The sequence below is a fragment of the Dermacentor variabilis genome, chromosome 4, assembly GCF_050947875.1.
Source record: "Dermacentor variabilis isolate Ectoservices chromosome 4, ASM5094787v1, whole genome shotgun sequence".
Lineage (NCBI taxonomy): Eukaryota > Metazoa > Arthropoda > Arachnida > Ixodida > Ixodidae > Dermacentor > Dermacentor variabilis.
The window spans coordinates 70,228,081-70,300,006 of NC_134571.1; the positions used below are offsets into that span (position 1 = coordinate 70,228,081).

The window sequence follows — 71,926 nt, forward strand, 5'->3', positions numbered from 1 at the left end:
GTCCGTCCAGACGGGTAACGCTATCATTCTGCGATGGACTGCCAAGATTCTACCGCACTCATTTGGGCGCTTTCGCCACACATCCCTCAACATGCATGTAAATAAGGCCAGACAAGAGCGGCGAAAGGCGTCATCGTGTTCCCTTTTAAACTTTACGCCGGTTATCTTATAAAGTGAACGGTTTCAGGTGGAAAGAACGCAGTTAATCACCTCGATTGCAACATGTTCGCCTGCCGTCACACCGTTCCCGCAAAAGACGGCCACATTTCCTGGCAGGCCTTATAACGGCGAGATCTCGGGGACGCTTAAGCGACTGGCCTGAATGAGGATCGCGATTCGCATCGCCGTCTGCCTCGAGCGACTGATACGTTATGCACTCGGCTCGTGGCAACGTCCCGAAAGGCGTCTCATCGCTGTATATCAAATGCCGCAGCAACACTCTTGCCCTCGGGGCTCGCCAAGCCGTGATTTCTGCTGAGCCTCGACGGATATGGCGCGCATAAATACGTTTTTTTTTTTTTTCGGCCGATTCTGCGAACGGTGCGCATGCATTTAGCGAAGCCCGTACACAGGATATCTACCGTCTGCTTGAAGTGTAACAGGACAAACAGTTGCAGCACGAAAGCCTGGCTCCCTGTATCGGCGCTGTTCACCACAATGGCCGCAGGGTAACTTTGGAAAGTAGACGGAACAACGCTAAGCCACAAAATAACTGGCAAGGATTTGTGATGGACCCGAGGACACGTTGACAGATGCAATTAAAGCGCCTTCATATGTGCCCCATGACATACTCTTGGTGACAATCCAGTTTCCGTCAGTATAACACATTGATGGACAGGGGAAGACAGCCCAGGGCTGCCGGGCGGTAGATTGGCGCTGCTTTCGAGAAGGAAACTACTGGAGCAGTGTATCCATCGGACGTCGAGCACTTAATGAACGAGTGACATGAATGCAGTGGCTATGTCACAATCTAATGCGCAAATAATTCGCTGCAAAGAAGGGTTAGTTTATACGACGTCAGTAGCTGGCCGATGGGTACATAAGATGACTTAGGAGACGATAGGAGAGCAAACAAAATGTTCAAGTGTCTTCTGAATTCACCAACAAATAAGATAATGTTCTTGCTAACACAGTGGTTATAATATGTCAAAGTTACGATAAGTACAGTAGCTATAGGCTACAGGATCAGAACTCGGCAACCTTTTTGAAAGACTTAAATAATGCTTAAATCTTCAGGGAATTTCGCACATCAAATGGCGCGTAGTTACCATAAATTAAAATGCTCCAAAAAAGGCTTTGGCATGCCTCTAGTAGGACTGAAATTTCTTTAGTAGCGGCGATTTCAAGCTCTACTCCCAAGCACTACAAATGCAACGGCACACAAACTTAGGTAAGTATGCCCGCCACACGCTGCATTTCTATGTGGTATTACCATACAAAGTATGTTCTTATATGAATCTGCTGCGTAATGTTTTTCACCACGATCGCTTTGGCTCGCCTGTGGAATACTGAAAGCTGCAAGTACGTCGCGAGGCGCCCCTTCTTGCTTGAACGCTCAGCTTGTGCTTCTGTCACACCGTTTTCCGTCTTCTTGTTGCATGCACTTATCATCGCAGCTTAGATTTGACATTCTCGTGAAGATTTGGACAAGCGTCGAGGCCAATGCACGCTTATATGAAAGATAGAGCTTCGGAAAAAAAATTATGGCGTGTGCACAGCTGGGCCTTTCCCGCATTGAGCCCTTCATTCCTTTCCTCCTCCCGCCCCGATACTCCCTGGAAATAATAAGTCTTCATGGCGCGACATGCCATAGCCAAGCATAAGCTGCTCAAGGACGTTGTCACCTGTCGGGCGAACAAACACAAGGTGCCAGCTCGCTTCGGCCCGCGTATATTACTGCAACTGGACAATGCAGAACGCTGCTTACTTATTTTGCCTGCGTGCACATGCTGTTGCCTCGCACTCCCAGTTTAGGTGAATGAGCACGGTGGCTCCCTGCCACCCTAGAGTTCGCTCGCAGCATGCCCCCATTTTCCCTGGTGTTGCTAGCGGCGTTGATATGCCTGCACGAGTGTGAGTGCACTAAAGCGACTCAGGTTATGAACTGGTGTGGAAAGAAACTGAGTAAGTACGCACGGAAGGAACGATGGGATCTTATAGGCCGGAAGGCCGCTGCAAACGCGCACTCGCAAAAGGTGTCGGAAATCCGAACTTTGCTTAAAACGCTGAACTCAGTAGTGTGCGTCCGAGGTGCTAAGAAATACGCTATATACTTGTACACACATGGACTCCGTGTTTTGATGCAGCACGCTTAAGTCGATAATTACGACAATTTTTTCGCTGTTTCCGTATCCGCGTTTATCTGTACTGACCCTTATCTGTACGTGGTGATGCCGTGGGCGCTGCCATGTTTGATCACGTGGTGCTGCGTCCATTGGTTGCCTCAACTGCGTCCATTGCCTCCGCGTTTACAATGAGTGTGTTTGACACCGGTGCGGCTTACCAAACCTCTGTTTTGGGAGATATCGTAGACGGTAACTGGGCGGACGACACGAAGCTTTGGCCACTGCTTCAGAGACCATGCAAAAGCGCTTTGGAAGCTAATTAAGCTGGGTCCAAACGGCGCGAGCAAGCAGGGTATATGGTGCTTGTTTTAAGGGCGAGGCTAAATATGTATTCCAAGCTATCCAAACTTCCCATTCATGAATTGAATCACGATTATTGTGTTTTGCTCTTCGTTCTTTATTTGGCAAATATTTTCAAGCAGCGGCTTGTCACATTTCTGACTCAGTAAATTTCCCTGGTGCGGTCACTATTTAATTATTTTTGCCTAATCGCTTGAAACGTAGCCGTTTTGTACATTGTAATACCTTGTAGCAAAGATGTATTATCGCTAGTAACTCGCCTATTTTTGTGGACCGGCTTGTCACATTTCTGACTCAGTAAATTTCCCTGGTGCGGTCACTATTTCATTATTTCTGCCTAATCGCTTGAAACGTAGCCGTTTTGTACATTGTAATACCTTGTAGCAAAGATGTATTATCGCTAGTAACTCGCCTATTCTTGTGGACCGGCTTGTCACATTTCTGACTCAGTAAATTTCCCTGGTGCGGTCACTATTTCATTATTTCTGCCTAATCGCTTGAAACGTAGCCGTTTTGTACATTGTAATACCTTGTAGCAAAGATATATTATCGCTAGTAACTCGCCTATTCTTGTGGACCGGCTTGTCACATTTCTGACTCAGTAAATTTCCCTGGTGCGGTCACTATTTCATTATTTTTGCCTAATCGCTTGAAACGTAGCCGTTTTGTACATTGTAATACCTTGTAGCAAAGATGTATTATCGCTAGTAACTCGCCTATTTTTGTGGACCGGCTTGTCACATTTCTGACTCAGTAAATTTCCCTGGTGCGGTCACTATTTCATTATTTCTGCCTAATCGCTTGAAACGTAGCCGTTTTGTACATTGTAATACCTTGTAGCAAAGATGTATTATCGCTAGTAACTCGCCTATTCTTGTGGACCGGCTTGTCACATTTCTGACTCAGTAAATTTCCCTGGTGCGGTCACTATTTCATTATTTCTGCCTAATCGCTTGAAACGTAGCCGTTTTGTACATTGTAATACCTTGTAGCAAAGATGTATTATCGCTAGTAACTCGCCTATTCTTGTGGACCGGCTTGTCACATTTCTGACTCAGTAAATTTCCCTGGTGCGGTCACTATTTCATTATTTCTGCCTAATCGCTTGAAACGTAGCCGTTTTGTACATTGTAATACCTTGTAGCAAAGATGTATTATCGCTAGTAACTCGCCTATTCTTGTGGACCGTCACAAAATAATCAGCTTCGAGTATTCCTGCGCTATCCGTGTACTCCGTCATTTATTGTGCGTATATAGTGCGCATATATTCAAGTGCGCGCCCATTCAATTATTGACATGTTGGCGATAGAGTGGGCGTAACATTCAGTGCCAGTTGGTGTATATGCGTGTAGCTACTGTGTGCGAAATGTAATAGGACAGGAAGCGGCGCTGCTTCCTTTGTCTTTGTTTAACGAGCGGTACTCACTCTTGCCGACGCCCCGGCGCTGCAGCACAATCTTCGAAGGCTATAGCGATACAACGCTGGCGCATGAGCAAATTTCTGTATCCTAGAATAAAGGCGCACATCTCGAAGTGCCGGTAACACGTACGGACAGTTGCAGCAACGGTTGCTAACTTGGCCACACAGATTCATTCCATTTCTTAATATGCCAGTTACTATTTTTACAGCCAACTACTGCACACGTTTTCTATCAACATGATTCAATCCGGCATGATTGGAGAATGCGCATTAGCGAAAAATTAGTTCCATTTCCGACAGCTGATTCTACAGAAGCAAAGTGGAGGCGTTAATGGTTTCGTATTCGTGCGCTGTCACTGAGGCGACGTGCGACGCACCGCCAAGAGCACCATCTCATTTCTACGGAACAAACTGCACCACGTAAAGGGTCAATATTACCATGGCATTCATTTTCGCACATTTCTATGGACGACTCGGGACTGTTTAGTGTAGCTCAAATGAGATGCTCAGGACACTGCAGCCGCTATTAATGGAGAAGAAATGCTACCCTCAACACCCACAGCTTTCGGACACCCGATGCGCCACAGAAATCTAACTACGGGGCAAAGCAGCAGCCGTGATCACGCGCTCTGTGGGCTGGAAATTTTTTTCAGTGAGACCATTCGGTGCGGACTGGCATCCTTCGTGTTCAAACTAGTTTTGACACAGCGTGAAATATTGTTTAACGTCGCTTGCTTGTTCAAAGTACAAACGTGATCGTCCCTGGTATTTAAATTATCAGTCTGGAAATGTGTTTGATATAGTAAAGTATTTGCAACTATCGAGTTAAACGAATAATTTGTTTCATTGTGATAAGGCATTCGTTGAGAACGTTATAAAATTGTTGCAGAGCAATTTTAAGAAATTTTATACAAAAAAATTGTTTCATTTCCATTAGACGTTAGGAGCAGGGTGTGAACTGTTTGCATAAGAAAAATATATTTGAAAATTGAAGGAATGACGTGGCAAGCTGTCTTCTCCCATCTTTTCTAGATCCCATTCAACTAGCCAAATCAGCGAAGTTCGCCGCAGACCTGTTTGCGTCTTGCAGGGAGCAACTAAAGATGCTTGGAGTGGAGCCGACTATCGTTAAGGTGACAAAGACACGACGCCCGACAGAAATGCTGTGAAGCATGCTATAATTGTAAACAGAACAGCGCGTATTTTGACAGGGACAAGGAGAGAGACACGACACGGACGACTTCTCCGTCCTTGTCCCTGACAAAATACGCGCTGTTCTGTTTAAAATGGCTTACTAACTCGCCCAAACGTCCGTTTTATAATTGCAAACCTCCGTAACACAAGACAGCTTAAGGAAGAGCGCGTGGAAGAGATGAACACTTCCAGAAACAATAACATTTATGGAGAACTTCTAAGCACATTATGTGTTCTCTATGCACACACTCTATTGTCCTACTATTCATTATTAAATGCATATGTGACAAGTAGAGCATGTAACATGTGCGTGTCGCCCTTATGAGTGCATTTATCATGGAGCTTCCCGCTGTGTGCATCTTATGTTCGTTGCTTACTGACTTCCCTGTGAGCATAGCTGTCTACACAGATGACATTGCTCTGTGGATAAGCAGCCCTTTGCCCCTTGGTCCGCGGCTTCGTGCAAGCTTGCAAAGAGCTCTCAACGCTACTTCGGAGTACTTGGGTGAAGTTGGCCTGCTCATATCACCTGCTAAGTCGGCTGCAATAGCATATCACCCTAAACAACGGGCTCGTCGAACAATGAGCCGACTGTATCTTGACGAAACGCCTATAAACTGGGTGCGACAACACCGTTATTTGGATTTAATTGTGGATGATCGCATCTCCTGGCGTCCTGCCGTTAAATCTGTAAGACGTAAATCGCACTCCCTCCTTAAGTATGTGGCTGCCTTGACTGCTCGAGGTGCTGGCTGCGACCGAACAACGGCTCTTCTGGTGTAACAGTCACATGTGTACCAGGTGTACCAGTCACACTTCACACGTAGGAATCGCCGGAAATGAAGAGGCTGATCGGCTCGCTTCAAGTTGCGCTCATAACAACTGTGACTGCCCAGAAATTTTGTGCAAGCTTGAGCATCCAGACCAGCTCGTCGCAAATGGAACGTTCCCGCCCCGTGGTCGCGGTCGAGGCTTGCCTCGTCGCGCTAGAGCACAACTGCTCAAGCTGAGGGTTGATTGCGTGAACGTGCACGAACGTTTATACAGACAAGGGTGTGTGGCATGTCCATTGTGTACGTCTTCTGGCTGCTACGAGACACTTCAGCACCTTGTATTTGAGTGTCCCGCTTTCAGTGCGCAGCGCAAGTCGCTAATGAGAAACTGTCATCCCCTTGACCTGCGGTGTCAGACAATCGAGGAATGTTTATACCCCAGTGGTTGTGCATCTAAACCTGATCAGGCCCATCGCGCCTTACTAACCTTTCTAGAGTTAACAAACTTAGGTTCACGTTTGTAACGTGAACATTCAACATTCTGTAGTAACGTGACCTTCAGTGACCGGCCCTACTGTGTGTCATCCGTACTGTGTCCTAACGCTTCTTTCTTCGAAGATGGGAGGTGGCGGGTTCAAACACCTTATAGTGTACATTGTGAACCGACTACCGGTGAAACCGTGATTGCGTGCAGCTGTACTTGGCGTCTCATCGTGGAGTGCACAATTAGCCGCATAGCGAACTAGCCATGGACATGATTGATAATTGTGGAGGCTGTTCGACACGGCGTCACTTTAATTCCTGCTGCAGAGTCGAAACTCGGCAGAAGAACGTGCGTAGTTTACTGAGTTCTACTTAGTCTTTAGATTTGTCCTGTTGCTCTTCTTTTCATCTTTCCTCCCCTCCTTCCTATCTTCCATTTCTGTGTTGCTGTCACCTCCCTTCAGAAGAGTAGGCAGGCGTTGTGCCCCGTCCGGTGGCAGTTGCCAGCCTGCTCCTCGCTTTCCCTTTCCTGTTAACTGTGTATATGTGTATATGTGTTCAAAACAAATAATAATAATAATAATAATAATACTGCCAAGCAGCTTTTTCTTGCGGAAGAAAGAATATCTGGAGGCGGCTCTTTTTTGTTTAGTTATCGATGATTTGCTGTGGTGAGATTCAGGTAGAACCACTGTGGAGAAATTCAAGAACACTCTAAATTAAATTGTGGGGTTTATCATCCCGCGGCTGGCACAGCACACTGTGAAGGACGCTTTAATGAACAGTACGGGACTGATTTAAATCGCCCGGGTTTGTTCAACGTGCTCGTAAATCGCGGTACACGATCGTTTTTCCTTTCCACCCCCATGCGGCCGCTGCGGCGAGGAATCGAGCCCATGACCTGATGTTCACCAGCAGAACGCCGTGTATTCAATGAGCCACCGCACCGGGTTAGCGGATAAGGACCACTTTCTGAACGCTATGAACTTCACAAAATTAACGAACGCGCACACTACGTCGACACTGCACAAAGTGTCCAGCAGGACACAAACGCAAAACAATGCGTGACAGCGATTTCAAAGGTGGCACTTCGTGCCTAACTCGGAAACTTTCGACATTGAGTTTTGCCTAATCGGTCAACCAAACGCAAGGCTAAGCATCTTAGACATGGGTTGGGAACGACCATAAGGATGAACACGAAGACGAAGACATGAATCACTGCACAGGAAGCGTCGAAGCTTCCTGCGTAGTGGTGCGTGTTTTCGTATTCGCATAAGTAATTGCATCATTTGCAAAGCACATCTACACGCTATAGCATAAAATAGCCCGGTTCATCGTTCTACTGACAGACGTAAGTGCACGCTGGCCCGCTGATTGAACTGTTGTATTTTGCTAGAGTTCGGTACATTTGGCGCGGGTTGGGCGAAATCGTTAGGCGTAGTGCACTTTAAACATTCGTCGTTCCGAAATAGCCACTTGATAGTTGGCCTCCCAGCCTTTCCTTTCCTTTTCTGTATTTCACGTGCTGATCTTCATAATCCTTACCTATCTCAAATGACAATAATATTTCAAATTACTATGCTATACATACGGCTTGACGGATGGTGCTATGCCCTTGACCTGTCACGTATTTACAATACTCAGTGAGCTGGCAATATCAAATATTTCTTTGAGCCTTCGGCATGATTCGCCAGCTAGAATCATATTAAAATATAATTTCATTCGCAAGACACTCACAATACCACTGCAGAGCTGTGCGGGTCAATGGTAATGAAATTGCGTAAAGAAACATGCGCTTCCATGTATGTAGCGATTACTGTTACCGTCTATGTGTCTATTTAATGTGCATGAACCTTCTTGTGTACACTATAAACAGTCAGCGCCACCCAAAAACTAAACGAATCCAGCTGTCTACTTGTTTGAAAAGATGACACTCTTACTACTTCATCGAAACTGTCGGCCCTTAGTAATTGGTGCTTGTTTTATGATTATGCTAAGTTTGCAAGCTAAAATGTTTCTCTACACTCGGAGGTTCACTGGAACATGTGCGGCATGCCAATGTATACTTGTAAACTCTACCTTGCAGGAAATAAAAAGAGCGTGCGTCGTCATCCGCGTCTGCTACGCCTATGTGGACGATCTCAAAGTAAGGATAAGTCAAAACATGGCTGACAGTGCTCACAAGTACTTCAAACGTACTATTCTCATCTAGGAAAGCGACGAATTTTACACTGCGTTTCCGAACTGCCTCAAAAAGATCTTTCAAGGCATGGAGACAGCGTCTAAAGTAAGTGCTACCACTTTCTATTTGCATATTTCTATATGACTCCGCAACGCAACCCTCAAAATAATTTGACTACCGTTAAGAGTGGTGCTAATTCTAGATGTGGCAGCATATTTTTTACGGTATGTCGACACTGACGAGGGTTGACAATTCATCATCAGCATTGATGAGTGTCAAGAGGTAATGAGGGTGCAAATACGCCCATAATACCTTCGCATATTCACGTCGCCGTTCATTGACGGCGTCACATTTAATCATGTCGAATAATGTGAGAGCTTATCTGAGAAGCACGCTTCCTCCACACGAAAGAGAGGAACTAATGAGACGCAAATGCTCTCTAAAAGAATAAGGCGTGAGGGGACTTACGCAGAAAGTCCCCTCACAGCATTACGCAGAAAGAGCAATTGCCGTCCCGACGCCAGCCCTTTTACATTACCACTCCACAAAACGACAAACACGCCACAAGAATCACACACAAACCAGCTTGCTTGAGTGCAGCATACTCAAGACTGTTTATTTTGAGCCATTGCAGCACGGAAGAGAACAATACATCGTTGTTGATTCTGCATTGTGAGAGCCTGTAGTCTGGAAGTGTGTAGGAGGAGGAGAAGGAACAGGAAGAGTAGGATGCAAAGGAAGGAAGGAAGGAAAGGTAGGGAGGTCAACCAGACGCACGTCCAGTTTGCTACCCTACACAGGAAAAGGGGTTTAAGGAAAGAAAATAAAGGAGAAGAAGGGAGGAAGATACTATCAGTGTGAGTACGTGCGGATGCCCATAACTTCACGTCTATAGTCGGTCACTGAGGCTAGTCGCTTTCATGAAGCGTAGCAGTGACCGCGTCGCTTTGTAAGCCTGCGACGCGTGGGGCCTTGGTCCGAGAATATTGTTCTCTGAAAATGGTCTGTTATCTGATCGGTTTACCACCCTCTGAAGAACGTCACAATCGTTGTCATAGAGATTACAAAACCAAATAATAAATGATAATAAAAATAAAGATAAGTGTGTAGGTCCTTCAGTAAAGCAACGTAGATGCTGATAGCATCCGTAAAAAAGTAGCTCCCCCCAGCGTCAGTCTGCGCAAAATCTCCAAAAATAAACGTTGAACAACCTATGTTGTGCAACTACGGCTATATTTGACGTCATTTTTAGAGCCTTATTGACATTCTTCTAGAGGATATCGTGTTATTATGAAATGTGATCACTATTGTCCTACAGCTACTGCTATATACGCACCGTACAAAATTAATTCCATTCAGACAATAGCAATGACAACAAAAGTTTATTAAACAAACACCGAAAGAATTGACACGATATTTGAACGATCTCTAAGCTCTGGCCACGCCTCATTCCTCGCGATCTACCACACTCTGTTGTTTCTTCTGTCCTCATATCAGATTTTGCCTAAAAGGTGAGGAATCTAAAAGGAAAGAAATTACACGGATGCCAACACTCGCGGTAGAATGTAACAGATTCATTTTATAGTAACAGCAAAACGCAAATAAATATGGGGATTAAGGCCATAATTATGGTTTAGCTCATTGCCATATAATGATAAAAGGACTTACATAACATCAGTTGATTCAGCAAGCGATAACTCGAGAGCAACAATTCAGTTCAGCCTATTCATATGCGATGATGACGTGCTATTCCTCTAGCGTGATACGCAACCCGTTCCTGTTGCATTACAGAGTATGGCCACAGACTACCACGTGAATATCAGCACTATTATCGATGAAGTGAAGGTAAGCTTGTATTCTATAGTCGGCATTTGGTGTGTGACATTTCGCCTACAGTGTGACATTAACGGCAGTGGTGGCGTAGATGTAGAGCATCCGCCTCGCGTGCAAGAGGACAGTGGTTCGAATCCCGGTACCGCGCAATTTTCCACCGGTTTAAAAAAAATCCGCGTGTTGATACAATTGCATAAGCAGGCCTGGAATGCAGCCTGATCCACAACCGGTAACACACTCCCTCACCAGACCAGGATTGGCCACCCTGGTGCAGTACTTGGCCACAACCTCCTATATGAATACGACAATCATACCCCTGCCTTCAGCCCCCAGCAGCTGCGAAGCAACTGACTACGGCGGCGGTCAGACCTGTGACGCAGCAGAGGGTCCTAAGAATATTTGGGTCCGGACAATCTGAACCTGGCAACGTTTAACGCTAGAACTTCATCTAGTGAGGCGAGTGTGGCAGTGCTATTGGAGGAATTAGCGGGCATTAAATGGGATATAATAGGGCTCAGTGAGGCTAGGAGGACAAATGAAGCATATACAGTGCTAAAAAGCGGGCACGTCCTGTGCTACCGGGGCTTAGCGGAGAAACGAGAACTAAGAGTCGGATTCCTGATTAATAATGACATAGCTGGTAACATACACGAACTCTATAGCATAAACGAGAGGGTGGCAGGTCTTGTTGTGAAACTTAATAAGAGGTACAAATTCAAGGTTGTACGGGCCTACGCCCCTACATCCAGTCATGGTGACCAGGAAGTCGAAAGTTTCTATGAAGAGGTGGAATCGGCGATGGGTAAAGTCAAAATACACTATACTGATGGGCAACTTCAATGCCAGGGTAGGCAAAGTTTGCAGAACGGAATAATTTGAGGATAAAGAATACCTTTTTCCGCGAGCGGGACAGCCGAAAGTGCACGTGGAGGAGCCCGAATAACGGGACTAGAAAGGAAATAGACCTCATACTCTGCGCTAACCCTGGCATCATACAAGACGTGCTCGGCAAGGTGCGCCGCAGTGACCATAGGATATTAAGAACTCGAATCAGCCTAGACTTGAGGAGGGAACAGAAGAAACTGGTACATAAGAAGCCGATCAATGAGCTAGCGGTAAGAGGGAAAATAGAGAAATTCCAGATCAAGCTACAGAACAGGTATTCGGCTTTAACTCAGGAAGAGGACCTTAGTGTTGAAGATATGAACGACAATCTTATGGGCATCATTAAGGAATGTGCAATAGAAGTCGGTGCTAACTCTGCTAGACAGGATGCCAGTAAGCTATCGCAGGAGACGAAAGATGTGAGCAAGAAACGCCAATGTATGAAATCCTCTAACCATACAGCTTAGAATAGAACTGGCAGAACTTTGTAAGTTAATCAATAAGAGTAAGAGAGCTGACATAAGAAAGTATAATATGGATAGAATTGAGCACGCTCTCGGGAATGGAGGAAGCCTAAAAGCAGTGAAGAAGACACTAGGAATAGGCAAGAATCAGATGCATGCGCTAAGAGACAAAACCTGCAATATCATTACTAATATGGATAAGATAGTTCAAGTTGCTGAGGAGTTCTATAGAGATTTATACAGTACCATTGACACCCAGGAAGATAATGAAAGAGGGAGTAGTCTAAAGGAACTTGACATCCCGCAACTAACGCCGGAAGAAGTAAAGAAAGCCTTGGGAGCTATGCAAAGTGGCAAGGCAGCTGGGGAGGATCAGGTTACAGCAGTTTTGTTGAAGGATGGTGGGCAGATTCTTCTATAAAAACTGGCTACCCTGTATACGCAATGCCTCGTGACCTCGAGCGTACTAGAATCTTGGAAGAACGCCAACATAATCTTAATCCATAAGAAAGCGGACGCGAAAGTCTTGAAAAATTATAGACCGATCAGCTTATTGTCCGTTGTCTACAAAGTATTTACTAAGGTTATCGCAGATAGAATCAGGAACACCTTAGACTTCTGTCAACCAATGGACCAGGCAGGATTTAGTAAAGGCTACTCAATAATAGAGCATATTCATACTATCAATCATGTGATAGAGAAATGTGCGGAATATAACCAACCCTTATATATAGCTTTCATTTATTACGAGAAAGCGTTTGATTCAGTCGAAAGCTCAGCAGTCCTGGAGGCAATACGGAATCAGGGTCTAAACGAGCTGCATGTAAGAATACTGAAACATATCTATGGCAGCTCCACAGCCAACGTAGTTCTCCATAAAGAAAGCAACAAAATCCCAATAAAGAAGGACGCATGCCAAATCTGTCGCTCGCAAGCGCGCAAGTATTGTTTTGTAGAAGCTTCAGAAATAAAATACAGGAAAGCGAGCAACAATCCTGCAAAAAGATCATATCATGACTATGATCATCGATTATTGCCAAGCTTCATCAGAGGTGATTTAATTCCTCGTAGCAGCTTTTTAAAGATTTCGAATATCTAGATATCTTCCTTAATACAGCACTTAAGCACGGAGTTGCCGGTATAACGTTGCTGTTACCGTTAGCGTGCCGTAAACCCCGCGCATGCGAGGTAGGTGCTAAACAGTATTGGTGGAAAGGCAACGTTATGCTGAAAATACTCTGCTGCTTGGTTGAGATTGAAATATTGAGTGATTTGTTGAGATTTATTAGCTGAGATTGAAAAAAGCTGATCTGCGATAGAAACGCTAACTGGAACTGTGGCTCAGTTAGTTGCCAAGAATGATGACGTTGGTAACCGATCCCGTCGCAACAACATTATTATACACGGCTTGGACGACAATCCCGATGGAAATGAGAGCATGTTGCTTGATAGGGTTGCACAGATATTTTCCGGTACGCTGCAAATTACGCCCCCACACATTGAGTGTTGCCACAGGATCTGCGGAAAGGGCAGAGAGCATCCGCGCCCTGTTATTCTGGATTTTCGGGAAAGATCTATGGCAATGGAAAACGACTGGAAGGTTAAATGGTTCGAATGTGCTTCTCTTGTCTGGAATCCGCACAAGCAATGCGATATTAATCAAATCGAGACCATCCAAAAGAAAGAGATACGCTTCATATGTCCCAGGTTCGATAGGGATTTTTCACCTTCCGCAGCACTTCCATCCCTTGGCTTGCAACCGCTCTCAGATCGCCGACGCAAGGAATCGTTAAAAATTCTGCATATTAACTCCTCTTGGCGGATTTCATCAGATCTCTAACTACTGCTAAACCATCCAATACTAGAAGTCACCATCACCTAACCATTGCGCCTTATTTTGCCCGTACAGACACGTTTAAATAAAGTTTCTTTCCCCGTGTTATTGAATATTGGAATTCTTTGCATGGTAATACTCGTTCTCTGCCTTTAAACTTACTTTTAGCGACCATTGAATGGGTAACTATTTTCATTGCGTCTGTATTGTTCATATTGCTTTAATTTGTCATTGTTCTGCTTTTCATACCCACTCCTGCAATAGCCCAATAGGGCTGCAGTATGTACAAATAAATAAAAAGAAAAAAAAACTGCACCCGTTTTATGTTGGCAAATATATGTAAAACGAACGCGCAGTAACGTGCAATGTGATGTGCAATACCGGTGCCCGTGGTCGAAGGGGCTCGAAAACTGTGTACGGCTCTGCAGACACAGGGTAAATTACAGACCTTAACAAGGCTCCAAAAATGAGCACTTATTAAACCGTTATTTATTTCGCATGTCAGAGTCGCCGCGCCGCCCTGGAGCCCCTTCAAACACGAACAAGGGAGTTGCAAGTCATAGTGCATGCGACTGTACGTACTGGCATGCGCATAGCCATGCACCGTGCCAACGCTGAATGAAAAAAATGAAAAAGATAATGCAAGAACTATAATGTGCTTGCGTGCGGTGATTGCCACAAATTTGAACGCGCACATTACCCGAGATTGTATCCAACCTTATACATAGTATGCTTGTAATTAAGACAAAGGAAGGAAACCGTCATAGTTGATAAAATATTGTAGCTCTGTTTTTCGTACAGGATGTTGTGATTTAGGTTTCACGACAGTGATCTTTCTGGAAAACGCAACTACACGTGGACTGGCGTTTCCCGCATTGAGAAATTATTGTTGTCGGATTGTAACGGTGGCATCATCTGCATGTACGCTTATAGTTGAAGTGTTTCTGTGAACGAAGGTCATTTCATTACTATACTACTGCTCTTTTGACGATATACTTAACTTTGTCAACATTTATTTTCTGATTCCTCGTAGAAATGCCAGCCGAAGAACATGCCAAAAGACGAGGCCTACTTGCTGGGAATGCTGGCATGGTTTGGAGACTTTGTAAAAGAATAAGAAGGATCCAGGCGGCGACAAGACTTGTTGATGTAAACGAAGAAAAAAACGGATGGACAGAATAACTCATGCAATAGAAGGTTCCTGTTATCATGAAGAATGAAAGGAAACTAATCTGATCCAATTATTACAGCGTCTTCGTACAAATAAGAGCAACTGAAACCTTAATTTTTCACTGCATCAGACATTTACTGAAAAGGAGCTTACGTCACCGTCAATCCTTGTTTTATTATGAAACCTTCACTGCTTGCGCCATAATAAAGTTTGACGGCTCACATATGTTGGTACTTATACATGTTCTTGCCTCATCGCTCACTCCGAGCCCGACAACTTCATTTTAGTACTTCTCGTCCGGCATGGTGGTGAGACACCGCGACTCCGGCGTGAAGCCGACACAACCCTTTTTCCCAAGAATTTAGTCAAAAATAAAGCTGGAATAAAAAAAAACACAGCTTGAGGACGCCAAATCCCATATAATGCTTTTAGTTGCTTCGAGTTTGCCGGTTATCGCCTAATGTTAGACCATAGCATACGCAATTAATTACATTCAGACAATGGGAGTGCCGAAAAACGTTTATTAAACAAAAACACACATTTGCGACTGCAACAATGATCGGCACAAAACAAAGCGCAATATATCACTGCAACAATGATCGGCACAAAACAAAGCGCAATATATCACTCCAACATGTTCCAACGATTATTCACACAGAAGTGCACACACGTTGGCAAAAATGACGGTTTCACTTTACCGAGTGCGCGCCCTCCGGGGAGAATCACAGCGTTCCGTACCTTTGACCCACCCAGATTCTATTAGCACATGTAAAAGCTGCGCATTGACTCATTTATGCCTCCGTCCATTCTTCAGCTCATCCATTCACATACAGTAAAACAACTATGCCATTGCACCGGCATGTACGTACTACCCTGTGAAGGGCATTGGGAAAAGGCGACCAAGGCAGTTACACTTTATTTGGCCAAAGTGAAGCACGCTGCAAAATGGCTTCATTAGAACACCCTGGTAAGGATGCCGTAAACCGTGATGCCCTTGCTGCATAGTATGCCTGGCGTCAGAATAACAAAAAAGCGTATCTGTGCGCTAACACACCTGCAATTACATATAGCTTAAGTAAGAAGCAACAGCAAAACTCTACGGCAGGCAATAGCTCAATGTGACTGTGCGTTATGCCGTCCTATTAAAGGACCCTCAAGAGAAGACGCCTTCCCTTAAGGTCAACCAGACGTACACACGTTGTAAAAACATGAGTTCACCACACCAGTGTTAGCACGTCAGCAGGTGCGCAATTGAACAGATTTGAAGAGTATTTTCAGTCATATCTCCTTTTTGCAAAGCTTAACAAACAAAAGCTGGCTTCAAAAGCGCGGTTATTTTGCACGATGTGTTTCAATAAACGCCTCAAATATAGAACACAGAAAGAACATGGAAGCATGACTCCACTGCAAGCACTTCAAAGCCCACTTCAGGAATGTGAAGAAATGAACGATCGGCAAATTCGACTTCCATTTATAAATGCCCAAGTCAAGTACGTGGCACTAATAGTGTCACTTACAGGTTGCTATACAAATTCTGAAGTGCTTTCCAATAATTTACACACACGTATATTCACACAGTATTATTACAAATGGGAATGCTAAAGAAAGCATTCGCGGGTTAAATGTAGCCGTTTATCTGTGTGAAACGCACGAGCTGCATTATCGCAACGCTTAAGGGATAACTTCAGTCAATAATAAAAGCTAAAGTCAACAAAAAAAGTGCGCAGTGAATACAGTTTCTAACTCATAAAATGGTATGATGTGCGTTGGACAGTAAGAGCGTGACTCAAACACTAGTGTGCAATGGCCAGCCTGTAGGTAAAAGCACGTCCACATCCTTTCCTCGAGGATGTCAGCGAAAATATTGTGTGCGATATGCCTGCTGCGACAAAAATATGAAAGTGTAAATTCATGCTTACAAAAAAGCAATGAGGCAAAACTAAACAGCAGCAATTGTTGAGACACATTTACATTCCAGGATATTGCGTGGACGGGTACATGAACGCCGGCCTCACAATATTATCATTGTGCAGCATTCCTCAGCAGCTTAATGTATACAATGTAGATTCGGCTTGTTGATAGCAGCCGCAGAAAACTGCAGTTATACTGCCGTTTTCTGGAGCCGTACACGTATAAACAGCAGTGCATTTTATACAGACGGTTTCACTTCACAACTTGAAGAATTTTCTGTAGAATTTCAATGTGTCCTATAAGAAAAACATTACTTGGGGTGACACTGCTTAGTAGCATATTCTTAGAATAAAAGCAGCGGTAGCTCATAATTTTGAAATGTCGGCAGCCCTTAAACTCTGAACGAACTTCATGAAGGTCTAATGTAAATATTTAAATGCCCAGACAACAGCAGCTGAACAGCAAAAAACTGTCCACTCAGCACCTCATTAAGAGTCCTATATATATTATAACTGCTGAATACCATGAGGCGCAAGCAAAAGGAAACTAAAAAAACTACTGTTTAGTTGACCCGAAGCCTTTGCAGAAGTTAATAGAACAGTATAAGTATTCTGTATTAGGAAGAAACTTGAGCCAATGTAAAATGAATGAGCTTAGTTTTTCGTAACATATTTCATAAGCAAACATAGAAACATCGGCAAGGAACCTTCTGATGAATGCTGGCACCCTTGTGTTTCCAGTTCAATTTACCTGAATATATTCAGAGCTAAGAATCTTCCAATTATCAAATGAAAATGTTTTCTTCACGTCTGTACTTTCTATCACACACACCCTCGCACCGCGAACAATGCGAAAAATAAAACCACTGTCAGATACTGGAACCGTCAATGACTGATGCCTGCAAAATTCCCACGCGTTTCCAAACACAATGTTCTTCAAAGCTCACACAGACATGTTTGCGTAATTTTGCTATGTGGGAGATACCTCATAGTGGCAACAACACAAACCCCGCAACCATTCTACAGAATAAGTTTCAATGGCTAAGTAGAGCTTTGAACAGAACAACGCCGTCTTAAGGGACATAAGGCAGAAGAGAGCATAGTGAAGTGGTTCTGCGAGAGTGGTAACAAGAAGATTGAAAGCACACTGCTAAAGCGCACACTTTTCTTCAAAACGATGTTTTTAATTAACTTCACATGTTCAATCCTTTGAAAGTGAGCCTTCTCTAATTCTGAAATTTCGTCCTCACACGTGCGCTAATTTTTATGCCACTTCTATGCCACGTCCCTATCTCTGCTGGTTTATCAGTCTGATCTAACACGCGCCAAAAGGCCAAGCAAGCTACGCCACTATAAATTGTTAAAGTTACCGCGTGAAATATTTCTCCGCCTCAAATTCTAAAAAAAAATATTAAATTTTCTCCGTCTCCTACAATTTCTTACACCGACTTTACATCGGCCAAAAACTCGTTTACCAGCGGGGCCACTCTCTCGGGATGGTTGAGGTGTACGTAGTGGTTTCCCTCGACCTCAACGTGCTTGAATCGCGGGCAGCAGCGCTTGTAAAGGGCGAAGAAGCGATCCATGCTCTGACGCATAATGCGCTCGTCGATCTCCGACGCCGTTATCATTAGCAGGTCACAGCGGATCTTCTCCATGAGGGTGTACTGGAAATCCGCGTCCAGCAGAACCGTGCTGATGACCTTGGTCCTCTGGTCCGTGCGCAAGACGAGCTTGCCTTCCTCGTTGGTGCCCCCGGCGCGGGCGACGTCCCTGGCCATTAGAATTCGCATGGTGTCCTTGTTCAGAGTGTGCAGCGTGGCTTCGTCGAGCCGCTTGAGCAGCTCTTCCTCGGTGTAACTCGGCGGCTGGTTCAGCTTGCTTTCCAGGTGAATGAAGCTGCTGATCAGCTTGCTGGTGTCTTGGGTGAGGCGTTCTCGTGGCACATGCAGAGGCGCGTACAGGTCCAGCGCGACGACGCACTGGACGCGGTCCGGGAAGAAGCTCGCGTACATCATGCCCACGGTGCAGCCGAAGCTGTGACCCATGATGCAGAAGCGCTCCCACTTGAGCTGTTGAACGACGCGGCACACGTCCATGACGTACTCGTGGTAGCTGTAGCTGCAGCCGGCCGGCTTGTGCGACGACAGGCCGTGACCGCTCAGGTCCAGAGCGACCACAAAGATCTCTGGAGAGAGAGAGGAGAAATAAAAAAAGGGGGTTCGCCGAACACAACCCTGCTTCAGTACGGCCCATGCATTTAAATTATCGACGTATATTTCACAAATCCACAAGCAAGGTGGTGAGATTAGGCGTTATAGCGGGTCCTCATAGCTATAGAGTCACCTGCGTGCACAGCACCGAAGCCGTTCCACCTTTAGAAGGTAAGAAGGCAAGAACTATGTGGAACAATTGGGAAGTTTTCGTAGTCCAACTAGTACTTTAAACTTTTGTTTTAACCAGATTTCAGCGTTACACTTCGCTTGAAGGCTTTTTTTTAAACATTGAGGTGGCTTGGTTTAAAAGAGCGAAATGAAGGAGTATCTTGCTCCATTTTCCCTGGACTTACACCCTCTCCCGCATCTCACCAAAATTTTCGGCATACAGCGTTCTACAGTGCTTCTTATTGCTGATACACAGTGCGGTATTCTGAAACAAGATCAGTCTCTCTTTTTCTCTCTTTGTTATTAATGCGATTAGCATTTGGGAACTTCACTCAGATAGCGGTATGTATCTAACCTCCTTTACATGCCCAATAACCCAAGTTGTCTACTAGCTTGAGCCACTGTGTTGGCTGCTGTCTTGCCGAGCAGACTGGCTTTGGGTATGCATGTGCCCAAATAGACAACTTGCTGCTCACTGCTGTCTGACCTAGTAGACAACTTTGGTAAGTGGGTATGTACTAGTGGGTATGTGCCCAGAGAGACAACTTCAGTACTGCGTATGCATTACTGGTATGTGTTCATTCCTGTAAACTCCTCCATAATAGATGTGCCATGTTGACACCAGGGGGCACTTAGCCTTAAACATAATTAAGCGGCAGTGCCCCATCTGCAACAGACACCTCCGCGTCGAGCGCGGGCTTGATGTATGGTCATTGGAACGAATCGAAGTTGCTGCCAGGATACTAGTGATAATGGGGTTTCCAAGTTTCAACTGGGCCGCAGCGCTTACAAGACATAGTATGTAGCGGTATCAGTCGGAAGTGTGGTTAGCAGCGAGATTGCCGCTTGATGTGCCTGATGCTGTGCCCATAAGGTTTCGTTATTTACGGATGGCATGGGGATATGGCATGGAAATACAATAATCAGCATAACAATCATCATAGCACATAAAACATAACGATCACCGATAACACGCCCATCATAGGAATGATTGCTAACCGCATTAACGTTGCCAATAATCTCCAAAGCATGCGTGCGCCGCAAATATTTACTTATTCATCTTTTTTTTTTCTCTGTGAAACATTAAGCAAAAGGGCACAAAACAGTTGTCTGTGCCAGTGCAATGCACGTAATTCACAATAAGCCAGAGGGCCACACATGAGCATTTCTAAGCATTCTATACTCCACTAGCATAGAATATTTCACCACAGCCCAACTAGAAAGTAACAGCAAATACAAACCGCCATCGCGATAAACCTTCTTTTCTCACCTCAGCCTTTACTTGTAAGAAAAGCAACAAAATTACGTGTAGAGTCAACCGGATAAGTGAATTTTCTTGCAAGTTAAGGCGTACTGTTGTATAACTGCATTACATGCAATGCAATAATTGAAAGGTAATTCTATCAGTGCGAGTAAAGATGCAGCTCCGATACTTTTAAATCAGTGGCGTAAGGCACAGTGATGTCCATACGACACTACCTGCTCCGCCTCTGGCTGGCCCCTTTGCTTCCTGTTCCCAATTCTACTCGCCGAAAACGCCACACACAGAAAGTAAAAGCAAAATACTATCAAACCTTTAGATAGGAGGTAGCTAAGCACGAAATGCTTAACACGTCATCCATTGACCTCTACCCATCCATCAACAGCACGCACAGGCGTCAAATGCAGGTGAATAACTAAACGTATTAACGTGCACCCGCCTCCTGACCGCCGTCACGCACAGTTTAGTTTTCTATACCCTTTGGCATGTCTTGCAGGCTCTATATATTACTGCTCGTTTAATTTTTTTTTCAATTGAGCGGTAATATTATGGTCCACTACGCCTATCACATTACGTTTGCACTGTCGGGAGGCTAGTTCTTTCACATATAAGCGCCAGGAACATCGCGAGCATCATTAAAGGCAGTAGCTTGTCCCAGCGCACGGTGGTACCTTGACAGCTTAGTAATTAGCCGATCTCGAAGTCGGCAGGCTGAGGGCCTTTGACCCGACTTCGCTTAGTCAATGAACAGTGCTCAACAGTGCCCCGCTGAGCTGTCCGGGAAGGTCGCGTAAAAAAAAAAGTTCCTACCGCCAATCAGCATATTTCGTGCTTAACAAGATCAGTCCGAGAGCACAAGAAAAGGCTGTGAACCTGGTGCGAGCAGCGGAATGAGGGTGTCGAAGGTGCCGGCGTTGTTTCTCCAGCCGTGCAGCGCCAGGACGCGGGTGGTGGCGCGCGCCTGGTCGCCCCACTGTTTGGCGGCCAGGCTGCCGTACGGGATGGTGAACTTGGTTTCTGTGCACTCGGTAGGCATGCCTGCGAGCGGACACGTGCGGAGGTGCGATAAACCAAACATAAACGGTCTTTCGAATTCAAATATGCCATAAATACGCTGCAGCGGTTTCGTGATATGCAGGCGCCCCACAAAGCAGACGGAGGTTGACGCTGTGCTACGAGTTCACAGGCGTGCATCCAAGCAAGTGCGAATGAGAGAAAGTCAGGAGCTCTAGTGCGCTAAGTGACGGTGCTCTGGTACGCAGAAACCAAAGGCGAACAATAATTTCAATAACGCGAGCAAACAGCTGTTATGCAGCGTCACCCTCCGTTTACCGCTTGTGCCAACGTGAGCCCTCCGCCTCATCCAAAAGATTTCCACGAGAAAAAGCACGTGACAAGGAAAAAGATTGTGTAGAGCCCCCGCTAGGTTCGCAGCAATGCAGGGTGATGACGCAAGTGTTCTCCAAGAGTTTCTGGGTGCCGGCTGGCGCGGTACGAGTCAGGTGGTAGGACCAGGAGTTCTATCAAAAGTAATTTGCTATTATGAATAAGTTAAAAAAGTAAAGTCCCATCAGCGTGTTGGCATGCGTAAATTAAGTTCCGAAATGGAAGGCCACGTTACCAAATCGCCGACTATATAATTAACAACTTTAGTTCAACCTCATTATTATAGTAATGGGCAAAACTTCCCACATGAGTTGGAAAAAGTCAGGTCGTCAGCTTATTTCTCGTCTTATTATGAACAGTCAAGTGCACCTTAGTCGATCACGTGGTTAAAGGCATGAAAACTGCTGAAAAGGACCACAAGGATCGATGTAATATGGCAGGTAAAAAATTAATCAGTACTAATTACTTGAGACTTGCAACTACGAACGTCGCTTCCTGATATCTACTAAGTAGCCTAATGAGCAAGCCCCATTAAATTCCTGAGGATCACACGCGCGTTATAGAGTGTGTCCCAAATAACATGCACCAAGGTTTAAAAATATGCAAATGGCACGTAGCTGGACAGAACCAAGGCAATGTTGTTGGCCGTCGCTTGGAGATACTCTGATTATTTCTTGCATTCGGTCTAATTACACAATTAGATTTATATAATTAATCAACCTCTCAAATATTATAATTAGCTGAGAAGTGCAGATCAGAAAATTGTGGAGCCACATGAAAACTCCCGATACAGCTTTCTGTTGCTCAATACGTGCTCCGTAAAAGTGATTTTCCGAGCGTGAAAAAAGCCCGCGAATGCACGCAAAGTGCCTTGAGCGGCCAGTCGCGCGGCAATTTTCCGCAAGGTAGAAAGATGGGCGAGTTGGAAAGTATGTATACTTACAAAAATTATGAGGTTTTACGTGCCAAAACCACTTTCTGATTATGAGGCACGCCGTAGTGGAGGACCCCGGAAATTTAGAACACCTGGGGTTCTTTGACGTGCACCTAAATCTAAGTACCACAGGTGTTTTCGCATTTCGCCACCATCGAAATGCGGCCGGCGTGGCCGGGATTGGATCCCGCGACCTCGTGCTCATAAGCCCAACATCATAGCCACTGAGCAACCACGGCGGGTTTGTGCATACTTATTAATCAGCGCGAAAAACAACGAAAGACACAAAGTTAGAAGGACACAGCGCTCGTCCTGTGCCCTTCTAACTTTTTGTCTTCCGTTGTTTTTCGCGATGATCAATAAGTATGCAATTGTCCGCATTTTCGCGGGCTTCTTTCATGTATTCAGCCACAGAAAGCTTTATCGAGAGTTTTTCATGTTGCTCTACAATTTTCTCATTGACACTTTTCATCTAATTATAATATTTGGTAAGTTGATTAAGACTAATTATGTAATTAGGCGGGATGCAAAGAATAATTTATCTCTAAGCGACAGCAAACACCGTTACTTTGGTTCTGTCCAGCTACGTGGCATTTGCACATTTTTAAATCTTGGTACATGATAGTTGGGACACCCATGTATAACTACGCAGGAGCAATTAACAGTACAATGACTGCATTAGCACTATTAACTTTTAAGCAAGCCCTCTGGACTGGCCGCGAGCACTAGGAAAAATTCCACTTGCATTATAACATTCGAAACCCGTTGTTTGGGCATGCAACGTTAAAAGTTCAGAGCCCATACCAATGCAGACTCCAACCTCGATATTTAGACCTACCCCCCCCCTCCCACGCCCCATGCCCACACATCATGTAAATTAAACTTCCTCATAGATTTCAAGCGACGTGAAATTTGGTCGCACAGTAGTTGTATCAAAACCATGAGAGAAAACCACTTCTCACTTTTCTTGATACCAGTTGCGATAACTTCCTATACACAAGACTAGAATTGCGATTCGCAACCGTTTTCCGAACTCTATCTTTTCAAAGCTACAATAAAGGTGCATGCTCACAAATCTACCGGAACGCCCGCTTGCGAGCATACTTTAAAACCTCTACTAGACTGTCTCGAGCCCAGGTGCTCACTAAAAAGCTTATGGCGGTGCAATTTTATTTTTCTTACTATTTTTTAACCTCTTGATACGGCATGGTTTTATCATGTCCTGTATTTGCCTGTCCAGAGAAGAAGACGGAGCAAAATTGAGAATGGAGGCGAGAAATCGTGTTAAAATTTGCAATGCTTTACATACATACATACATACATACATACATACATACATACATACATACATACATACATACATACATACATACATACATACATACATACATACATACATACATACATACATACATACATACATACATACATACATACATACATACATACATACATACATACATACGTACGTACGTACGTACGTACGTACGTACGTACATACATACATACATACATACATACATACATACATACATACATACATACATACATACATACATACATACATACATACATACATACATACATACATACATACATACATACATACATACATACATGTTTATTTCAGCAGCTCACAACTTATTACACATATAGTGCCCGCATAAGCGCAATTCGCTTGTGGGCGGGTCACGGCAGACATGAGGTGCTAGCTCGCTGCTAGCAAAAGAAGTACGACGTATATGCTACATATTGCAACAGCTTGAGGAGAACACTGAACACGAATATTTTTCTGTGGTAGTAGCGTGAGAAAAAAACTAACTTAAAAAATAAAATTTTCCTCTATTTCTTTGAGAAAAGGTAAAGAAATACAAATATAAAAAAGATCACAATCTCTTTGTTTACAAGACAATAGTGCAAATAATGACAGGAACTGTTTAAAAAAAACATAAGCATACAATACCTGTCAAGTATGTTGAGGACGAAGTAACCATGCTTTAATTTGTTGTTTGGCTTCTTTCTGGGAATGCTGTTGAATTATTTCTTTCGGCAACTGGTTAAAATAAAAAGGAACGTAATATTCTCGACACTTTTTATCATAGTTTGTATATATACGCGGTAACTGATAAAGGCATGATTTTCTTAGGGGTTTAGGTTTACTCTGTATTTTTTTGTGGCGATTCGAGAATTGCGTCAATTAAAAAAATTGTTGCCCCTCTTGTACCGAGTTCGACATTGCAGTAGTACCATTCCATACCCTGAATTTTGACATCTGGAGACCAAGAGCGAGTGCAGATGTAACGACACTAAGAGTGAAGACACCCACATCCGCGCACATTATAGCATTAGTGCCCCAATGCTCCAAAGTAACGCAAAAGAACATTTTAGCCTTCCTCCGTGCTACACCGAAAATTAAGTTAACAGCCCCGCACAATGCCAATCCCTTCGCACACTTGCCCTAAACACTGCGTCCACGCAATGTTCACATTTCTCTCAATTAAAAGTTCAGTATGTCATATTTACAGTGATTAAAGAAAAATGTTAGTGCCTGAGGCCCAACTCGCGTTGGAACCGGGTTAATGCGAAGCATGCGGTGCGTGACGCTGAAGTCACATCACACTACATCCGTATACTTCATTGTTTTGCGACGTCGCTTGACTATGTTATCATAGCCATCCATACTATACGTCAATAGGGTACGTCGTTAAAGAGAAAACACAGAACGCCATCACACACTTGAACCGCAACATACGGCATCATCACTACATACCCAGTAAACCACAGACGTCTCTGGGACGTACGAACTGAGTGATAATGTATAATTCGATGACCGACATCTGCTAGACGTCACAGGCGCGTGCGTTTGCGCCAGAAAACTCCAGGAGGTCTAGAACATGTCAGAGAGATGGCCTATACGTTTTATCACATTACCTCTAATGTATGTAGTAACTACTTGGCATAGAGACCTTTTTACGACAGGGCTGTCGTAGGCTAGTTTCCAGCGTTTCGTGATGTGCGTAGGTAAAAAAACAAACGATGGCGGCGTCTAAAGAGCTAAAATAGCTTAAGCATGAGGCAAAATTGTATCAGCGTATGTGTTCCAGCTGCGTTTGAGGCCAGATGTCTCAAAACAGGGATGGACGATGGATGATGGTTCCAGGCGCTGCGATCTACGCTAACAGCGCGGCCGTTGCGCGCTGTGCCTTAGACGGGCAAGAGCCTTGCCGTGGAACGTGCCGACACGTGCGCCGTACGTCCTGGGGACGGAGTCGTTGTCGCCACCGTCCTTCCCGGAACGTTCATCCCGGAAGGTCAACCATGGACCTTGAAGGCTTTACGATTGACACACTTCCGTGGATCCTCCCGGTGAACCCCAATCCCATCGTCATTGTGGGTGACTTTAACGTCGATGTATCTCGTCCCGACGGAAAGTGGTTCTTGGCTTTTCTCTTGGAAAGGTTCGGCCTTCAGTGTCACACCAAGACCAATGTCTCCACAACGCGCCATCGGTCGTGCGTAGACCTTACGTTCGCTAAGAGCATCTCCAGTGTCGTCACAGAGCCCATGGCCGTCTATTATAGCGACCACAAAGCTCTAGTTACTGTGGTCACGAGACAAGCGTAAATACTAATAAACATAAGAACGTGCATATTTGTGCTATATTGCTTAGTTCTATTTTATTTTATATATAGTAACATACAACTCCGTTGGTAATCCACCTTCGCAGAGTGGAATGGCTCTGAATATTTTTTGGTCCAAACATTTGCACTTCTGCTCTCGGAGGTATTATTTCCCAGTTTTCCAACGACAGAAATATGCTTTCTCGATTATTCAAATTATAAACCTAAACTATCCTATCAGCTGCTCATATCTGTACCTCTATATTGTGCGCGTTCTGATACACCTTACTTTTAAAAGTTTCGTTAATTCAATATGCTACTTGTGCCAGGTGGGAGGCCTCGAAGAATGAGCTCATTGCACTTCGGGCGTATATGTGTGCACATACGCGTGCACGCGATGCATCAATTCTTGCTGCGAGGGCTTGTACTGCGAACGTAATATGTGTTACGGCAAATACTAGACAAAAGGCTCTGATATATCCTGCAGTCACACGAGCTCGCTAGCGTCAATTGGAAAGATCCACAGGATGTGCTATCGACTTTTGCCTGCCTGGAGTGAGCATCTACTAGAGGTCACTTATATCCAGCTGCGATAACCTTATGTTACAGTAGCCTGATCTGGATGGGATTTGGATTATCCATAGTATGTACGTGCATTGTTTGGACAAACGTATTATTTATACCATACGTGAAATATTTAAAATATCATGTTGACAAGTAAGGAACATAAATAGTTATATGGGTCCATCGCAATGTACGCACACTATAGGAGACATACGCGCACTATATCTGATGAAGAAATCAGTATATCATTTTCTCGTGAACAATGTGCAACGTTTCTTCTTGACAACGGAACGCACCACCTAGGAACCACGCGGAAACTAGAGCAGCCACGCCTGCTCAATATAAGCAACTCGTGGCTACGCGCTGTTACACATATTGGCAAAGGTAAGTGACCTGATGGGCTGTTACGAATGGCTGCTATTCAAGCTTTGCATTCGGACGCATCTGGCCCAACTAGTGGCAACTGGCGAGCGCGCACATGATGTCGCTTTGTACGCCAAAGCGCCAGCTGTCACAAGGAAAAAAGGCGAAAGAGTGGCGCTCGACGCACGACAGGAACTGACCGGCTTTGGAACGAAGGAAGTATGTGTGCTACCGGCCACAACAGAAAAAAAAAATGCGATCGTGGCATAATGATTAGAGCACTAAAACCTTCGCTCTACAGGGACACCGGGCTGCAGTGCCCGGTTGCAAGAGGTTCGATTCCACCATTGGTCATACATTATTTTCTTCTACAGCGAAGCTCTATACTGCTAGGTTCTGGAAAAGGTTGCGCGCATCTACCGAGCCGTGTAGAACGATATTTCTGCTCTATAAACGCTAAAGGCGTGTTCATAGTCCGACGTTATGTGTGCGCCTCTTTACTGTTACGTCAACAACGCCAGCGACGTTATCAGTAGTTGCGTTCTGGCCGCGCCATGGGTAGGACGCGTACTGTGCGCATCGAGGAAGAGCAGCGTGCCCTCCAAGAGCGACGGCGTGAGCAGAAGCGGGAATGGGAGCGAGGGCGGCGGGCCTCAACCGTCGCGTAGCTGCCTTCCGTACGACGAAGAACAGCAGCGTGCCCGTGAAGATCGGCTTCGCGAACAGAAACGGGAATGGGCACGGCGGCAGCGGCAGCAGGAGACCGCCGACGGCAAGTGGGCCGCCAACGCCAAGCGCATGCGCGATGCCCGTCGGGACCCCTAATACCGCGAAGAGGATAGGTTCAGCAATGCTATACGCATGTCCATGTAGCAACTACGCGCCATCGGCCATCTACAGACTTGACGTTTGCTAAAGATCTGTCCAGCATCATCGTTCAGCCCACGGCCGTCTACCACAGTGACCATAAATCGATGATCACTATGGTAACAAAATAATAGATGGTAGAATCACGAAGTCACGTGTATGTGTCTTTATTCAATCAATACAGTAATCACTATACACAGCCTCGCTGGTCACTAACCTTCGCAGAGTGGAATGGCACTGTTTTTCCTTTTTTTTTTTATTAAAGCGAGGCGAGACAAGAACATGCCTACCTACCGCAAAGTAGGAGTAAAGTTTCGTTCGTTCTCCGTCCTCGCTTCACCGTTGGAACTTGAAGCTTCTCGGACGATGATCGGCAGTTGTTGATCAAACGCAGACAGGAAGCGATGCAGATCAGATGTACAAGAAATATTTATACGCAAACTTTTCTATATACATGGCAGGTAAAACAAATACATTACAAAGTTGAACAATTGAGAAACAAAGTCTCACTCTTCGACTGTCTCAATGACTGTTAGAGCCCAGACTCGTTTTAACGTACATAGCACGGAGCCTCACTGATCTATCAGCAATCCTGATTTCAGCCAAGTCTCAGGGACAGCATGTCGTCCCGATTTTTATAGCCCAATTACACAAAGAAAAAAAAAAGGCGGTAGGGCCGTTGGCCCGTCCCACAGGTTCAGTTGCCAATCAGAGTCAACCGTTTGTTAAGCCACAACCCACAGGGATGGGCTTACTCTTCAAAATAAACATATTGGAAAACAAAGCTATTTTCCTTCTTCCCTAAAACTCCGATGCCCTCTCATTTCTCCGTAGTTAGTGACGGGGTCAGCAAAACACGCCAGGCCCGAACAAGTTATTGCTAGACCGTTTCAAATCCCAACGGCGTCTAGGCCGCAAATGTCTCGGAAGCAGGGGCATCGATACCACGTAGTGCGGCCGTACTCAAAGTTTGTCCGCGTGGGAGACTGATGGCCCTCCTTGTCCTTCAAACTTGTTGTCTACAAGACAAAGTTCTCCGAGTGCGCGTTTCCAAGACGCCGTCGTCCGAATGCACTCTTTACGTGTGCACCGCATTCCTACAGCGTGCACTGTAAGCTGGCCTTCGACACCACACCGGCAGCCGCACCCAACAACAAGGCTGGCGATTGCGTTCCGGACGCGTAGAAGATTAGGTCCCTGCTCACTGCATGCGGAACGGGGTCAGCGTTGCTAAGCCCTTCTTAACCTCGGCGGCGCCTCCAATTAGTCAGGCACTCGGGAGCCACAGCCACAATACCTTGTACAGCGGTCCCTTTCAAGGCTAGTCTGTGTGGACTCGTGTGACCGTCGGCGGACTGCCAACACCGTGCGCACAATGCCGACTTCCCGGAATCGGCACTCGCCCACCTGACACCTGCCGCGACGCGTCACCCAACACCGCGCGGTGCCTGTGACCCCACATAACACAGCAACTGTCGCCCGGTTGACACGGGGGCAAGTGAACCCCCTCTCTATGCACAAAGCACGTGGCTGATTCGTGACACTTAAGAACCCGAACAATCAGAGCGACCTTACACGTCCCTCCTAAAGAGTATACTGGGCTCACAATGTGCCCAGCTATACTACAAGAGCCAAAGGGCGCTGTATCGTAAAATTTAGGCTCTGAAGGTTCCATCAAAGAAAATTGACATACGCTGCCCAACACGGGTGCTGCGGAGCCCGCAAGGAACAGGAAAATGAACTAAAAGGACCACGAAAAAAAAACAATTTTCTCACAGCGATAAAAGAAAAGGGCGAAAGCTCAACACATTCATGACAGTGAGCATGCCAAAGAAACACTCATGTATGTACAGGAACACTCCAACGCACTGCACGGCACAACAGCAGCAAAGTAACATATGCAGGTTATATACATAGTATGTACACAGTCTTATAACCCTCACACACATGGACGACAACAACCATCGAAAGTTCCATCAAGGCTGAACTGTCCCACGCACACGTCCTTCGAGTGAACGGGAACATTCACGCCTGTCGTAGCTGGCATGGCTGTTTCTGTCTATCCTTTCTTTTCTGCTCTTTACTCGGTTGGCTCCCATGAACGATTCGAGAGCCTTGACAATGCATCAGCGTTGGCGTTACTTGTTCCTTTCCGGTGACGCACCGTTACATTGTAGCGCTGTAGTGAAAGCGCCCATCTTGCTAACTTGGCCCCCTGCGGGGTGCTGGTTGTCAAATATGACAATGGGTTATGGTCAGAGACAACATTCACCACTGCTCCGAAAAGCCAGTAGTCAAATTTCTTGAGTGCCCAAATAATAGCAAAGGCTTCTCTCTCTATAGTCGAACAGCGCGCCTGTGTCGGGTTAAAGCGATGGCTAGCAAAAGCGATCGGCTTTTCTTTTCCGTCCGCTGACATTTGAGCTAAACAGGTACCAGCCACCGTCGCCGACGCATCAGTGAATAGCCAGTACGGCTGATGAGGCTCAGGAGTGTTCATGGCGACAGCCTGACAGAGAGTTAACTTTTGACTTTCGAACGTGCACTGCGTATCTTCTGACCATGGAATTGAATTAGGAACCCCCCGCCTTGTCAAAGTTGTAAGCGGGCTCCCAACGTCGGCGTAGTTCTCTCTCAGAGTTGAGGGCACCGCAATTTCACCCGTCCAAGTTTGCTGCAATATTGATAGGGACCCATTTGGGTTTCTACCGTACAATAGCCTGAACGGCGCCACCCCGGTGGTATCATGCGGCACTTCGTGATACGCCCACAGAACAAATGGGATCAGCTTGTCCCACTTTCTTCGGTCCCGTTCCATTACAGTATACAACATATTTTTGAGGACTCTGTTCCATCTCTCAACCACTCCGTTGCCCTCAGGGTGTTCGGCAGTGGAGAACCTGGGTGAACAGCCCAGTTTTTCTAACATTAACTGTGTCAGTTGAGATTTAAAGTTAGTACCTTTGTCTGAACAGATCGTTCCCGACACTCCAGTACGACTGAAAATTTCCAGTAAAGCCTCGCATGCGGCCCTCGCTGTCAGGGATCGGAGCGGCACTACCTCATTGCGTCTTTCTTCTGGTAGGCCCAGTTGTCTGACTTTGACTCCCGCTAAGGAATCCCAATGGTACAAAAGTCCGTCTGACACGAGCATGCCAGCTTTGCCGTTTCTCACATCATACCAGGCCTTTTTCAGGCTTTCATCGGCAAGCTGAGCAGCTCGAAATTCCTCCCGCTGACTGGGCACCCCATTGAAATCTTGTATCAAACTATTCCCTTGCAATTTAGGGATTTCATCTGTCGTTTCTTCGCAACTTAGACCGCAGTCTGGCTCAGTGTTATCGACCATTTCAACTGATCGGACCCCAACGGAATTGGCTACCCGCGGAATATTTTCTCCTCCAAACTCCTCTTTTTCCTGCGCCTGTAGTAGTTCCCAATCTTCCTTTGACAGCAGGCAGTCAACCCCGTTCGCAAGTTCGTCTGTAACCGCGCACACCAGATCGATCCTCTGCGGTTGTATCACAGCCCCCGGGCGATGCATGCCTACGGGCAGCGTAGCTAGGTTAGCTCGAATGGTGTTTCCGAATGCCGACTCGAGTCTTACTGTTCGTGATGGCTCCTGTAACACGACGGGCAATATACTTTTACGGACCACCGTTATCTCACTACCTGTGTCCAACACAGCTACTGTTGCGATACCCCCGCACATGATAGGGATAAGGTCCAGCTTTGACCTCCCTGAACTAACATTTTGAGCTAACACTTGTACTCTAGCGCTTAGCACCCTTTCTTGCTCTGGTGGAGGTTCTTCACTTACTACAGCAACCTTCTGTACCCTTTGTTTTTGCACAGTCGGCGCCTTCCCCTGCTGTTCTTTATTTGAAGCTTTTGGGCAGTCTCTGGCTAGGTGACCCTGTACATGACACACGTGGCATTTTAAATTTGTCCTCTGCGGGCTAGCTAGTTTTGCGTGCTGCAGCAGTGAGGCTGTTGCGGCTGGCTTAGTTGCTCGTCCTTTCCCTTTAGCTTGCTCGAAAGTCTCGAGCACTTTCGCCACCTCCACTGGCTTAAACCAATCTTCGCCCTCCCGCAAAAGAACATATTCAAGGGCTTCTGAGCTTAGACTGGCTTTCATACGGTCAGCGACCATAAGCTCCGTCATAGCTTCTTTGGTGTTTGCATTGCGAGATTGAAGGTAATATGCCAAATAAGTTCTCGCGCGGGACGCGAACTGAGCCCAAGTTTCCTCCTTTCGTTTAGATGCCTTTTCAAACCTCTCCAAGTATTTAGCTGGCGTGAGCTTAAGTTCATCTAATACCGCCTTCTTTACAGTCTCGTAATCTGTACATTCCTCGTCATTGAGGCCACGCAACAGATAACGAACCCGCTCGGCCAGCGCAGGCATGATCAAATGTACACGGCTATGTGCAGGTACTTGAAAAGATGCAAACAACTTTTCGACCTCATCAAACCATATCGGAACGTCAGCGTCACACGGCAACCGGTATGCCTTAAGCACTTTAGCACATTGTGCTATTCCATCCGTGATGGCACCGCGCCGATCACTTCCTTCCGACACCGAAGGCGGCCTGCTCGACTGCTCGAGCTCCACTCTCCGTAGAGCAATGCGCTCGCACTCTAGCTGTAGGCGCACCTTTTCCAGCTCCAGCTCCAGGCGTCTCACCGCCATGGCCTCTGGATCTGTCGTGCTCGGAGCCTGAGCAGCGCCTTGCGTCTCACTATCCATTTCAGTATCCGACGTCTCAGACTCGGTCTCTCCGACGCGTTGCAGTTCCTGCCGTCTCTGACCCTCTCTTTGTTCAAATGCAGTATCAATGTTTACGTTAGCCTCAATCGCGTTTGCTGTTCTGCGCGTGAACACCATTAACCTCACTGAACAACAGCCATGCCAACCTAGACAAAACGCAAGGAATCCCGCTCACCCGTTGCTGCTGGGGGCGCCGCCTGACGTCCTTGTCCAGATGAATTGCAACCCTTGCGGAATTCGCTGGTGGCCCTCCTATTCCTTGCGCCTGGCTCGCCGCTCGTTGCTCGTTGTGGGGCTTGCCGATCCTGTCGTGCTGCGCCAGTAAAGTTTCGTTCGTTCTCCGTCCTCGCTTCACCGTTGGAACTTGAAGCTTCTCGGACGATGATCGGCAGTTGTTGATCAAACGCAGACAGGAAGCGATGCAGATCAGATGTACAAGAAATATTTATACGCAAACTTTTCTATATACATGGCAGGTAAAACAAATACATTACAAAGTTGAACAATTGAGAAACAAAGTCTCACTCTTCGACTGTCTCAATGACTGTTAGAGCCCAGACTCGTTTTAACGTACATAGCACGGAGCCTCACTGATCTATCAGCAATCCTGATTTCAGCCAAGTCTCAGGGACAGCATGTCGTCCCGATTTTTATAGCCCAATTACACAAAGAAAAAAAAAAGGCGGTAGGGCCGTTGGCCCGTCCCACAGGTTCAGTTGCCAATCAGAGTCAACCGTTTGTTAAGCCACAACCCACAGGGATGGGCTTACTCTTCAAAATAAACATATTGGAAAACAAAGCTATTTTCCTTCTTCCCTAAAACTCCGATGCCCTCTCATTTCTCCGTAGTTAGTGACGGGGTCAGCAAAACACGCCAGGCCCGAACAAGTTATTGCTAGACCGTTTCAAATCCCAACGGCGTCTAGGCCGCAAATGTCTCGGAAGCAGGGGCATCGATACCACGTAGTGCGGCCGTACTCAAAGTTTGTCCGCGTGGGAGACTGATGGCCCTCCTTGTCCTTCAAACTTGTTGTCTACAAGACAAAGTTCTCCGAGTGCGCGTTTCCAAGACGCCGTCGTCCGAATGCACTCTTTACGTGTGCACCGCATTCCTACAGCGTGCACTGTAAGCTGGCCTTCGACACCACACCGGCAGCCGCACCCAACAACAAGGCTGGCGATTGCGTTCCGGACGCGTAGAAGATTAGGTCCCTGCTCACTGCATGCGGAACGGGGTCAGCGTTGCTAAGCCCTTCTTAACCTCGGCGGCGCCTCCAATTAGTCAGGCACTCAGGAGCCACAGCCACAATACCTTGTACAGCGGTCCCTTTCAAGGCTAGTCTGTGTGGACTCGTGTGACCGTCGGCGGACTGCCAACACCGTGCGCACAATGCCGACTTCCCGGAATCGGCACTCGCCCACCTGACACCTGCCGCGACGCGTCACCCAACACCGCGCGGTGCCTGTGACCCCACATAACACAGCAACTGTCGCCCGGTTGACACGGGGGCAAGTGAACCCCCTCTCTATGCACAAAGCACGTGGCTGATTCGTGACACTTAAGAACCCGAACAATCAGAGCGACCTTACAGTAGGGATGTCCGAATAGTGATTTTTGAGACTGAATCGCATAGGAATCGAATAGTGCCAGAAGAGAATCGAATAGATTTCGAATAATTAAGAGCCTATCACAACTAGTCAACTAATATAACACGACGTTCAGATCCTAGTATTCTTAATTTTAGCAAGATTCCGTCATTCATAGTACGTTATGAAGCGTTGTTTACTTAAAGCACAAATGGAGCATTAGGAGCAAACAAGTAGTTCCTGCGCATGCGACTCTTCAGCTTATAAAGCATGGCTACCTAAGTTACCTATAGACTGCTCCAATAGGCAAGTTCTAACAGTTTTATGTCTATACCATGCACGCGCGGTTGAAAGTTTACGATACTTTTTTGTTCCAACTTTGTGTTATTGGGCGTAGTGGACGTTTTGAAATATTCGGATACTGTTCGAAAAAATATTCGCGTTTACGAATAGTGACTATTCGATCCGATATTCGAAATTTTCCATTATTCGCACACCTTAACCCCAATATGCCTACAGTGAGCCAAGCCAAAGTATGTTTGACATTAAAATAAAAACGGAAATACGCAACATGAAGACAACACGAACGCTGAACCTTCGCCTTGTTGCAAGTAGTGTCTTCATCGTGCTGCTTTTTTTTCGCCTTTGTATGATTTTCTTTGTCATAGCGCTGTAAACGTGCCAAATACTCAAACCAACTACCCATCCCCTTTATTCTTTAGCTCACTATGCCGCACGTTTCCCTGCTTTTAAGGAATAGCCCGCGGACAATTTAAAGCACTAAGAAACGCCGTCATATCGAGCTATTGCGAGTCTAGATACCGCTGAAGTGCACTGTTTGTAGCAACTTCACCCGCATAAAAACAGTTCCCGTCACTTGTACACGTTTATACCGCGCTATAGCTGGGAACTATATGAATGGGTGACAATGAAGTCCTTCACGCAAGTGAAGCACACGCAGTGTTTTCTGCACGAACGAAGGCGGTGCTCGCGCGGCTTAAATTTGAAGACACAGACGTCCGTGCAGGACCACAGAACATGGATGGAATTTACCTGGTGACAGCGACAAAATGACAAACGCATCGGTGCAAACAAAATATTCATTTATTGCGGTTTTTCCCGGAATGTTACAGAGAAGCACCATAACCATCCACACCGGTATATTACGTTATCAATTATTACCTCAATAAGACTATCAATTGGCGAAAGAAATCCAGCGAGGCGCAAAAAGAAACGTAGCAAGAGCGACGAGGCTTAGCAATAGTGATCTGCGATTGCTTATGTGACCAAAACTCAAGTGGGTTAAAGGCCCCAGCAAGCTCACAGGGATTAGGACCCGTTGAGTTTAGTGTGTAAATATATGCCAAGGGTAGAGCATGAAGCTATGTCCATGTCAACAGACTTTTGCAGTTATGCAAGCGCTACGACCTTTCTTTCCTGTTATTTTTTTTTCTAGCGTGGGGCTCATCAGCCCCAAGCCAGCCAGTTTCCAGTCGACTCACGTGGCAGCACCCCATAGACGCCACCCATATCGCGAGCAGTCCCCCTAACATCATGCCCTACCCCCCCCCCCCCTAAATGAATGAATTACTGCGCGCACACAAACACATGTGCACATGTACGCAGGTCTTTCCGGAACTGTCACGGATGACTATGAAATGGAGAAGAGGCTGCTAACGCATCTCCTCCGTTAAGTACACGATTTCTTGTCGCTATCGGGCACCTTTGTCAGAAGTGCACTTCGATAGATAGATAGATACTCAACCAACGTCTAATGAACGGTCCCAGGAGTGACATCCGACAAGGATTATCTCTACTGATTCTGAGGACACTTGCCGAAAACTCCTGCACTTCACGTTACTTGTCCCCAATAAAAACAAATATCCACAAGCAACTAAGCTACTTCGTGGACACAGGTAGATTCCACGCCGCGCAGGAATCATGGGTAGCGAAAGAGCGAACCTGCTCGCCCGAGACACGCTTTGACGGGCACAACCCACCATGCACCAAATATAGGTGTTTTAAACATACAGCACTGCGCACATGCAAGAAATGCATTCTTCCGCCTGGCCCCTTAACTGAGCTGTCGATAAGGCACAGTTACGCATAAAAGCCCCCAAAAGACGTGTTACTCACTCTTGCGCGCGTTCGTTCGTCTAATTCTTAACTTTATCACCAACAACCTTCAGCAATGCAACCACTGTGGAGGTCGTCCCTGTACCACGTACATATTATAACCTTCCCCTTCCGTAATAGATGCCTAATTTCTTCCGTAATATACTGTATATATACCGCTACTGAGGCGATCTGCCAAAGCAGCAGAGGAAGAAAGTCGTATTAGCTTAGCAGCACTTCACCATATCTCAGACAAAACGTACATCGTACATGTGCATGTAAACGTAAACGTACATGTGCGCTGCACTGATTTAGCCTTAGGGCCTACGGGTCTAAGGCCTCGGGGTCTCTGCTTTTAAATACCTAGCTGTCTGACTTGCTAACCCCCGTTTCCATTACAAAAAAAAAAAAGGAAACGTGTGTTGGAAGTTGAACGAAATTTTAGATGCTCACACTTTCGTTACGTGGCAGCTTTCAATAACTACTTTCTCTGGACGGAACTCTCGTAACGCAAATCCATTCACTGTGCCGCATGTCAAAATACAGATTAATAATGCGTACAGATTAATAACGCGCATCATTCTCCGAGATAAATGTCAACAACGCACACTTTGCCGCAATAACAACAATACGAGAAATATTAAAATTTTCAGGTACGTGTGACACTGAGCTAGGAATATGTCTTTTTGTGACGAAGACCATCAATGTACAGTAATGCTTCTACTGCAGGACATATCTGTTGGACAACAAATAGACGTAATAAGACGATTCTGCAGTCGAATACAAAGGCAGGCGTAGAGACCCAACTCTCACACATGACATCGGGCGCAGACCTTGTACCAAACTTCACGAAGAATGTCCGCTAAAAGTGACCATAAGAGTGAGTATAGCTTCTCATGATTACACTGAGTAGTGTGTTCATGAGATAGCAAAAAAGGATAGCATGAGGCTGGTCACTTTGCGTCCACAAATTTAATTCCCTTCGCGACTACATTGCTCACGTGAGCTCTGGGCTCACAGAGATCACGGTGAGCACAAGACGCATTTCAGTACAACCACTGGAAAGTCATATGACAATATTTTAGTCAATGTTAATTGCTGACACCTAATTTCATTTCCCGTTAGCGCCGGCACACAATATTTCAATGCGATGTTTGCACTGTATGCATAATAGCAGAGTCAGTATTCTTGAGTACGACTGCTTGTAACAACATAAACGGGCCACCCAGAAAGATCATTATGTAAACAACAAACAACCTCAGTAACAATCCTCTCTCAAGAGAGAATATTTGATCATGCATACTGCCGAGTCAACTATGCAGTCTATGGGACCCTCAAATTGTCTATGCATAAAGGTCAAAGTAAAAAAAAAAAACATTGTATTATACGCCATGCTGCATCATACTGTTATATATTTCGACGTTGCGGCTGAGCTAAACTAAACTAAACGGAATACGTCGCATATCTACCACGTGACGCCACACACGACGGTCCACTGGTGTCCAAGCGTAAACAGATGCATGAAAGCGATTGCAATAAATCGACAAAGGTAAGGTCCTTTTTTTTTCCTTTTTGTTTTTCTTTACAGGCGCGCTTTCCCGACTGCAGGCTGGCAAAGGAAGCGGTTAATAGCTGGCGCCAGAAGCTCAGGTTGGTTCAGATGAACGTAGTGGCCGCCTTCTAATTCTATGTACTCAAACCTTTTACAGTGTTTCTTGTATGCCATCCTGAACTCCGCCTCCAAATCCTTGAGTAGCTGAACCGAAGTACCGTCAGTGACGCGGAAGATGAGCATGTCTCCTTTGTACCGAGATACGAGGGCCTTTTGCGTCTCTAGCGGCAGGACGAACGTCCTGGTGGTTTTAGCTCGTATGTCCCTTTTGAGCACAAATCCGCATTCCACTGCTCGCGCGCCTCGGCTTAGCAGAATTTTCTTGGACCTCTCACTCAGCTGTCCGGGACTGGCGCTTTCGAGCCGTTCTAACAAGTCGTCCATGCTGTACACCGGAGAAGGGTTCTTTGTCAGCGGTTCGAGCTGTAGAAACTTGTTGATGCCATGCGTGAGCATCGAAGTGAGGTACGAGTCGACGATAAGCGTCGGTACGACGATGTCTAGAGCGACCACAGACAAGACGCGATCCGGGAAGATGCCAGCGAACGTCATGGCCACCGCGCCACCCATGCTGTGTCCCACGATGCAGAACCGATGCCACTGCAGGTAGTCCACGGCGCGGCGGACGTCGATGACGTATTCGAGGACGTTGTAGTGGCAACCAGGAGGTCTGTGCGATGAGTCGCCATGGCCCGCAAAGTCGAGCGCGACGACCCTCAAGGAGGAATCCAAAAGGGAACACAACGTGTCGAATGTGGCAGCACTATCTAGCCATCCGTGCAAAGCGAGGACGGGTTTGCCGTCAGCGGGACCCCAGGCTTTCGCAGCCAGAAAACCAAAGGGGACTTCTATGCGCAGCTCGACAGGATCCATGTCCTCAACTTCAGTATCTGTTTTTATAGTAGTTATTCACTTCCCCATCAACTTTTCCCAACGGCTCCAACGGAGGGGTTCTGCAGGAGACCTGCAATGGAAGCATCGCATTCTGTAGTTTTTCGGTAATTTGGGGATTTTGCTCACAAGGAGGTCAAATTCGTACATATCGGCTTTAAATAACTGATTGCGTCACCATTTATGTACAATGCTTACTGCCGTGCTTTCGATGGCGCGTGCTTAACGGAAGAATGCGTTGCTTCCACAAGATCCCCGAGCAGCTCAACAGTGTACCTGACGCTTTCTTACTCGAAATGCTCGAGGTTTCGGAAGCAAGCTATACGCACGGCTTGTTCTTGATATACGAAGGCAAATCTACAGATAATTACGCATCAGAGGGGAACCTTGTCGTTCGTTTATGAATTGCTTGCCGGTAGCTTGATCAATCGGCTTTGAAATTGCAAGTCCGTCCGCGCCATGTAGACATAAGAACACCTCCCCATCCCACCTTTCTTTTTTTTTCTTACGCGTAGTGTGTCAACGCAAGACTGGTCTAGAACATGATTTTTTATAACAAGGGAGCTCCAAAACCTTTTCTAAAGCTTCAGATCACATTCATGATGGGCTACGCGTAGCTGTTATTACAGAGGAAAAAATGCCAAGTGCTGCCAAGTGCACACGCTCCCCGGCATTAGTTCCACAAATTATAACGGTGGTACGCTGTTGTCGCACACCTGGTTAAACACACGCTTAGCAGGAACATAATTTAATCCCCCCCCGCTGCAACGTCGTATTAGTCGATCGTTTCCGGTTGTATGCAGTAAGCAAAACATACGTGCCGAACGATTAAACCGTAGCCACCCGAGTTGAAATTGCCGCCACGTAGCGCCACGAACTCCGCACCGCCATCTATGGTCAAATAACGTAGGCGTTGACGAACAATCCAACGCTTCCAACACCAGGTGGCATGCGCTTCCCAGTTACGTAAGCATTGCAAACGTATTGCCCATGTATAACACATTTTAAGGAACATTGGAATCACTTCACACCTCTAGGTGGCTCGGAACGACAGTAGCACGCAAAGTACAGGGCTAGACACTGACGTATTTAACATAACACAGATAGGAATGCCAAAAACTAATAACGCGACGCACGCGACGCACCGCTGCGGCATCATTTCATTCATCGCGCAACTATGATCCGCAGAACCACCGCTGTCGCTCACAGAAAAAAGAACGTCGAAACGCTGTATCGTACTTACCGGGCGTTTTCAGACTGTCTTCGCAAACGCAGCAGGAAGGGACGCTGTGGCAGACAAATTTTAGTTTCCTCTGGCCTTCGCAACCACCCGGCCTTCGAGTTTTTCCTGCCCAATGTGCACAGACTGCAATCGAGATTCTGCTAACCTTGAACGGTGCGGCAGAGGCGGCATCTATCGAATGATCTTTGCACCAAACGAAGGGTGCGTACATAAATACTTTTCCCGCGCCGTTTTGAAGTCAGCAGCGCATTTACTTTACGTCATTTCGCTTTAATGTAGAGAGAGAGAGAAACGAAGAGGGAAAGGTAGGGAGGCTAACCAAGGATGTGCCCGGTTGGCTAACCTACACTTGGCGAGGAAGAAAAGGGAAGAACAGATAAGGAGAGAAAAGAAAAATTTGTCCTTCACAGTCAGCCGCAGAGGAATCTCCACTGTCACAAGCGTTAATTTAATCCAGTGACCTTCAAGAAGCTCAGAGGTGCTTTTGTGACTTTTTGCATAATGCATAGGCCATGGCCCAAGGATTTTTTCTTCTAAGAGCGCTGTATTATCTAGCAGGTTGAGTTTCGCTTGTAATGTACGTGGTTGAGTGTCAAAGGATGGGCAGTGAGACAGACGGCGCTCCAGAGTTTCATCGCACCCCCACAAATTGCACGCCGCGCAGTTGGCCATTCCTATCAGGAATGAATAGGAATTTGTAAATGCGTCGCCCAACCACATGCGACACAGTAAAGTTGTAAAGAGTCATAAGTTAGGGTCGAGAGAGTGCAAGCATGAGTTGGTGAAACCCGACAAATTCCATCGTAGAAGTGTGATGTGTCGACCAAGTGATTGAAGTTGTCGCGCAGCGTCAGTTCTTGAAAGTGGTATAGGAACCCGCTGATGTCTTTGGTGAGCCGAACGCGCAGCTTCGCCTGCGCTGATATTGCCGACAATTCCGCAATGGTTAGGCAACCATTAAAATACAATGTCGTGGCCATTCTCGAGCGCGTGATGATGAGCGTGCCTTATTTCGTACGCTAGCCGCTCGTGTAACCCATGACGTAGGGCAAACTGTAGAGTTTGTAGGGATGCTTTGGAATCGCAGAAGATGGCCCAACGATTTGATGGCTGCTGGAGCACGTACTTAAGTACACCTTGAAGAGCCGCAAGTTCTGCTGATGTCGACGCAGTATTGTGCCAATATTTCAACTACAAAGACACGGCCTCCGATGGAACAACTACTTCTCCGGTAGAGCTGTTGGAATTGGTGGAACCGTCCGTGTAAATGTGTATGCGGTCAAAATAACACTCGTTGAGGAGAAACAGAGATAACTGCTTCAGGGCTAGCCATGACAAGTCGGCCTTCTTAGCATTCCCAGGAATTGAGGGGCACATGTGAATTTGCCGGAGACACCACAATGCCGATGCTGGGCGTTTCTGAGGCTTGATGCCAGATGATATCGAGTCGTGGTATCTAGTCACAATACCACAGAATGTAGCCTGTGTTCTTCGCTTAAGTGTAACGTAAGATAAACTCAAGACGATGCCCTGAACATTTTAAATTGCTTTCATGATAGCTTCGTAGCAACGTAGCAACATAATACTTCCAACTTATTACTCCTTTTACTTATTCTCTCTCTCTCTCTCTCCCTCTCCTTCTTTTTTTGACTGGGTTAAATGAACTTGGAAGCCCACAAAACACTTCGAAATGCTGCGAAGTGTCAAAGCACCCTAAATAATAGATAATGTTCAAATCGCACCCCAATGACGGCTCTCTCTAAGTAATTCACTGAATAATCTGTGGCAAAGAGCAACAAAATAAGGTAATTCTATGTATTGCTGCAATCGCGGCTGGCAGTAGCGGCACTGCTGTGATCACAGACGTGAATTAGTTTGTTTCCTTTCTATTTTCCGTTTTTTTTTTTTTTTGCGAATGTGTATGATGGCAGAAATCCACGAGTCCCTGATGCTTCAATATTATGTAGACCCTGCATTTTGCACTCTATAATCTTAGCTCCAGTTACTCCTCTGGAAGTTGGACTCATCAACAAGATCCGCGATCTTGTTGATGAGTCCACGATCCACCATAACGTTTCTACTATGGTGGATCGGATGGGTGCTGTACCACTTGAACATTTGCAACACTTATTTCTTTCACACTTACGCATATACCTAATTACATGCTGCAAAATGGCGCATTTACCTTGAACCTAAAAATACCTTATGTGTTTAATTTATAAAGGTGGAGGTAAATCCGAACTATCAAACGACCGGCCCATATCCGTCCTACCGGCGTTCTCTAGAGTTTTCGAAGGAGTTATACCGGGTGTTTACGGGGCGAACACTTTCAAAATTTTTAGAGGTTGCCTGTGGCAGATAGCAGAATTTTAGTTCATGAGCTGGCCTACTCGAAGAGGCCGACATCACATGCCCAAAAAATTGAAATGCATAATCGACAAATTAACACAATTTCACTAATTAACTTTCTGACTAGTTACCTTATGGCGCAAATTGCAATTTACAAATGCTAGCCGTGGATTCGCAAGGCATATCCACTTGGTACGAATTCTCAGGATGACACCAGTTTTTAGATATTCATTCCCGAACTTGGCGGAGAAATGAATTGGCGTTCCAGTTACTTAACAAAACGTCGTTTTACGCATTCAAGCACGAAAGGAACTGGAACGGCAATGCATTTCTTCGCGAAGTTCGGGAATTAATATCTCAAAACTGGTGTCTTCCTGAGGATTCGTACCAAGTGGATCCGTCTTACGAACGCCTCGGCTATAATTTGTAGATTGCAATATGAACCATAAGGTAAATAGTTAAGAACATAATTAGTGGATTTTTGTTATTTAGTCGATTAGCATATCAATATTTATGCAAGTAGTGCCCACCATTTCGAGTAGACCACATCATGAATTGGAAAGGTGCTGTCTGCCCCAGGCAACCTTCAAGATTTTGTTAAAGTGTTCGCTGAAACACGCTGTGTATACAAGACCTGATTTTTTCTTTAAACGAACGATATCATTATCGAAGCATAGTATAGGTTCCTAACGCATAAATCTATAAAATGGCACTGCTGCCTACAAAAGATGAAATACCCAGGAATATAGAAACGCATTACGCACCACATGTCTCCTTATCGATTTGAAGAAAGGCATGTGACACGATTAAACATGATATATGATTGGATAAACTAGGTGATCTTGGGGAATGTGGAATTGCTTTAGCGTTAATAAAAAGGACCTAAGTGTTAGGAAACAGTTCGCCCAGATTAGTAGCAATGTTTCAGCGACCGCTGTCATTAATTATGGCATGCAGCATGGCTCAATCTTACTCCCTCTTCTATTCATAACATATATTTATGATGTTCGCTGCACACCACAGTCACCTAAATTAAGTAGTTACTCCGATGGCAATAATGTACTTTCGACAGGTAAATCACTTGTCCAACTCGAGTCCGAGGTAAACAATTATTTGTATAAACTTGCAATTTGGTTACAACCAAACAAGCTGACACTTAATGTTGCTAAAAGCAAGTACATAATCTTCAGGCCGAACAACACGCCATGTAACGTAGACATTGCGTTAAGTTGCAATAATGAAAGGCTGTTACTTACTGTCGCACAAAAGTTCCTTGGTGTCTGGTTCTACGAAAACATGTCATGGAACAAACATGTAGTCATGCTTTCTACTGAATTACGTAAGGTGATTGTAATTGATAAAGAAAATGTACTACGTGCGGTGTTTTTCTTATGCCATGCAGGTGTGCGGATATGCAGTGACAACACACACACACACACATACACACACACACGCACACACACACACACACATATATATATATATATATATATATATATATATATATATATATATATATATATATATATATATATATATATGTGTGTGTGTGTGTGTGTGTGTGTGTGTGTGTGTGTGTGTGTGTGTGTGTGTGTGTGTGTGTGTGTGTGTGTGTGTGTGTGTGTGTGTGTGTGTGTGTGTGTGTGTGTGTGTCAAGCTGCACAGCTTGATGTACATGTGCATGTGCATGTGATGTGATGTACATGTGCACCCTGATCCGCGACATCGTGCGTAAAAAGGTTCACGGGCGGTGCTCTTCCTGCTCTCCTCAAAGTACCGTGCCTTCTCCACTGGCCGGCTTACGCGACATCATTCGGCAAGAGATCAAGTCCGCTTCGCGTCTACCGTGCTCTGACAGCCCCGGCACTCATCAGGCACCAACGTATACCGACGTTGCGGCGCTTTCTCCAGCCATCAATCACCGCCCCTTTGCCTACACCAGGAGACCACCCTCCAGTGGCTTCATTGTCACCGCCAGTGCGTGTGCAGCGCTACTACTTAATTTCACGTCCTGCCATACCCATTTGCTACTATTGTGACTATCGAGGGCGCATTTCCCGATCTTGTCGAAGGCGTCAACAGGATGAGCAATGTGGCTACGCTCCCGAGAAACGTGCAAGCGTCCATCGTGAAATGGGCTATCCACGCACGCCCTATCACCGGTCACCTCCTTTCCACCCTACTGATTTGCCTGTGAATTCACGTGAATCTCGCCGCAGGTCGCCTTCTCCACGTCGTCGTTCGGTGCTACCTCTCCGACCCGCTTCTCATGTCTCGAACGCCCTCACGGAAAACTCCCCGATACAGTTTTAGAAGGGGCAACTGTATACACTGGACAGGCTACAATTCCTCCGGAGGGACTGTCGAACTTGTTGTCAGTGTTTGCAGAAGATGTGCACGTTGAAGCTCTCGTTGATGCAGGCGCTGCCGTTTCGATTATCCGTGCTGACTTTTGCTTCCGCCTCCGAAAAGTGGAGCGACTTCGTGGAGTGACCAACGCTATTCGTCAAATCGCGCATTGTGTCCATAGGCGGAATTCGTCACCACATTGTTTTTGCGGTATTTCGTGAGTGTACCCACGAACTCATCTTCGGGTAGGACTTATCTTCTGCGTCCGCTTCTACCTCTGATCGTCAGCGCCTCATACAACTAGATGCCACCGGCTATTCTCTCCCTAACCATGAAGAACGCAATATTCGCCTCGTCACCTCCTCCGATTACGTTCTTTGGCTATCTAGAGAAGAAATTACAAGTGTCAACTCCCGCAACATTATGAATGGTGACGTACTCATTCTACCCTACGGCCATACCCTTGATTGCCCCTGGCCTTATTCGCTTCTCTGAGGGGTTTTTATTGCTTACCGCCTTAAACCAAACTCCCGAACCCCAACTGTTTCCCCGCGGATCATCTGTCACTTTCGCTGTTGACACTCGCCCAGTTAAAATTGGCGCTCTATCGACAATGCCACCCGAGTCCACATCACCGCCAAGTAATGCCTCTTCCACACCATTGTCGGCAATCTTAAGCCCTGACCTAACGCCTGCCCAGAGTCAAGATCTCCTCGCCCTATTGAACAAACACCGTTGCTTTTTCGACGTCAATTCGCGCGTCCTCGGTGTGACTACCGCCGCTACTTACCGCATACGGACTGACGGCACCCGCATTGTTTACCGTCGCCCATATCACGTTTGTCTTACTCAGCGCAAAATCATCGAAGAATACGTATCAGACAGCCTTAGACGAAACATCATACATCCTTCGTGGCATCCCTGGTCCTCCCCAGTTGTTCTAGCTCAGTGAGCTTTCGCGTGGATTACGATGTGCTCAACAAAATCACACGCAAAGATGTTTACCCCCTGCCACGGATTGACGATGCACTAGATTCGCTTAACGGCACCGAATATTGTTTTAGTCTTGACCTTAGATCAGGCTAAAATACCGATGCCAGAATCCAACTCAGAAAAAACGGCGTTTAGCACCCCCGATGGGCTCTACGGGTTCAATGTGACGCATTTTGTGCTCACCAATGCGGGTGCCCCCTTCGAACGCATCATCGTCATATCTTGTGCGGTTTCTAATGGAAAACCTGTCTGTGCTATTTCAGCGACATTGTAGTGTTTGCAGCCACGTTCTCGCAACACTTTCAGCGTCTTGATGAAGTCCTTGCCTGTCTTGAAAACACTGGCTTGCAGCTCAACGCAAAAAAAAAAAATGTCCTTTTTCGCCAGCAAGATCATCAAATTTCTGGGGCACCTAGTCAGCAAAGAAGATATTCAACCGGATCCTGAGGAGCTTGCCGCCATGCTCGAATTTTGCTGTCGGCTGCGTCAAAAAGACCTACGCAGTTTTCTCTGACTTGCTTCTTACTTCCGGCGCTTCATACGTAACTTCGTTGCGCTTGCGTCGCCACTCCATCAACTACTCACCAGTAACGCGCGCTTCGTTTGGTCCGACGAATGTGAACGTGCGTTTTTGGTTTTGCAACATGCTCTGACGTCGGACGTACGCAGATTAAACATGCACTTATTATACATGACGCACAACACGACTCCTAATTCAACAAAACATAAACAATGTACTTGGCACAGTTCATCGCGAAGAACGGTAAAAGAAACAACACTCCTAGTATAATGCATGAAAATGTGGAAAAACGAGTGTTCACCAATAGTGTTCACCAATTTCACGACACACAGCCATTCTACGGACTTAAAACTTTGGATACACGACACCATGGCCCTTCTTTTCTCCAGGTATGAAATCTGCCGTCCTTGGTACTTTTAGGAAGTGGGAAATTTTGCGAGTATTTCATACCCCGGCTTTAAGCAGGCTGGAAACGAAGTTTGGGAGTCTTTAATTAGCACCTAATTAAGCAAGAAGCTTCAAAATTTATCTGCGCATCACTTTGATCATTTTCGACATGTACTCAGAAAATAAGTTTCGGGAATGATCCATTTTATTTTTATTTTATTTTATTATTTTGAAAATTGTGAGAACATTCGTACAATGTTTTAGAACGCCACTGGTCACGCTAACAGCGTCTCTGTAAAAACATGACAGCGTCCAAGTTCCAGGTCAATGAAACAACCGAACCTGCATGAGTGTATAGTTGGAGCTCGGCTGTAAGAAGAACCTTTGTAGGGGAGCACCTGTCACACAGGCCTGTGTCGTTGCATCTTACGTTATTACCCTCTCAATGTTCCTTCAACCTCAACGCATGAGGCGGACGCAGGTGCAAGGAGCTTATCGGCTCAGCTAAATGGAATGAAATGAGTTTTCAACGTTCTGTGCAATTTGGCCTTCGGAAACAAATCAAAGTACACACGCGCCGCGTGTCGCAGCATATTAAATTTCTTACGTAATATTAAACACATGAGACATACGTGCCGGTCCGTGTCACGGGAGGACTGAAATAAGCTATCTATCGCTAACATAAATTTCAAGGAATGAAAAACGTTTTCTAAAATATTTATTTGGCCCCTATTCCGCCCTGTTATAAAGCCGTATGAGCCTGTTCGAGCCAACTGGAACAATTCTATTATTGCTCCGGAGCTGAACCTCAACCGAACCGAAAAATATGCAGTAGACTGAACCTGAACCCGAACCGAAACCGAAAACGTTTTGGTCTGGCGCCCTGCTCCGGACCACCGTCACTTGCACTTGGCTCCTCGAAGAGGCAGTACGTCTGTCCAGTGAAATCCTGAACAACAGTTTTAAGTGTGGTGAACTTGATTTAAATCATGTATCTTGGACGTCAAAGAGGTGCGGAGGTGTGCTAAGGCACATCTCTCGCATTTACCTTTCAATCGCCACTGCATTTTCTTCTTTTTCTATGAGCGGCGTCATAGCATTTAGCCTTATCTCTGCACGTATAGAGACTCTAACTGTATTACGTAGGGGAAACCCGGCGCCACCGTCTATGGGAGTTTTCTAGCGAGCGCTGTGCCTTCATGGAAATGATGGTATATCGGGGTACGGGGCTGTATCCGGATAATGTGTTCTTACCATGGAGGAAAGAGAAAATATAGGAGAGGCCCTGATGTCCCGTTTTTTGACGCCGGAAGTGCAGGCATGTTGGTGTGTCATCTCGATCCCTTTGCGACTTCAATCAGCTCGCCGGAGCAGATAGGGGCCAGCTTTGAACTTGCATTGCCATGAGCCGCCGGATGTGTGTGCGGCTGACACGCGTCAGAACAAAGCCTACGAAACTTCTGTAACACATTTAGGGCAGCACACGCGCACCAGTGTTTTTCTGTGGAACATTGAAAAAAGACGGCGAAGACCCGCACCGTGACGACGTGAGTTTGTCTGTTCCTGGCTGACACTCACACTCACAGACCCAGAACACAACTTCAAGCTTACACACCACACTCCAAAGTCAGCTTGTTTCGTAAACGGAATGTGCTGCGAGAGAGACACGGGCTGAAAAATCTCGTCTCGCTTTTCAGAGGCCGGAAGCGGCCGAGAGAGCTTCAGGAGGGTGGTTGCCATGGCAACGTTGGTGCTTGGCACACTAGTCCCAGTGCTCCTTTGCGAAAAGCACCACGTCACTTCCGCCACACAGTCTTAACTGATCCGGGCTAGATCAAGGCTTCTCCTACACTTTCTTTCCTCCATGGTGCTTAAAATAAAATCTTCATAAACGGTTTTCATTCACCCGTATTACATGTTTAGCTCACCCTAATTACATCTTATCTCTTCAAGAACTTCCTTCAAATTATTCAACAGTGGTTATAGTGACCGATTCGTTGTCAGAACGCACAGCACTCACCTCATCTTCAGACACTACATAGTGAATACATTTAAATCATTAACCACTCCAAACTTCAGCCTAGTGCGGTTGGTAAGGGTTCCAGGCCATCGTCGTGTATTCTTAAAGGAAGTGGCAAACACACTTGGGCGGATATCTCTTCATGGGCCAGTTATGTGCGTTATACCTACTTCGGCTTATGTCACTGTGGCTAGGTTTAGAAAATGTTCTCTTTTACAATATTCTACAAACCTAAATTTCAGACGTCGGAATTTAATCATTTGATCTTTTCATGGGACAATAAATGGTGTCCCACATGTAAATTAAAAATCTTCATAACAAAATTACGATGCCCCATTCCAACATTAATTTTCGCCTATACAGGTCCGGTCTGGTACCATCCCCTTGGCGTCTTACCTGCCAGGAACCCAAAGACATTGATCACTTCCTATCTGCATGCCGTCGATTTTGAAATCAGAGGAATGAATTCGAATTTTCATTCCGGGAAATGGGCTTCTTCATTGGTCTCTAGCCACAGGAACATCCGCGTGGCCATTTACAACTATCTCTGTGACACAAGATTCTATGATTATTCACTATTAATTCAAGAAATTAATATTTAGCTCATTAAATCGCTGATTGCATGCTCGAAATTATATTAATACAAGAAGAAAGCACACGAAACTTGCTGTTTATATATAATTACAAATATCTTTATTTCCGAGTCTTCCAAATAACTCTATTTCCTAATTCTCAGAAACGTTATACTTCCGCCTGATTTACTTTAACGTTCAGGTTTTTCTCTCTCCCTTCCCCTTTGACCTTTAACCGCCGGTTTCTTGGCCAACCCTCCGTAGTGGGGAAGCGCCACAAGTGAGGAGCAAGCAAGCAACTGGAGTGGAGAAAGGGGAAACGGAGTTGGCTGCATTGGTCATCGCTCTACATTCGCGCCCTTTTCCTCAGCTAACAGGAAGATCGACTGATGAAGTCAGCTAGAGGCGCTGCACTGGGGTACTCGCTACTAGCAAGAGCGCAGGCAACGGAAGGCTAATACCCACACGGGCTCGCTCATTATCCTGTCGGCTCATTTCTCTCGTGCACTCGTAAAAGAGAACTACTGCTACATTGCGATCGCGCTCACGTCAGAGACGGAAGGGGGGGCCCTTGTGGGACTGTTCGTCATGAGCACTGGATGTTGGCGCCATCCCTCCTGACGCGCCGTTCGCTCCAGGGCGCGTTAATGGGGCTAACTTTCTTTCCTTTATTATATACAGCCTCCTGCGGCAACTTTAGTCGCCTCGTTCCGGAATCGTTCCCAACCTACTGGGTATTGCTTTCACAGCTACCTTTTCTGTTCTAGGCTTTTGTGCTTCCGTCTATGTTCCCCCGCGGCGTCCGTGAGTTTTCGCCGCGGAGCACTACATCGGGCGAAACGGGGGGCTAATATCGCCAGAAACTAGAATAATTTAGGAAGCGTGCGCGGACACGGCGATATTAGTCTTCCCGTTTACAGATGACGGCTGTCAGGTGTGCGGGGCGAAGGAAGGGGCAGAACTGGGCAGCGCGAGGGCGACGCCGCTTCCACGCCGCCATAGCGGAAGCGCCGAAGGAACTTCAGCACGTTTCCAGCAACGCTTGGAAATAGGAAGTGAAAGAAACAAGCCAAATAAACGGAAAAAAAACATAGAAACTCTCGGACACCGACGGCCGCCTCTCGAGACGCGATATTTAGCAGCGACTAGATGTTCGCTCATCACACGTTTGACGAAAGCTATAAACAAGAAAGCAACGAATACACGCACAAATATCCTTTCAGGGAAGCTGCAGTATACAGGCTCCTATATATATATATACATATTTGACACGCACGCACGCACAGATGATAGCCACTGCTCCCCTTGCTCCCTGTCGGAGCCCCTCGGCCGAGTACCACGGACGCTCGCGCGCTTCTAGCTGCCGCCGCTGCCACTCGGCAGTATCGTGTAACGAGGCACCTCCCGGAGAAGAAATGACCGCCATTAATTTTCGGGCTTAATTTAATTATGGAGCGCGAGTACGATACGAATGAGCTTTTTTTTTCTCTCTCCTCTTTTTCTGCTCCGCTCGCGTTCTCGTTCTCCTGAAGCTTCTCCTTCTACGTAATTTTTTTTTCGCTTTGTTTTCTCTCAGTGCTCGTTTGGTCTCGAGACTTCCGTTACCGTACTTTTGTTCATTTTTTTTCGTTAGAGAGCTTTTTTCGTGATTGCCAGTTCCTGTTCAAGCCGTCTAAATCAAATGGGCAATGAGCCAACCAGTGCGTGCGCTTTAGGTGCGCGTAAGATGGAAGAGAATTAGGGCGTTACGGGCTTGGCGAGGACTGTTGCCGTAAAGCGGTGGCATGAGCCATTGCAGCGGCTATCCTTGAACTTATGTACGAACGGTTGGAATAGTGCTAAATATACGGTAACTGTATTTCTGACAAGCTCTTACGTCAGTCTCGCTAATGCATGTCTGTATACGTACTGGCGGAGAAAAGGCATGTCTTGTATTGCCGACACCTCCATACTAGGAGTGTCCGAAAATTTCACGCAGTGAGTCAGAAAGAAAGTGGGAGAGGATGTAGCGGTACCCCTCATTCACTCTCTCCACTCGAAAGACCTGGCTGACCCTACAGTACCAGCCGGACTGCTGCTTGACGAGGCAGGATTTTATGCGTGCACTTTTTGTGCAACCCATATTTAGTCTTTGTTGAAAAGAACATCGGCTCACCGCAGGGAACAAATTATCAAAATCAAATTTGTTGTAAAATTGGGAAAGAATATAGCTAAAATTTATAAAATGTTGCAAAAGGCCTATGGAAGGGATGTCGTAAAGAAAAGAACTGTGTTTAGCTTAGTCCAGCGCATTTGGGAAGGCGGTGAAGACCCGAAGTACGATGCAGGATCGGGACGTCCTCCACCTAGAGCAAAATTGAAAACGTCGACCACGGGCGTTCTCTTGTGTTCAATGACTGCCATATGACTGTTAGAATGATTGCCGAAGCACTTGGTTTGGGGAAGTCGCCCGTTCACGGGATCTTGACTAAAATTGTGGAAATGAAAAACATTTGCGCCAAGATAGGGCCGAGACTGCTGACCCATGAGCGAGAGTTGCGACGAAAAGACTGTTGCGTTGATAGAAAAACCTCAGACGACCGTGGTGAGTTCTTTCAATGCTGACGACAGAACTTGGATTTGCGAATACGATATGGAGCCGAAGTCGCAAAGCAAGGAGTGGAAAAAGAAAGATGAGCCAAGCCCGAAAAAGAGCGCGGAAGAACGAAGCAAAGATCAAAGTCATGTTGATTTTATTTTTTCCTTGCCATGGAATTGTGCACCATGAACTTGTACCGCACTCTGCATTGATAGTACGTGAGTTTTTGGCATCCATTGATAGTGCGTGAGTTAGTCACTTGCAATTCCATCATTCCATTATTGTGCTGTGACCCCTTCCCTATTCGCCGAATTTAGTCTCTGCAACAATTGTTTTTTTTTTTTCATAAGTAAAAACTTGTGCTCTGGGAGCGGCATTCTGGTGATGTGACGACAATTATAAAAGGTATGACATTGCTGCTGCAGCTTTCAACTGAAAAGGATTTCCAAGGAAGCTTCTGGTAATAGAAGAAAAGGTGAAACCAATGTATTATGTCCAATGTGAATCATCTTATAGGTGTCCACATTACTGTATCTGAAATACTGTCAAATAAGTGATTTCGTTAAACGTACTGCACGAAATTTTGGGTCAAACCCTGTAGATAACAGTTATGTGCACGTGCGAAGGCAAAGGGAATTTGTTAGGCAAGATTCGGACAAAGAAACATGTTACCTATTGCTTTCTTACGTAATAAAGTGGCTAAATGCATGGAAATCGTCCGGTATCCCTGTGATGACACAGATCACCCAACTTATATTCGTTATCTGTGGGATATTGGTTACACGTATAGAACACTCGGTCTCGGTATTTTAAGCAAGTGGTGCAACTGAGAACAAATGACGAAGAGATAAATATAGTTCTTGCTTAATGTGACCAGATTCCTCAGACCAGATTCCAGTGGAACGGGAAGCGTGTGTGTGTGTGTGTGGGGGGGGGGGGGGTAGGGGGAGTATGTTATTACCCCCACCCTCTGCGCTTTTCAATGCGGCTCCTGTCGCCTGCACACTGTCAAACAAAACAAAAGAGTTGAGACCAATAACGATATTTTTGTCTTTAACGTATCTCCTGCTCCTGCAGCGAGAACTCTCCCTCCGGCTTTGCAGCGACATCCCTTGCGCTTTACGTAAAAGGGATGATAGTACCTTCTTCTACGTCGAAACTGCGAGTTCCTTGGGGCCTTCTATAAGCACGTTTGAAAACACAACAGCGTTGCTATATTTAATTCAGCGGTAGGATGACAGGGCCGAACAAAACTACAATTGACCGGTCCCTAATGGTTCACTATTAATTAATCATAATAAGATATGTTACTTATAGAAACAACTGCCAGTGACGCATTTTCTTTCAGCCACTTTCTTTGCAACCGCAATCCGTAATGCTCCAAGATACATCTTGTCACATGTTTGTATTGTAGGCTCTTCGTAGCTGGAGTCCTCTTAGTTTCTTGTACCATATATATAATACGGAGATAAAGGGTGAGAAGGTTTGCGGCCTGCCTCAATCACCCCCCCCCCCCCAACCCCTTCCCTTCTCGAGCACCAGTTGGTACGCCACTGGCTCTGGTCACCTACCCATTATAATAGGGAGATAAACGAGTACGAAATGGAACACCTTGATGAATAGTAACGGCAAAAATCTCCGCCAGGTAGAAATGGCGCAAGACTTCGAGGGCTCTTAATAAGATCATTCGTTCTCACGGGGAGCCAAATTGATTGGCCACGCCCGACAACGCATTCTTAATCAATCCGCCGCGCCTATACATACTCCGAGAACACGCCACCGGCGTATGTACGCCCTCGTACACACGCGATTCGAGACTACTATTCTAAAAGTTTGGCGGTGCGAAACCTTCGTGGCGCGCGCAGCGTTATCGCAGCGGCAGCGTTCTTTCGTCACCGAGGAGGGCGATGGTCGGGACTCTGGCGCTGGCGTGACGTCCGACTGTTGGCGAGGATACCGCTGCGCTACCCCCCTCGTCACCCTCTTCCCCTCCCTCTCCTTCCTTTCTTCTCCGGCCTCTGCCGTGCAGGAATAAATTGGTTCCTATGCGAATCTCCTCTCAGGGCCGTTAATTAGCGCGCCTCTTCTTGTGCACAGGGACCCTCCTTGATTGGAATGCAACCGAGCCGATCCCCTATTGTGACATCGGCTTATCGGAACAATATTTGCCCGCACTTTAGCCGGTCGGTCGGCACGGGCGCCACTCATCCAGGACTAACGAAGTGCACGCCTCTTTGTCTGAAACAAAAGTCGGTTAATTTTCGAGATTTTCGTTTTGTCTCTCTTCTTTAGTGCTTATTTGCAGGGCCCATTAAGAGCGCCGGCATATAACTTCGAAGTTGGACTGTTAGTTCATCTTCGACTCTATTTTGAACAGCGGAGGTCGCAATGAATCGCAGCACAAAGTGAGGCACAAATAAATATTTTGGTAGACAAAGAGACGACCCATGATTTCGTCCGTGTCTGTAAGAACTCAGAGCTGAATTTGTGGTCGTTCGTTAATGTACACCGAATGAATCGGACGTAGTGCACATTCGGAACGCTTGCCTTGTGAGGAAATCTTCGATAATTTCACCAGTGAAATTAATATATGTCAACGTCACAGATGTCGAGCCACCTGACAAATAACTAAAGCATTATATTTATACCTCAACCCTAAACAAAGTGCGTCACGCTTTCTTCCTGTTTGGGTAAACTAAAGAGAATTATCTCTAGAATTCCAGACATATCTGAAAGATGTATGTTTTTATGTATGTACGCATGTATGTATGTATGTATGTATGTATGTATGTATGTATGTATGTATGTATGTATGTATGTATGTATGTATGTATGTATGTATGTATGTATGTATGTATGTATGTATGTATGTATGTATGTTTCGTGTTTGTTTTTATACGGTAACACGAATTTGGAGTCGGTAAGTTTTAGTTTAGCGTACGCAACTTATAGCGTACTCTATACGCTATAGTGCAGTGTATGCTAAGCAGAGCACGTTTTTTACAGGTTTAGTTGGCCTGCGTCGTCGGATCTCAGAGGCTATATGTCGTCGTTGCGGTGATTTCCCGACTGTAGCGATAGGTGGCGACGACATCACGAATGTTTCTTTCGTTAGGCTTCAAGTCGTTCGCACGAGAAGCTATCTCGAAAACACCAGAATGTTATCCATAATACTCTGTCGTCGGAGCGGCTTGAGACTAAGCGAAAGTCGTTTACACAGTCATTTGCTACGAACGCAGTGAATTTTACAAAAGCAACGCCAAATTCAATTCGAAGCGGGCAGCCGGGACAACGGCCATGTTTCACGCAAACTCCGCAAACCACGCAAAGACGCTAACGCTAAATCTGAGAAATAGCGTGCGTACGCTATACGCTATGGGTCGTTTAGCGTTCTGCGCATGCGCAGTGACGACCCGCTATCTTATAGCGTACGCAGTGGTATAGCGTACGTTAAACTAAAACTATTATCTGTTTGTCGCCCATACCGTGCGCATGAAAAGCCATCTCTTTCCCTTCCGCTCTTTCTCTTTTTATCTCTACTCGTCCCCTCCGTGCAGGGTAGCCAACCGGAACCACCTCTGGTTAACCTCCCTGCCTTTCTATACATTTCTCTCTCTCATCATCAGCAGGAATTATTGGCGGGCCACGGCAAGACGCTACAGTGGTTCGGCGTCGCGCTGTGTTCCTGATGTGTGAAATGCGACAACGCTGAGAACACCCACGTGGTGTTGCAGCGCGAGATATCTCTCCCAGACAGCTCGTCGCTTCCAAAAAGTACACAATAAAGAAAATAACTCCCAGACACACATTTCACTAAAGACACAAGTGTCTCAGGTATAAGCTCTAAATATATCGTTCTATTATTTTTCTCGGATCTTAAGGTTGCAGAAGCACCGTGCTTTTTTTTAAATAAAAGCTCTGAGTGAAACGTCACTATAACGTACGGGTGTTCAGTGTGCCGAGTATAATTCACTCCCCCGCATTGCCTCGACGCGTACATGTCGCCGCACAGAGCAAGAAACAGGTAAAGGATAACGAAAGCAAGCCGGCCAAGTGACCCCACGAGTTAACTCAAAGAAAACAGACGGGACAGCACGGCGTCTCGTTTTTGCAACGATCGCGCAATTTGAAGACGAATAATAGCGGGCCCTTATTAGGGGCACGTGTTTACATTAGAGGGCCGCCGAGCGGTGAGTGATTCGTGGAGCCGGCCGGCCGGCCGAAATCACGGGTCCGCGATATCCGAGTCCCTCGCGCGTGAGTCGACGTTGTCGGGAAGAGGGGTGCCCCGCGAAGGGTGGGCGGGAGGGGGCCAGAACACCTGCGCCTGCTGCCGTGTCTCTTGGCGGCGGCGCGCGGTGCCTCGAGCGGCGCCGTAGTGGAGGCGGCAGCACGCACGTGAGGTGTCGTGCAGAGGAGCCTCCTGCTTAATTGAAGGAACCTCCGGGTGCTGCCTCCGCCATCTCTTCAGCACCCCCTCCCCAACCCCCGTTCGCTTGGCGCCCTGATTAGAGCCGGTCGCTCGCGCCGCGGGGGACTCCATCAACATCGGGGGCTCTACGTGCCCCTCTCTGTAGGAGTGGCAGCATTCTGCTACGCTCTTTAAATCGACGAGGACGACCTGCGTGCCATATAGGAGCCGTTGGCAAAGAATTCATCAGTGTAAATTCCGTTAACGAGGAGAATAAAAAAAGACGTCTTAAACTGATCGTAATAGACGCTCTCCTTGATTGTAAAGCTGTATTTCTCGCAAGGCAGATTGCCAAGCGAGTGGTTGCTTAGCTATTTCTTATTTCTTTTTTTAAACTCAGAATAGATGAATACTGTTCGTTCGTTTAATGAAACGGAAATGCAGACGTGCAGATACGTTGCGAGGTCACGGGTTTTAGCCGAATTTTAGCCTGCGCGCTTCACGTTTAGTTTTCATGTGAATAATGACGGGTGCCTCCAACAGTTGAGCAACTGCGCGATGTGGCAAATTCCTCTTGCAAATTGGTACAATGGTTGACGGGCGTCGTACAGCGTTTATCCTGACAATAAGCCCACTCCAGCAGTCATGGGTAGCCATCATGAGTAGCCTGTCGTGTTGACGGCACAGTCAAAGCAAATGTGCACGGCCTGACGAGTCCCCCTCGCGCGCGTAGATGCAATGATTGTAGTCGGCATTTTCTGGCTAGCTACGTTGCAGGGGAGATTAGTAATAACGCTAGCAGTAGGTTTGGAATTTCGTCACTCGACCTTTTGTAAGGCCACAGCCTTAAGTGGCTCGCTGCAATGGCTCATAGCCGATAAAAGCGGCGTCAAGCCCAGTGAGTGAGTGAAGAAACATGTCATGAATGCCTGAAGGACGGTTCGCCTCCCCCTGTTAGGGAGGCGTCACCGTGACGCGGCCATGACGTCTTCGCGGCATGTGGTGAAACAAAAAATATCATCAGGGATGGCTCATACCTCCGTAAGCAAGCAAAGATGCAATGGCTGAATATGAATAAAGAAACGAAAGAAAGAAAGAAAGAAAGAAAGAAAGAAAGAAAGAAAGAAAGAAAGAAAGAAAGAAAGAAAGAAAGAAAGAAAGAAAGCACCTCTAGGTAGTGCGTTAGGTGCAAGCATGTGTCGTTGAGGAGATCGACCTGCAGCGTTATACGTTTACTTCACACTGCGGCTTGTTATGTCTTGCAAGAAGTCTGACCCCTCCGATCGTATAACTTAATGCACTACCACGTGTGGCATGCTTTCGGCTTCACGTGTTACAGGAGTGTAGCATGCTGCCAAACTTTTCGTAATCTCAGCTACTAATCGGGGCCCTGATTCGCAAAGCAGGCTTGTTGTACGCAAAAATACAAATAAACAAATAAATAAATAAATAAATAAATAAATAAATAAATATTTCGTAAACAGGAGTGGCAAATGACGTCTGAGGAAAGGCGACAGAGAATAGAAAACAAATACAAAATAGGTGCTGTTGCAAATGTAGTTCCTCAAACGGCTTGTATTTAACGCGCATATTCAAGCAAGTGAGGCGATGATAAAGACTCCTTGTCGATGCTGTCGAGAGCGTTGTTTGGAGATATTAACAGCGATTGTTTGCATTAGTGAAAAAATACCAGTCGCATCATTTCGTTTATTGATTTCATTTTCACGGGAGATGATGAACCAAAGTAAATAAGGCAATATATGCTATTGAAAGCTTGACTTATTCCTGCATTCCGCGTAGGGCAGCAAACCGGATGCGCGTTTGGTTGACCTCCATACCTTTCTTTCCTTCTCTTCCTCCTTCTCAAAAGGAAATAAATATATGCAAACAATTCCAGTAGTTTTACGTCGTAATAAACAGTAGGGTGAAAAAAAAATTGAACGAACGTTAGCAGTAGATAAACAGCGTAAAACCAGATCAGCGAGAAAAAAAAATAAATGATAACAGCTCGAGATCATAAAAGGAAAACGAAACGAAACGAAGCGAAGCGAAACGAGATTCAGAAAATACGCTCAGTCACTGACATACAATATACACAATCTTTATCCACTTGTCACCTACAAATTCTGATGCCAGGAAATGGATTTCAGAGAGAAACGTAGCGTACGTGACACTACAAATGCCAGTACTTCACGCCTTGTGTTTATGACGAGTGCCTAGCGTCCAGGGTTGAGGAATGAGTGAGACAGAATTTTTATCGTGGGCAAGCCTCCGAACCTGCACCCAACATGAATGAAGAGACTTCCCGCAGCAGACCAGTGGCTATGGCGTTGCAGTGCTGAGATTGAGGTCGTAGGTTCGATCCCGGCCGTGGTGGCCGTATTTCGATGGGGACGAAATGCGAAAGCGCTCGTGTGCTTAGAACTACGTTAACGTTAAATAAGATCAGCTGGTCAAAATTAATCAGCAGTCCCGCACTATGACATAGCTGATATCATAGCGTGGTTCTGGCGCGTAAAAATAGAAGAAGAAGCAACAACGCCAAAACAAAAATCTACTTGTGAAAGTTCTACCGTGGCCTCCGAAACCAAGCGCGGCACCCGATCTCGGAGGCTGTGACTCTATTGAATTGAGTGTTCACAACATGTTGATCATACCATAGTTACCTACCGCGAAGGAGCGAAGAATGTGCAGCGATGTCAGAATACATCAATAGTCCATGCAAGGGACTAACTTTTTTGTTTACAGTTATGCTACGTGTTGCGTTTCGCCTGCGACACGTGGTTTTGCCGGCGCGACTGCGGCGGGGCGGCAGACATTTTGGCCCGATCGTCGTCGCCGCAACACTCATCGCCAGGTGTTTCCAGGCGCGACTGCGGCGATGCGACCGCCTAGGGATCATCCTCGCATTCCAGTCATTGTGCCCGAAACAGGCGATGCCAAAGCAGGGATCTCATTCCAGTCATTGTGCCCGAAACAGGCGATGCCAAAGCAGGGATCTCGTTCCAGTCATTGTGCCCGAAACAGGCGATGCCAAAGCAGGGACCATCCTCTCATTACAGTCATTGTGTCCGACCGGCAGCGCCACGACAGGGTGCTACGAGATCGTGCTCGACATGGTGCTACGGCATCGCTACGACAGTGTGCGTCACCATTAGCCCATTGTACATTCACGTGCTCGTCTTTTGAGGGGTTCCTTCTTGCCCTCAACTGCGAGAGTATAAAAACAGCTGCCCCCGGACGCAAAAAGAGGGCTCCGATTTCTTCTGTTGAGTGAAGTGCTCTCCCGTCTCTCTACTTCGGTCAACCTGACCGCCAACTCTTTGCAATGTTAAAATAAACAAGTTGTTTTGTTGTTACCAGTCGACTCATGCTTTGCCGGGACCTTCGGATGCTTCCAGTTGTACCCCAGGCCGCCAGGCCAACGCTACCCTTGGGGCTTGCGACCCAGGTACAACCACGGGCGTCAGCGCCGAGTTCCCAACAGATCGTACCAGCAGTCGGATCCAAACATCTGGTTGGCAGCGGTGAGATCGCCTACGACTTCAAACAACTGTCTGCCAGCGGTGAGATCGCGACAACGGAGGCCAGCAGCAAAGAGATGCAGTTGACTGTATGCTGAGCAGCTCAACGACGATCCGGGAGCAGTGCAACGAGCCCTGTGTGACGACTGGTTGCCTGCAGCGGAACGACTGCGCGGAATTCCTGCCTGCGAGGTTTGGTGAGTGCGGGACTTTCTTCTTCTGAGCTTTGCCAGGCTTTTGTTAGTGTCAGAAACAGAGCTGGTAATTGTGGTTGTCGTTGCTGCCGGGTTAGTTTGCGGCAAGACAATAGTAAGCAGTAGAGAAAGCAGCATTCAGAGCAGCCATGGATTTGAAGTCGTTGCGCAAACCGAAATTGTTGGAGCTTGCAAGAGAGTTGGGTCTGGATGTCTCAGACAAACTAAGAAAACCTGAACTGCTAAAGGCTATTCTTGAGTTAGAGGCTGAGGATGACGAGCTGTCGGAATGCCTTGAGACTATTGAAGAGAGGGAGACTGCAAAAGAAAAAGAAGAGCGTGAACGTAAAGAACAGAAAGAGCGAGAGCAACAAGAGCGTGACCGTCAACACGCTTTGGAAATGAAGCGTCTTGAGGTAGAGATGGAACGCGCTCGTAATGGAAGTCAGGCACACGGTGCAGGAGAACGCGTATTGTTCAAAATGACTGACCTGATGCGGCCGTTTAAGCTTGGAGAGGACATTGGTTTGTTCCTGGTTAACTTCGAGCGAACGTGCGAGAAGCAGGGGTTCTCTCGGGAAACGTGGCCACAGCGCTTGCTCACTTTGTTACCCGGCGAGGCGGCCGACGTAGTCGCTCGCTTGGATAGAGAGGAAGCAGAGGATTTCGACAAAGTAAAATCGAGTCTGCTAAAAAAGTACCGGCTGTCTGCGGAGGCGTTCCGTCGGAAGTTTCGGGAAAATGAGAAAGGCAGAAGTGAGTCATATACAGAGTTTGCGTATAGGCTTATGTCGAACATGCAGGAGTGGCTCAAAGAAGAGAAAGCGTTTGGTGACCACGATAAAGTTCTGCAGTGTTTCGGGCTAGAACAGTTTTATAGTCGGTTACCGGAGAACGTGCGATACTGGGTCTTGGATAGGCCAGACGTGAGTACGGTGGCTAGAGCCGCTGAGCTAGCCGAGGAGTTTGTGACGCGTCGGGCTCGCGGAGCTAAGGACGGTCAAAAGGGTGAATTTGGCTCGAAGTTCGAGAGGCCAAAGTTCACACCCATGAGATTAAAAGGGGACACGCGTAGTGCGGATGCGAGCGAAAGCAGTCCGACCAAACGTAAAGAGACGGCGGCAGCCAAACGCAGAAAGCGGTTCGAGATGAGGCGAGCGCGCTTGTGTTATACGTGCCAGAAGCCGGGTCACTTTTCGGCGCAGTGTCCGGAAACAACACCAAAAGTTGTGTTTTTTTCAATAGGCAGCACTGACGAGAACATGAAGCTTCTCGAGCCTTACATGCGAGACCTCCTCGTGAACGGGAAAGAGTGCCGAGTGCTTCGCGATTCCGCAGCAACGATGGATGTAGTTCACCCGTCTTACGTAGAACCCCATATGTTCACGGGCGAGTGCGCATGGATCAAGCAAGCCGTGGAAGCTCATAGCGTGTGTCTGCCGGTAGCAAAAGTGCTTATTGAAGGACCTTTCGGAGCGCTTGAGACGGAGGCGGCAGTGTCATCTATGCTGCCCCCCCAGTACCCGTACCTATTTTCAAACAGGTCCGATCACCTCCTGCGCGAGAAGGGGCTTTTGTTTGGTGAAGCTAGTGTTCAGGCCTTAACCAGATCGAAGGTTCGGGAGCTCGCTGCAAAGGCGGTAGTTGCGGGGCCGACGTTATCAAACAACGAAAAAGGGTCAGAGGCGCAGCAAGCTGATATTCCGAGCACGCCCGAACTGAATAAAATTGAGTCTGTAGCGTTGAAGGCGCCAGATACTGGAGAGGAAAATCCCGATTCGGGAAAGTTAGAAGAGCTATCTACTGATTTGCTCATCGCGCCTACGTCAGACGGACTTGATAGGTTGCTAAAAGTCAGCCGGTCGGCTTTGATAGCCGAGCAAAAAAAGGATGGCAGCCTGGAAAACGTGCGCTGCAATGTCAAAGAAGGTATCGCCAGGAAAACTGCGCGTTTTGTGGAAAGAGGTGGAGTCCTGTACCGGAAGTATCTAGACCGAAGAGGAGTGGAGTTCGATCAGCTGATCGTGCCTCAATGCTATCGTCAGGATCTGTTGCGCTTGTCGCATGGGGGTTCGTGGTCCGGACACCTAGGAGTTAAGAAAACTAAGGACCGTCTCTTGCAAGAGTACTATTGGCCAGGGTGTTTTCGGGACGCAGACCATTTCGTGAGGACATGTGACACTTGTCAGCGGGTGGGCAAACCAGGGGACAAATCAAGGGCGCCGTTGAAATTGGTACCTATCATAACGGAGCCTTTTAGACGGCTCGTTATTGATACAGTGGGACCTCTGCCGGTAACAGCCACGGGGTACAGACACATTTTGACTGTGATCTGCCCAGCGACAAAGTTCCCTGAAGCAGTGCCGCTTAAAGAACTCAGCTCAGTTGAGATAGTTAATGCACTACTGTCCATATTTGCGCGAGTTGGTTTTCCTGCAGAAATTCAATCAGATCAGGGCACAGTGTTTACTAGCGCTTTGACGACAACTTTTCTCGAAAGGTGTGGGGTAAAGCTGCTACACAGCTCAGTGTACCACCCACAGTCGAATTCCGTTGAGAAGCTCCACTCCGTCATGAAGCGCGTGTTGAGAGCGTTGTGTTTTGAACATCGAACTGACTGGGAGCTGTGTTTGCCTGGGGTGATGTTTGCGTTAAGAACCGCGCCGCATGCGGCTACGGGGTTTTCGCCAGCTGAACTGGTGTACGGTCGCTCGCTTCCATCTCCGCTTCGCATGCTTCGAGAATCATGGGAAGGTAGGGGCGACGACCCAGTCGTGGTGGAGTACGTACTTAAGCTCCTCGAACGCTTAAGAAGGGCACAGGAGTTGTCAGGTGAAGCAATGACAAAGGCCCAGCAGAGGGCCAAGGTTTATTATGATCGGACAGCCAGGGCCCGTCGTTTTGAGGTTGGCGATGAGGTCATGATATTGCGCACATCGCTAAACAACAAACTAGACGTGCAGTGGGAGGGCCCAGCACGAATTGTTCAGAAACTGTCGGACGTTAACTACGTGGTAAGTCTGCCAGGAAAGCGGAAAGCACAGCAAGTTTACCACTGTAATCTGCTCAAACCTTATAGACAACGGGAAGCAGTGGTGTGCATGATGATAAACGTTCCTGAAGAGCTTCCAGTCGAGCTTCCGGGACTAGGCTCAGTGACGAACAGGGAAGACACCGGTCAAGTCATTAGTGACCTTATCAGTAAAGCACCGCTGTCGCCCGAGCAGAAAACCGAACTACACCAGCTATTACAAGAGTTTCAAGGTCTGTTCTCTGAGAGGCCTGGTAGGACTTCTGTACTTACTCATGATATAGAACTTACCTCCACAGAGCCAGTACGATCCAAGGCGTATCGGGTGTCACCCCGCCAGAGCGATATTATGGAGGCTGAGGTAAAGAAAATGCTACAGCTCGGTGTTATTGAGGCAGGTGAGAGTGATTATACCTCCCCTTTGATTTTAGTTGAGGTACCGGGCAAGGAACCTCGTCCTTGCGTCGACTACCGCAGGCTTAATTCCATCACTAAGGATCAAATTTATCCGATCCCTAACATCGAGGAGCGCCTTGAGAAAGTTAGTAGCGCTCAGTTTATTTCCACCCTAGATCTTGTCAGGGGTTATTGGCAGGTTCCACTTACAGAAGAGGCTAGTAGGTATGCGGCGTTCATTTCACCAATGGGAACATTCCGTCCTAAAGTGTTGAGTTTTGGTTTGAAGAACGCGCCATACTGTTTTTCAAGTCTCATGGATAAAGTGTTGCGGGGACAGCAAGAATTCGCTTTACCGTATCTAGACGACGTAGCGATATTCTCCGCATCCTGGTCTGAGCATATGGCACACTTGCGGGCAGTGCTAACCCGCCTGCGCGAAGCGGGCTTGACAGTCAAGGCTCCTAAGTGCCAGATAGCACAGGCCGAGGTTGTCTACCTCGGTCACGTGATTGGTCAGGGTCGTCGCCGCCCCTCTGAAATAAAAGTGGCCGCTGTGCGAGACTTTCCGCAACCGCGCACCAAGACCGATATTCGGTCGTTCTTGGGTGTCGCCGGCTACTATCAGAGGTACATCCCTAGGTACTCTGATATCGCGGCTCCCCTGACGGATGCTCTAAGAAAGACAGAGCCTCAAACAGTCGTCTGGGACGAGACCAAGGAAAGAGCTTTTAGCGCCCTAAAGAGTGCCCTAACAAGCCAGCCTGTGCTACGATCGCCAGACTATACAAAAGGGTTCATTGTTCAGTGCGATGCTAGTGAGCGAGGCATGGGCGTTGTACTGTGCCAACGGGAAAATGGAGAAGTAGAACACCCCGTCCTGTATGCTAGTCGTAAGCTGACCAGTCGTGAGCAGGCGTATAGCGCCACCGAGAAAGAGTGTGCGTGTCTCGTGTGGGCCGTTCAGAAATTGTCATGCTATCTAGCCGGCTCGAGGTTTATCATTGAGACGGATCACTGCCCTCTCCAATGGCTGCAGACCATCTCTCCCAAAAATGGCCGCCTCCTGCGCTGGAGCCTCGCTTTACAACAATATTCCTTTGAGGTGCGTTACAAAAAGGGGAGTCTCAACGGTAACGCCGATGGCTTAAGTCGAAGCCCCTAACGTAGGAATCAGCCTCAAAATTGTTTGTTACTGATGTTTTCTTCCTGAGGCAGGATTTTTTTTTTAACATATTGCTTTTGTTTAGTGTTTCAAAGTGATGATATGCTTTCTAGTGCAAGTTTTCAATTTGTGGACGCGTTCTGAGTGATGCTAGACTACTGTAAGGAACTAGGCAGTGATATAAAAAGGGGAAAGAGCCTGGCAGGGCTTAGTGAGGGTTGTGCCGTGCTTGCTGACTGAGCGGTTGAGTTTCAGCGTAGTTCTAACGCTTGCCGGGAACGAGAACAAAAATGTGAACTCTCCCGAAGTCACTTTGCAGTGTCCCGTGCGAACCTGAACGAGAGAACGAGGCCTTCTCTGTGCGCTGCGCTCAAGAAACGTCGAGGGACGCCCGACTTCGGTTATGAGCATCATCGAGCGACATCCCTCCGGACAGCGGATGCAGTCCCCTGTCCATCGGGATCTCCTTCCCCCGGCGGGGCGGTCTGTTGCGTTTCGCCTGCGACACGTGGTTTTGCCGGCGCGACTGCGGCGGGGCGGCAGACATTTTGGCCCGATCGTCGTCGCCGCAACACTCATCGCCAGGTGTTTCCAGGCGCGACTGCGGCGATGCGACCGCCTAGGGATCATCCTCGCATTCCAGTCATTGTGCCCGAAACAGGCGATGCCAAAGCAGGGATCTCATTCCAGTCATTGTGCCCGAAACAGGCGATGCCAAAGCAGGGATCTCGTTCCAGTCATTGTGCCCGAAACAGGCGATGCCAAAGCAGGGACCATCCTCTCATTACAGTCATTGTGTCCGACCGGCAGCGCCACGACAGGGTGCTACGAGATCGTGCTCGACATGGTGCTACGGCATCGCTACGACAGTGTGCGTCACCATTAGCCCATTGTACATTCACGTGCTCGTCTTTTGAGGGGTTCCTTCTTGCCCTCAACTGCGAGAGTATAAAAACAGCTGCCCCCGGACGCAAAAAGAGGGCTCCGATTTCTTCTGTTGAGTGAAGTGCTCTCCCGTCTCTCTACTTCGGTCAACCTGACCGCCAACTCTTTGCAATGTTAAAATAAACAAGTTGTTTTGTTGTTACCAGTCGACTCATGCTTTGCCGGGACCTTCGGATGCTTCCAGTTGTACCCCAGGCCGCCAGGCCAACGCTACCCTTGGGGCTTGCGACCCAGGTACAACCACGGGCGTCAGCGCCGAGTTCCCAACAGATCGTACCAGCAGTCCGATTCCAAACATCTGGTTGCCAGCGGTGAGATCGCCTACGACTTCAAACATACGTCAGCGCGGCCACCATCTCACAGTAGCATTCTGTAAAGAAAAGTGATAATCGAAGAGTCTCGCCCAGAAACGAAATATCAAGTGTGCCATTTGTTTTTTATGTTTACTAGACACATTTGTGATACTTTGGCACTCGGCCTCGGCAATACTTCAATTTTTGTAGCTCGTTCTTTCGCAGTAGCAATTTCCTCGAATTTTCGAGACAATTAACCCGCATAGTTTCGTATTCTCTATGTTCATCATAACGTATTGGGGAGTTAATGCACTCTCTGTGTGCGTGCCCAATGTGTCTTATATCTGATGGCTAAATTGAATGTAAGCAGTGATGCTGCTATTCAGTCTCTCCCTTGCGACACGCAATTATTCTCACAACCCCCCATGAACATATTCCTAGTTGAAAAAAAAGAAAACGAATTCCTCACCTAATGCTAAATGTAAACAATACTTTAAGTAATTTACAATTACAACCTACAGTACTAACCGTACAACCCTATTACAATATTTCCGGTATGTTTGCCCTGATCACTATAAAATCAAACCTAAAAAAGGTAAAAACTAAGTCACACCGCTCAGTAAAAGGAATCTACAGAAATTAACAATAAAAGAGCGGAAACAGCCCCGCGATTGAATCACCTCAAAGAGAGGATCAGTGGAAGACGGCTTGAGAACACTGCTCTGATGAAAACAGCGACACGAGCAGGATCCAACGTAAGACGTCGTTTACGAATACTTAACGGTCAAGATAAAACTACAACACAGAGGAAGTCAATCCCATTTCGTGCCACTTGAAACATTTCACGAGGAGCGTCGCGAATAATCTTCGGTGACACTGACTGTTCAGTAATCAAAGGCCAGTAGTCAAATTATGGGAACACGACTGCTCATAGACGGAAGCCAGTGGCTTGCTAGGTGTAAGAGATTGAGTGCGAAAGGTAGAAAACGACGTCTATGGCGGCATAGATGGTCTAGGGTGGTGTGATGAGATTAAAGACGTTTGCTGGTACGTGTGATACAGTCAGCTGACGCAGTACAGCGGTGCCTAACGCTGAGAGAAATGCTGAGAGAGGCCTTCGACTTGCATTGGGTATAAACAGGCCTAATATTTATGCACAGACAGAAGGATAGCATGCATATCCAAAACAAAACAAAAAGAAAGACAAGAAGGCTGACCGGCAGCTGGGCTGTTCTGCCCGCCCATTCTGCCGCCCCAGGGCAAGGAGGAAGAAAAACTAACAATATATGTACTGCAAGATAGCGTCAAGGACAGAGAATAATGGCCCATAGAGAACCGCGCTCAACGAATGGAGCACTCTCGCACCTCGAGTCGATTGTATGCACGCGAGCGACGGGCCGCCGCGAAGGGAGCTCCCGTCCAGCGCGTGACTGCCCCTCCGTGGCAGCGCGCACTCCTTCGCCAAGCAGGGCCCCTTACTTTGCCGTCTTCCGCTTTAATTAAATGAAGCTCGCCTAGTTACATTAGCCGATTGACTCCGCCATAGATTCGGGCACGCACCGCCGGGACCAGATTGGGCAGCAAGGCGCGCGCGCGCACGGGACAACGCGTCTGCACGAAGGCAGAGGGGTGAGCGAGAGAGCGCCGGCAGGAAGGAGGGAGAGGAGGGCTGACGCGAAGAACGGCCCGAGGCACCGATAAAAGGGCTGCCCAATCACCAAGATTGAATAACGGTCAATCAAAAATGGCCGCCCGACGGACGCGGGCGACTTCCGGTCCGGCGACTCATTTCCGGCGGCCCCGAGCTTGTTTAGGCGGCCACCAGGCGCCACTGTGTGGACGCGCGGACGCGCGGCGCGCGGGAAGCATCGGGCTGTGGCGCGCGCCGGGAAAATAGCCCACGGAACGCGTCGGCTCTAGAGTCGGACTACGCGTGAAATTGTGTGCTGCATACTAGTACCACGGCGAAACTTTTCGGCCTCAGTATAGTCTCTTTGCGGTTACCTAACGATGAATGCTCTAACTTGTACGTACATCCGTTCCACGACGGGTCGAAAGAAATGCTGTGTCAGTGTTCCGACTGACGACATATGATCCATTAGTTGGTCTCCACCACAAAAATCTTGTCTCTTTTAAGAAAGCAATGCCCAGGAATATAGGCTACCGAAGAGCCGGGTATTCTACCATGATCAATATTAAACCGATAGGACATGATGAGATGAAGATAAGAAATGATAAAAGGAAATGAAGGACTGAAAAAGAAATGATTGTTTTGTGCTGGTTAGTACACATTTTATGCAGACTCGCTTCTAGAGCTGATAGAAGACCTTCGGCATGAATCTGAAGTTTGTGAAGTTAGCTTGCCACAGAATCACAAGGTTTTAACAGTGTACTCTAATTTAATTGTCGTTTTATTTTCAATAAAAATAAAAGAAACGACACGGCGTTGAATAGCTGTCGCGAGTGTCAGACTTGCCTGATACTCTGAGAGAGCGAATAGGAAGCGGATGTGCTTTCTGTTTAGCAAGTGAACGCCGGGTTTACTTGTAGTCCTGTCGCAGTCTTAATGTAACCAACCATCGGCTTCCTAAAAGACTCAATTTACACGAGTTCATCGTGAGCACCTACCGACCGCGTCGAAGGGTCGTACAATCCGCAATGCAAGTAGCGACACCGAGGGAAGTAGTGTTTAACAAAATTAGGAACTGTATCTCTTGTGCACGCTGTAAAAAAGTCCACACCCTCAGACGTGAAGCCGTTGGTGCAACAATTTCCTTACCTAAGTCTACGTGGCGCAGAAGCTTCTATGATTCAAAAATTATCTTGTGGCTCAGTGGACGAACAAAGGAAGCCACATGTTTGAGCCAACGTTTCGGTAAGGCGACTTATCGATGAAAGGGTCGATAAAGGCAAGTCCCTTTGTCAAAATGTTAGCTGTAGCCTAATGCATTTCTTGCTACCCCTCCCCCCCCCCCCGCTCTTTTAACAGCTGCAATATCCATTTTCCTTACGAACCCTTTGTCGCGTAAGGACGCTTTTTTCCTGTTTCGTATTCTTAATTGAATGTAATCGCAGACAATACTAAACTAGTATTAGCAGATGAACAATAGATCCAAGAAATAAGCAAGTTACGCTCTTGGATCTTTGTATTATTTCTTCCGAATTTTGGCTGTTCTACGAGGCGTCGCCACAATCTTCGAGCGTCGCAAGTGCATCGACGAAAGTCGAGAGAGGCTTCGAGGTCGTTCGGGTGGTGATGTGTATTTCAACTGCAACATACTCAACCAATCCAAAGTTGACACTGGAGAGCTGCGCACTGAGACGTTGGCACGAAAATGGTCGTTGCGTGCCGCGCGGCGTGGGACGCCCGACACGTGTTGTCTACGGCAGCCGCGGTGGCGGGAGTGTGGCAACGGCCGGGCTTCCTGCCCAGTTCGCCACCGGCCGGAGGCGGCCGTGCGACGAGCGTGTACACAGACGAGGGTGCGAGCCGGCGTTTCCTAAAATACGACCCCGAGGGAACAGCAGGGTCTTCTTCCCTGATTGCCTCAGCCGCAGGTGAGTCCCCCAAATGTGGGGAGCGGCGCATTCAGTGGCGGTTCCGTTGTCGCCTTCTGCCTAACGACCAGTCTGCGTGGCGTAGCGCCAGAACTGCTGGCCCGCAGGGTAACAGTGTATATGGAGCGGCATAGTTCACGTAATCTTTGGTTCTATGCTTGTACTGCACGACCTTCTGCCGGGGCTTTTTCATGCATTTCACTGAGAACAATGTTGTCTGGTACGTGCAGTTTCGTCTCATGGCGATTGCTATGAATTCATGACTGTCAGGTGCGTTAGAATTTCATGATGCAAATTCATATGGCGGCTATACCGTTTTGGTGTGTAAAGTCAGTGGGGTATTTTATTCATTTAATTCGAAGCGCGGTGAATATCTCTTTATTTTCCAATGAACATCACATCCTCCTACATTGCAGACTATATGGAGGAACATACTCCCCACGCCACCCGAAAATAACAAGGGAAAAAGCCGTCACCTTCCTAAATATGCAAACCATCCGTCACATCCATAGCACTTTATTACACAGGATCTCGCCCACCACTTACAGCTACAAATGAGCAATCTGCAAACTACCAAAAACCATACCACACATAGTGTGGAGAAGCAAGGGACCACAGGGCACCATTGGCACCATATATCTAATCAAAGAGCAGCAGGAGGATCAGCTATCAAGCCCCAACCTGAATGACCAGCGTAATCTGATCGAATGGACTCGAGTAGATGGCTCATGTCCACGGCTGCCGGGGCTGAGGAGGTTGCCCACCTAGGGTGAATACGTTTTGCGTGCTCTAAATAAAAGGTCATTTCTTTCTCTTCCCATTCCATATATGCAGATGCCTGTGTTTTGCTCAAGTCTTGATTAGTCGTGCGAATAAAAGCTCCCATAGAGACATTGCAAAATATATCTTTGGCAACATATCGGATCAAATTCGTTTGTTTCGAAAAAAAAAAAGAAGACAAAATGGTCAAGAACGTAAAAGAGAGGGATCATTTTTTTTAATCGCCTTTTCTCTTTATTTTATCTTTGACGTGCCTAAGTAGGCTGCCGGTGACGGACCTCAACGCTGATGACGTTACAACTTCAACGCTGTTGCTTTGTGCTTTGAATATGCTATACACGCCTAAATATACAGAGTTCTCGCCAAGCGTATAGGGTATCGTAATAGAGGAGAATAAAAGTGTGATGACCTACTGCGCACGAACATACCTTGGCAGATAAAGCGTGTTGAGCACGGCTCGCACCCATGACGAGAACTAATGGAACGGTGTCTGAATTAGCACCCGTGCTCAGTTTGCAAAGCAGCAAGATCTATACGCTCGCAGCCTCGGATATCGTCATCCACACCCAAGACTGAAGCGATCACTTGAGTAGGCAGAAAGAAAAGCGTGCCGGAAAGACGCTTCGGTGGAAAAGGCAAAACTCAGCGATACGCAGCAGTGAAAGTGTGGGCCGTTTGCCTGAGGAGAGCGGAGTGCGCGAACGAATGGGTGGTATATAGCCGCCGTTACCGCCGCTGCTTCCACTGCTGGCTAAGGAATCCATTAGCCAAATAGGTTTATGGAACAAAGTATAGAGAAGCAGCGACGCCTCTGTGAACGCCGGTTGGTCTCTCGCTTTCGCAAATCTAATATCGCTGATGAACCTGCGGATAGCGCGCTTGTATAGTGGCGGAGCCCGCCCAGCGGCGCAGGTCTTCACGTGCGCGGCACTTCTCTTGCTGCGCCGATCACACGTGGTCTCGCGTAGACGTTGCCACAACTGGCTGCAGTATTTGGAAATGGCCCCGCGAGAACCTAAAGAGTCGTCTGGTTGCCGCGAGTGGATATAAGGGCATGACCTCGTCCGTGACCTTGTCACGAACTAGGTTTGATCAGTTACTCTTGGCTCCTAAACAGCGTAGCCCCAGCTAGCTACGAATGTGACAGCTATACTGGTGCTGTCTTTGAGAAGTTAAAGTCGTCATATACGCCCTTATGTTTTGTTCCTTAAGTGATTCGCAAGGTTGAAAGACTGCCAATGATTTGGTGCGGTTTAGCATTCTGCTTCCGCACACTACCGCGTTCAGTTTCTTAAAGAAGAACAAATTATGGGACTTGACACGACGAAACCACTATCGGATTATGAGTTACACCGCAGTGGAGGACTCCAGAAATTTCTACCACCTGCGGTTCTTTAACGCGCACCTAAATCTAAGTATATGGGTGTTTTCGCATTTCGCGCACGTCGAAATGCGGCTGCAGTGGCCGG

The 71,926-nt window shown here is 46.9% G+C and overlaps 3 protein-coding genes across 6 annotated transcripts; 1 reads left to right on the forward strand and 2 right to left on the reverse strand.

The window, feature by feature from the left end:
* The first annotated feature begins 1,957 nt into the window (after positions 1–1,957).
* Positions 1,958–15,101, forward strand: LOC142577810 (uncharacterized). Its single transcript, XM_075687254.1, has 6 exons — positions 1,958–2,124; positions 5,098–5,198; positions 8,602–8,661; positions 8,728–8,802; positions 10,489–10,542; positions 14,747–15,101. Exons 1-6 carry the CDS (start codon positions 2,022–2,024, stop codon positions 14,828–14,830), a joined length of 477 nt encoding a protein of 158 aa, XP_075543369.1. The 5' UTR covers positions 1,958–2,021; the 3' UTR covers positions 14,831–15,101.
* A 284-nt stretch (positions 15,102–15,385) lies between these two features.
* Positions 15,386–40,528, reverse strand: LOC142579332 (serine hydrolase-like protein). Of its 4 annotated transcripts, XM_075689403.1 has the most exons (4): positions 40,393–40,523; positions 24,723–24,812; positions 21,313–21,477; positions 15,386–18,982 (listed from the first exon to the last, which is right to left on the reverse strand). In XM_075689403.1, exons 2-4 carry the CDS (start codon positions 24,751–24,753, stop codon positions 18,234–18,236), a joined length of 945 nt encoding a protein of 314 aa, XP_075545518.1. In that variant the 5' UTR covers positions 24,754–24,812; positions 40,393–40,523; the 3' UTR covers positions 15,386–18,233. The 4 variants fall into 4 exon arrangements, with proteins under 4 accessions (XP_075545518.1, XP_075545519.1, XP_075545520.1 ...); XM_075689404.1 differs by lacking the exon at positions 24,723–24,812 and having other exon boundaries at positions 40,393–40,528; XM_075689405.1 differs by lacking the exons at positions 24,723–24,812; positions 40,393–40,523 and adding an exon at positions 33,120–33,543.
* LOC142579331 (uncharacterized) lies at positions 29,063–33,108 on the reverse strand. Its single transcript, XM_075689401.1, has one exon. It carries the CDS (start codon positions 33,059–33,061, stop codon positions 30,254–30,256), a length of 2,808 nt encoding a protein of 935 aa, XP_075545516.1. The 5' UTR covers positions 33,062–33,108; the 3' UTR covers positions 29,063–30,253.
* Positions 40,529–71,926: the final 31,398 nt, after the last annotated feature.

What these genes read in the sequence shown, in the direction of transcription:
- LOC142579331 (XM_075689401.1), bottom strand. Translation starts at nt 33,061, where the DNA reads ATGGTGTTCACGCGCAGAACAGCAAACGCGATTGAGGCTAACGTAAAC.
- LOC142579332 (XM_075689403.1), bottom strand. Translation starts at nt 24,753, where the DNA reads ATGGTTACTTCGTCCTCAACATACTTGACAG. An exon ending in GTCCTCAACATACTTGACAG is followed by an intron (nt 21,478 to 24,722) that starts GTATTGTATGCT and finishes GTCCGCTCGCAG; the next exon opens with GCATGCCTACCGAGTGCACA. An exon ending in CATTCCGCTGCTCGCACCAG is followed by an intron (nt 18,983 to 21,312) that starts GTTCACAGCCTT and finishes CTCTCTCTCCAG; the next exon opens with AGATCTTTGTGGTCGCTCTG.
- LOC142577810 (XM_075687254.1), top strand. Translation starts at nt 2,022, where the DNA reads ATGCCCCCATTTTCCCTGGTGTTGCTAGCGGCGTTGATATGCCTGCAC. An exon ending in CCTATGTGGACGATCTCAAA is followed by an intron (nt 8,662 to 8,727) that starts GTAAGGATAAGT and finishes ATTCTCATCTAG; the next exon opens with GAAAGCGACGAATTTTACAC. An exon ending in CTATTATCGATGAAGTGAAG is followed by an intron (nt 10,543 to 14,746) that starts GTAAGCTTGTAT and finishes GATTCCTCGTAG; the next exon opens with AAATGCCAGCCGAAGAACAT.